The sequence below is a fragment of the Rosa chinensis genome, chromosome 5 (genome assembly GCF_002994745.2).
Source record: "Rosa chinensis cultivar Old Blush chromosome 5, RchiOBHm-V2, whole genome shotgun sequence".
Taxonomy (NCBI): domain Eukaryota; kingdom Viridiplantae; phylum Streptophyta; class Magnoliopsida; order Rosales; family Rosaceae; genus Rosa; species Rosa chinensis.
Window position 1 is genome coordinate 51,294,566 of NC_037092.1, and position 72,089 is coordinate 51,366,654.

The 72,089-nt window shown below is 36.5% G+C and overlaps 4 protein-coding genes across 4 annotated transcripts; all 4 read left to right on the forward strand.

The window, feature by feature from the left end:
• The first annotated feature begins 2,263 nt into the window (after positions 1-2,263).
• LOC112165992 (protein MGR2) lies at positions 2,264-4,711 on the forward strand. Its single transcript, XM_024302730.2, has 3 exons — positions 2,264-2,420; positions 3,106-3,143; positions 4,256-4,711. Exons 1-3 carry the CDS (start codon positions 2,348-2,350, stop codon positions 4,367-4,369), a joined length of 225 nt encoding a protein of 74 aa, XP_024158498.1. The 5' UTR covers positions 2,264-2,347; the 3' UTR covers positions 4,370-4,711.
• Positions 4,712-18,551: 13,840 nt separating this feature from the next.
• On the forward strand, positions 18,552-20,959 carry LOC112167397 (palmitoyl-monogalactosyldiacylglycerol delta-7 desaturase, chloroplastic). Its single transcript, XM_024304411.2, has 5 exons — positions 18,552-18,928; positions 19,049-19,189; positions 19,265-19,405; positions 20,390-20,496; positions 20,586-20,959. The coding sequence occupies exons 1-5, from the start codon at positions 18,638-18,640 to the stop codon at positions 20,785-20,787; spliced, it is 882 nt and encodes a 293-aa protein (XP_024160179.1). The 5' UTR covers positions 18,552-18,637; the 3' UTR covers positions 20,788-20,959.
• A 14,928-nt stretch (positions 20,960-35,887) lies between these two features.
• On the forward strand, positions 35,888-37,428 carry LOC112203982. Its single transcript, XM_024344872.1, has 3 exons — positions 35,888-35,983; positions 36,104-36,505; positions 36,613-37,428. Exons 1-3 carry the CDS (start codon positions 35,888-35,890, stop codon positions 37,426-37,428), a joined length of 1,314 nt encoding a protein of 437 aa, XP_024200640.1.
• Positions 37,429-54,939: 17,511 nt separating this feature from the next.
• On the forward strand, positions 54,940-56,792 carry LOC112201624 (palmitoyl-monogalactosyldiacylglycerol delta-7 desaturase, chloroplastic). The gene is made up of 5 exons (XM_024342528.2): positions 54,940-55,294; positions 55,519-55,659; positions 55,833-55,973; positions 56,111-56,217; positions 56,329-56,792. The coding sequence occupies exons 1-5, from the start codon at positions 54,998-55,000 to the stop codon at positions 56,561-56,563; spliced, it is 921 nt and encodes a 306-aa protein (XP_024198296.1). The 5' UTR covers positions 54,940-54,997; the 3' UTR covers positions 56,564-56,792.
• The last annotated feature ends 15,297 nt before the right edge of the window (positions 56,793-72,089 follow it).

Below are 72,089 nucleotides of genomic sequence, written 5' to 3' on the forward strand. Positions count from 1 at the left end.
CATAATTATAAAGAATGGTAGTTAGAGTAATTTTTAAAAGAAAATTGAATTAAAGTAATAGAAAAATAAAGATGGTGTGTGAATAGAGAAAAAGGGTGTGTCAATAGCACCACCCTACTTTTTTTTTTTGATCAAATGCACCACCCTACTTTAATTCAATTTTTTTTACAAATTATCCTGACCACCCTCCCTTGCAATTATGTTTCTTTTTCTTTTTTCTTTTTTTTATTTAGCAGGTCAATCATGAATTAAACATCATTATACAATAAATCAATTTTTTTGCTACTAAGATAGTATGATACAAAGATCTTCCAAGTAACACTAATTTTCAGTAGTAAATATGGTTTTGCTCTCCACACTATGATTGTTAGGTAAAAATGTACCTGGAGATTTCCACCAATGGTCACTCAACTATGACTCATTCAACACTTTGGCCACTCAACTTTCAAATATATCACTTTGGTTACTCAATTATTACTCTGTCAATCACTTTAGTCACCCAAGAGGCATTTTATCTCACTTTAATCACTTCTCCCAATCATTATAATATAAATTTCTCAATTTTAATTTTCACAATTGGTTGGACGAAAATATCATTAATATTGTGGTAAATAATTTTTTTTTAATGAAACAAATTAATGAAGTGACTAAAGTGATTGACCGAGTAATTGACGCTGTCGGATTGATAACTAGGTTTACCAGCAATAAACCTAACAAAAGGGTTCTGGAGTCCACCAGAGATAAAAGAGAAAATCTCTATTTTATTGATTAAAAGTTGAAAGATAGGTTCGCGGCTGCATAAATAAGAGAAAAGTACCCTAGGGCGACTAACAATGAAACCCAAAAGCCCATGGGTAAAAACGAAAACAACCCAAAAATAACTAGGAAAACCAAAAACGGGGAAAATAGAAAAATGCAGTTTTGAGGCCCTAAACGACCCCGAAAGCCCGAAAAAGACCACAGCTCATGGCAAAGGGATGAGTCTTGTTTCTGGTGCGATTCCCTTTCTGGAAAGGTAAGGCACGTCCCAATCAGACACCGAGCTGTTTTGTGTCTACTAGTCACTTTTCGTTTTCCTCCTTTAGCACGATTCAACTGTTCTTCGAATTGGGCTGTCATCCGTTCTGCATCAGTAATAGTTGAGTGACAAAGTGATATATTGGAAAGTTGAGTGACCAAAGTGTTGAATGAGTCATAGTTGAGTGACCATTTGTGATATTATCCCAACTAGACATAATTCAACGTTGTGAAGAGAATGTCAATACAATAACTAGTTGGTTATTTAGAGTAGTAGTTACAGTTACTGAACTGAAATGTATAGATGGTAAAAAGTTGGTACGCATATAAAAATGAAATGCATAAACCATAGTTAGGGCTGCAAAACTAGAGAGTAAAAAGTTGCACATGATCTTACAGTTGCAAAGTGCAAGCTATCCTTATTTCAACACATTTAATTCCTTTCAACTAGAAGCAATGATAAAATTGTCAGCACAAATACTTCAATAATGTATATTGGAGCATGAGTGACCCAAATAATTTGGCAGAAAATAAAAAAAACCAATGTACCAGTCCACAACATTGCTTCATAAAAATAAAAGCTAATAAACCAGAGTGACTAGAAGCATCAAAATCAATCAACCCTCAATAAAAAACACAAACCCTTGCTGAAACCCACCCCCACCCCCACAAGCAACCACTCCTTATTTCTGAAACCTCCCTCATATTATAGTTTTCCTATGGCAAAATTTTTCGTATTCTAGCATAATATAATAGAACAAATCATGTCTATAATCATAAGCTTATCATTATTATGCTGTTGTAAAGTTCTATAGTTTCTTAATGGATTCAAATACACCAAATAGTTTCAGTTAGAATCTAATTAGGAATGATGTATTCAAAGAGGCTCGAATGATCACTGAACTCATATTTTTCTTCCATGTCTCAATTGCAAATCAAGTGTAAAATTTTCTCCAAAGATGGGTCTAAAGTTGCTTGTTCTATTTTGATTGAACTTCAAAGTATCACATTAGAGAGATAGAATGACTATGCTAGAGAAGTTTTTGATTGGGAAAAAAAAAAAAAAAAACGAAAAGAGTTTTGAAGTCCTCTGTGCCTGCGGGAAAGTAAGGGTTTAGAATTTAAAGATGATTGAATTGCTAAATAAAAAAATAAAATAAAAAAACTTAGTTTCCAGACAGAGTAGTCAGGGTAATTAAAAAAACCCCAAGAAAAAAAGAAAAATACAAAAAAACAGAGTAGTGTCCAAGCAAAACGACTTAACCCTCACGGTTCACAGTCCAACCAAAAACCCCGGAAACTCCTCTCACTTAGACAGCAGCAATTTGAGATGGCCAAGGATAGCTGTTTGAGTCGCATGGCCGCCGGCGCAGCTGTCGGGGGCGCTGTCGGTTGTGCCGTCGGTAATTCTCTCTATCTCACCTCAATCGTGTCTGCTTTTCCATGTTTTAGGTATTTCAGGGAGGGATTTCTCTGCAAGACTCTTTTTAAGTGTTTTCGATTTGCCTTAGTTTTTGATAAACTGGACTTGTTCTTGCAGTCAATTTTTGTGTTTGGGTTCTGAGTAATTAGGTTTTACTTGTACTGTTGAATGATGCACACATCCTTATCATATGGGAAGGAATTCTAAACCTGTGAGGGAGGGAACAAGGGTAAATTTAGTAATAATAATAAAGCTAAGAACATCAAGGATGAGAAGATGTCTTTCTTTGTTTCTTTCCTGTCGGTCACCAAGTCTTTGTTTTCTACAAGTACACTCCTTTTGTTAGTGAGGTTCGTCAGAATTTCAATGAAATTTTGTTTTGTAACATGATAATATCCATTGTAATGCCGTTTTGAAATGTGATGTAATGCTTAAAACATTTGTGTCAAGTGAAAACCTAGACCCAGTTAGATTTCAAACTAAAGCATCTATTACTCTAGGACCACTTCCGTCATGAGTATTTTCTCGGATTCTTTTTTTCTTCACACATGAAAACTAGGATGGAAATTGCTTTTAGATAAATAAATCAGCTGGCCTGAGAACCAGTTATCAATTTGAAACTCGAACCCAAATGATGTTTTATCTGCCTATGTTTTTGTATCCAGGTGTGATGTATGGCTCATTTGAGGCTATAAGGTGTAAGGTACACTCTCACATCTCAGGCTGAACAGCAACTCATCTCTTATCTTTTTAAGTACAAATTACATACTTTGTGCTTGTCACTTTTTTATATAATCTCCTCTTTCCTTCATTCACCTCGCTTTTTTTTATCTTTTATTTTTTATTTATTCCTTTTACCATATGCATTTCTCAATACTGAATGATAATACGGAAGCATTCCAGTCACTAATAGTAGTATTGGTATTCTGTAAAGCAATCATTTAAAAAACTATTCTGTTTTGTTTTTGTGGTTGAATGGTTTCTATTCCTTCAAAAGGTTTGCAGTTTTTCTCCAGCCACCAACCTTTCCAACTGTCTTTAAATTTTTCCTCACACGTCACCCATGCCAACCAGCCATTAACAATTCCAACTCTGCCATCGATCAGTGAACCCAATAACAAGAATGTTGCACCCACAACTTCCTAGCAATTAGGCAATGCAAGGCTCCTCGAAGATATACTTAGCCATATCATGATCAGATGCTCATAATAGTGTTATAAGAATAAAAATGCTGCATATAGACCTAGGATGAATGGATTATGTTCCTTTTTCTTAAAATTACTGCATTATGTGCTTTGAAGAAAACATTAAGAATAGATCGGGATAACCCAAATAAGAAAGATGGAAAGTGTTGTCTGTGCCAGTCTGGCAGACTGACCTAGAATCATATTCCATTCTTGATTAGTTAATCAATATTATTCCATCCATGAAGAATTAGTCGATATCTTCACAAGATATTAAATATCAATGCTGTTTTGTGTCCAGTTGGACACTCCAACTCTCTGGGGAGCTCCAGTACTGATTCAGCAGCGGTAACTTGGATAATAAGAAATATACCCTAGGTCTGATTAACAGACTGGGCTAATAGGTGTAGAAAAGGTTATTTCTTTTGTATCCAAGTCTTACTGGTGCATCAAATTGTAATTGTGGTTCTTAGCTCATAGGCTTACTCCTCTATTTGTACTTCTCCAGTTTTACTTAATTGTTTACATGCAAAAGCAAAGTGGTTATAAGAGTCTGTCATGCTTGTGTACTTTCTGGGAAAGTGAAATGATTATGCATGTACATTATATATGCATCTTCTGGCTGATGCAGGTGCCAGGGGTAGAGAAGATCAGGTATGTTGGGCAAAGGACGATTGGCAGTGCAGCTGTTTTCAGCCTTTTCTTAAGTGCTGGTGCATTGATACATTGTGGAAAGTCATATTAATCTCGGTTGCATTCCTGTAGAATCAAAAACGATTCTTGTTCTATTTACAATGGCGTTTTGGATGTTCAGTTAGACAGTATGGAGTTTAGGGTGATTAGTATTTCTGTTCTGTTGTTTATCTCCTTATTGCTATCTTGGCCAGCAAGTTGAGATTTTTTTAACTGCAACATAGGAGTGGCTTTTTCTTTTCATCTGGAATTCTGTTAACTGCAATAAGTTCTTAGTGTGGACTGATTTTTTTTGTTTTTGTTTGTAAGGTGATATTGGTTCCTTACGGACTGGTTTCGTTTCTGTTCTTTATCAATTTTAGTATTTCTGGTGGCAGTGATTCGATGTTGTTAATTAGTTAGACTTCGAAGCTTTGCTGATTATATTATTCCACAAGCAATGAGAAAGTAGAGCATTCTCATTATATATCTGTCATCAAAGTCATTTGTCTTCATTATTTTAGTACTCATTAATGGTGGAGAGTTACAAATCTTAGCCCAAGTGTACTAAGCAAGCAAGCTCCCTCTGCTTGAAGGATATTGGTAGGGTTGTAAACCCTAGCAGAGCAAAAGAGATGAGACTTGAAAGAAAGGAAAACTAACTTGCAATTTTCGTAGATAGATTCTTGCCAAAATGACTTGCAGACTATATACTCGATTACTTTGGAAATATTGAAATTTCATGATAGCTATATCAATCTTCTTCATTTTCTACCAACTCTAAGAGCAAGTCCATTGGGCCTTCTATTGCTGTTAGCCCCATAAATGAAAAATGACTAAATACTGTTTAGTTTTTGAGCTTTTGACCATAAAACACTTCAGTCCCTGAACTTCTAATTTCACACGTTTAGTTTTTGTACTTCAAAATTTTGGACTAATAGGTCTTGGGCACTTTGCCGTCTAAAACCTCAGTTAAGTCGCAGCGAAATGTCTATTATGCGGACAAATTTTTTTTTTTTTAATAAATTTATTCCTTTCTTTTTTTTTATTTATTTATTCTTTTTTCTTTTTTTTATTCTTTTTTTTATTCCTTTTCTTTCTTTTTATCTCTTCTCCTCCACCCCCTACGAGGAATGATGAAGAAAAAAACAGAAAGAAAGAAAGGGAAAAAAATTCATTTTCCAAAAAAATAAAAGAATTAATTAATTAAAAAAAACTGAGGGCATAATAGATATTTCGCCATGACTTAACAGAGGTTTTAGACGGCAAGGACCTATTGGTCCAAAATTTTGAAATACAATGACTAAACGTGTGAAATTAGAAGGCCATTGACTGAAGTGTTTTATGGTCAAAATAGATATTTCGCCGTGACTTAACGGAGATTTTAGACGGCAAAGACCTATTGGTCTAAAATTTTGAAAAACAAGGACTAAACGTATGAAATTAGAAAGTCATGGACTGAAGTGTTTTATGGTCAAAAGCTCAAGGACTTGTGTGAAATTAGAAGGCCATGGACTGAAATGTTTTATAGTTAAAATAGATATTTCGCCGTGACTTAACGGAGGTTTTAGATGGCAAACACCTATTGGTCCAAAATTTTGAAATACCCTAAACGTGTGAAATTAGAAAATCATGGTCAAAAACTTAAAGACTAAACAGTATTTAGTCTAATGAAAAAAAAAAAAAAAAAAAAAAGTAGAAAACCCAAGCCTAACGATAAAAAGAAGCTCAGTCTGTCTGACTGGGGTGTGGGGCCAGCCTATAGAACTTGGGGGGGGGGCGGGGGGGGGCGTGGGGGTGACCAATTGCCAGGCTGGTCCAAGACGAAAGGGTACTGACTAAACCGCAGATGGAGAAGGTTGATGCGACGAAACACATATGGTTAGGCGACTTCATAATTACTTATTCAACAACCTCTTCATTAACTGATGGCATGCGAATAAATGACGAAGATTTGCTGATTGGTGTGAATGAACTTGAGTCAAGAAGTATATTAAAAAACATGATAAAGTGATAACGACATCTGTCGTCATTTTAAGTTTTCACAATTTTATTTAAAATGTAAGATAATATTACAGACAAGAATTGTCAGATTGAATAGTATTCGAATAATCTCATTTGTTCAAAATTGTCAGCAATTGTCGATGGTTGTGCGAATCACAAAAGTGTCAGTTGTTGATAATTTCTCTAAAAATAAAGATAAAAATTTTGTAACTGAAACTGTCCTACTACAGCGTCCATAGACGCACTGTCGGACGGAAACTAGATAAACTTTTCGAAAAGCCCTAGTTTCAACTTGGCTATGCGACTATGTTCCTCTCTATCCAAGTTTTTAAGAAGTCTTTGTTTGGACTACTACTAACTCAGTTAGTGTGTTGGAGGGTTATGCATGTTAGTAATATTGATTCATCCATAATTTGTTTGTCATTCGGTATTCACAATAAATTAATAAAACTCTGAGTTCTGATCCTCATTCTTTACTCTCTAGTTAGCTAAAACACCATAATAAATTATAATTTCTGGAAAGGAAACCCATTGCCTTCATTGATGCTTTTGGTGATTGACGATTACTGGTATCTACTGCCGGTGTCGTTTTTCTTTTTACTGCTTTTTCCCCTCTCAATTTGTATGCTTATTCCTGGTTATTTTTAATTAGAATTGTGTCCATAGTTTCTGTCATTTCCTTTTTCTTTTTTTAAAGGGAAATGATAATCAATATATTAAATGCAAACTAAGAAGTACAATGCGACAATGTAAAAACAACGAAATGAAAGAAAACACAAAACAAGATACATAGACACATCGAAATGTAACTAGAACCAGACTAAATGCTGAGAGGCCTGTTGCACTACAAGGTCATTCGAGTAGTATAATTGTAACCGTGACCAGAACATGCAACTAAATCGCAGGAGATCCTACTCAAATGCGATTACACTGCGAGGTTATTTGAGCGGTCTTTGTCATTTCTTATTATCACTTGTACTCATTCTCCTTCTGGCATTCTCTAACAATCAAGGTAACTAAGTTTAGGAAAAAGAAGTGTATATAAATTTTAGGGTAAATTTCATTTTACCTCCCTGATCTTTAGACCCTAAATCATTTGTACCCCTGCACTTTTAGTTTCATCATGGGTGCCCCTATATTTACCAATTTCAATCAATCTTGTCTAACCCTTGGCTTTCTTGCCAACTATTGTGTGATGTATTTTTAAATCATAGTCACATACAATACAATTTTGAATGCCACGTTAGTGAATCATCATCATACATGAGAGTCCATTAAACCCACATTTTCAATTTATAAAATAATTGACAAAAAAAACTAATGATTAGACATGATTGATTAAATTGGAGAGCACATGGGTATATGTGATGAAATTAAAAGTGCAGGATCACAATTGATTTAAAGTGTACATGTTAGGAAGATAAAATAAAATTAGCTCTGACTTTTAATATTCGATTTCCTTTTAAAATGTTCTATGTATTATTTTGTTACTGATTTGTTGAAGTAGCTCGAGTTGAACTAAATGCATGTGGAAGCCCAGTAGTTTATTAATTAGTAGCCAATAGACATATGTGTTAAGGATGCTTCTCTCTATATCTTTATTAAAGTGACTCTTAATAGATTTGTAGGTATAGACGTCCTTAGTAATTTACTATCGGGACACCGCAAGTGTATTAAGTTTTTTCTTGTCCATTTTCCTATAACTGCAATTCTTGCTTGTTCTAACTTTTGTCAACTGAGTTCTAATTTTGTTTTCAATATTATTTTTGAAGGGTATTGGCATTAGATTATTGTTTAGAAGTGTCAAAGAAGTATGAAGTACCAACAATATATGAAGAGATATATTAACAAAAATCCACAAGATAAATGATTTATGTGGTTCAGCCCAAAGTCAAACGGGTTATATCCACACAGGTGGAAAACGTGGGTTATATCCACATAGGTGGAAAACGTGAGGAAATTTTACTAGTACGAAAGCAGATTATAAGGTGTTTAACACTCAAGCTCAAGTATCAATTACTCACTAATCAAAGAGTAAGAATAAATACTAATCCAACTCACGGAAAGAAAAAGATCAAATAGAACAACATGCTACTAGCTCAAATATATTGTTTCTCATAAGAACAAAAGCAACAAACCTAAAGGCTAATTTAAAAAATAAAAAAAAAATAAAAAAGAAAAAAAAAAAACTAGAAAGAGAAACATGGAGTGTGAATTATAAATGAGTGTGAATTTCACTCCTTTTTTTTTTTTTTTTTAATTTGAATTTGGTTAACTCTTTTGTTCATGTATTATTCCGTATACATGGAATGGAATGAAGAGCAAGTCAGACGATAGTTTGCATGCTTTTAGGCTGTGGAGCTGCACATTTATATATCATATTACATCTTGATATTATTTTTCTGTGAGTTAGTGTTTCGGAATCTTGATCTTGGTTAAAAAAAATAATAAATAGGTGGAGTTGGGCTTTTTCTGCCTGATACATTTCAAGGATGTATGAAGAAAACTTGTGACAATATGGCCGGTATGGTTAGCAACTCATCATGTAGTAGTCAAAGCCACACAGAGAACTCAAATATAAATGGACTTAAGCAACCCAATACAAATGACAGTTGTGATGAACCTGTACGTGAAGAAGACCCGTGGCATTACAAAAAATGAAGAGAGTTCAAATCCTGACCTACACAAATTAGTGTATCAATTTAAAACCCTATCAATGTAGTAACAATAAGTAGGGATCGTTCTCAACAGGGGATTAGGGCCTAATTAATTCCTGCAAAATAAAACGTTAGCAAAACAAATTAAAGAATATATATATATATATATATATATATATATATATACACACACACATTATTTACGAAAAATACAAGTAAGGGGATTTAGGATTATTTTCGATTAACAACTAAGTATTTATATACATATGTGACACATCAAAACAAAGAATCAAGTAGAATTTATTGATGGAACGAAAATAATATGTAATTAACTACTATTAACACGTTGACAAAGTTTCAAACATCAAATCACTAATCAAAATATATCGAAGCATAGAATCAATCAAGAATAAAGATGAACGCATACAAAGTTCTTTTTACTTCCCTTAATTAAATTAACTAGATGAACGCACCATAGTTAACTCTATTAATCATGCAATCACTAGTGATAGCTAATCACTAACAAAAACACTCATAACGCGTTAAGAATCATAGAAGTTTGATCAATTCAAGTCAAGACCACAAGTTAGAACACTAATCAAGCATGCAAGACTCATTGTTAATTTCCCTAAGTAATTATAGGTTTTCCACCTAAATTATTAAAGTCTAGAACGCTAGCACCTTAATATGGATTCAATTACATGTTCATCAACCTAGGTATGCATCCAAAGATCAATTAACACATAAAAGATGAGATTGAAGTTCGAAATTAACAATCATGCAAGAACACATTGAAATCGCAACTTTTTAATTTGAAAACCTAAAACATGCTTCATAGTATTCGAAAATCACATAACTAAATTCAATCTTTCATCTACCATAGAAATCGCAAGCAAGAAAACGAAATAAGAAAACCAAATCGCAATTTTATATAAAACCTGAAATAGTTTACATAGCAAAACCGAAAACAAAAGTAAGGTTCCATGGTTACACTTTTTTATCTTCAAGGACGCAAGAATCTTCAAAAGGTGGTGGAATGGGTGAGAGCTACGGCAATGATGCTTGAATGGATGAATGGATGCTTCACGGTCTTGAACTTTGGAAATCTTGAAATTGCCGAAACCTTGGAAGAGAAAGGGGAGTGTTTGTGTATTTGATTCTGAATTTTGTGGTGTCTTGAATGTCTTCACAAACTCCCTTTATATAGCGAACGACATAGGCTAGAGAATCTAGGTCGAAATCTCCTTGTGACATCATTCAACCAATGAGAAAATTCCTTGAGAAGTAGAGAACAAGTCACCTTAGTTTCTTGCCGAATTCACCATGTATCTAGTCCATATTTCAGCCTTCTTGTACGTAGAGTCATAAATCAATACTTATTCCTCTAGTTTCTCTCATAAAATCCCAAGAAAATCCAAAATAATCCCTTAAAGATATTGCCGAAATATTCTAGTGTCTTCCTTGTAAATATCATGGCAAAGGCATGTAAAATGGGCCTATGACTCCTCCAAAACGTCAAAAAGAATCTAGAGCATCATGTGTAAGTCACATGCTTCAAACTTCGGGCCAAACTCTCCCAAAATGGGCCAATTCGAAAGTATTCTTTAGCATTGCCGAAATTCCTTCTTTATTTTAGAACATTCTTGAACTATCTTGAGTCATCTTCAAGACACAGCATCTCCTAGTACCACCAGGTCTCCTAGCAGCATCAGGACTCCTAGTGTGATCAGGTTTCCTAGTCCAACTGGGACTCTGTCATTTCCACGCACATTTTTCCAAGCTCACTCCTAGTTGCATTAGGATTCCTACTTCAACTGGGATTCCTTCTAGTAGAACTGGGAAAACTTCATTTCTCCATTTCTTTATCATTTCTGCGCCTCATTTCCTCCTTGCCTTTATTTTTATCATTTCTAGCTCTTTTTAGCTCATTTCCTGCGTTTGGAGCTCAAATGTACCTAAAAACACAAAACTAAGTCAGAAATGATATTGTTAAGAGAATAACTAAGTAAAATGTAGAGAAAATGATACTAAAAACATAGAAAATATCACTCCAATCAAATCTAAATGAACAGCGAACAGTGTATTCAAGATGAGAATTCTGAGCCTCTTTTATATCTAGAACATTTGGAGTAGGGTTAAGAATTCATGCTATTCTTAGTGGGACAAAGAAGAGAATTCCAATCAAGATGGATAAGAACGAAAAACTTCTTAAGACCGTCAAAGCCAATGTTATGTTTGCTTCAGAGATTGGGCTGGAGTTTTCCATAGGCTCAAGGGAGAAGCGCATTTTGCCGGAAAGGTGTCACATTTGTCGATACAAGGTAATCACAAGGCAAGACAACCTGACGGGGGTAAGAACGACATAAATTAATTAAGCACGGGAATCGTTTTCTTTCAAAAATAAATTTGAAACGTAATTAGTTTGCGGTCGTTGCTGGAACGTGCATATAGGGAATGGAAGGAGCTAGCAATCAACCAATCGAATACGTAAACTCAAAAATATTGTCAACAAAATACCTTCCGCCTGCTTCTTATTTGGGGTACAGTTCCATGTGGAGATCGATGGAGGTTGCGGTTAGATCCAGTTTTCTCATCTCCAATATGCCTAACTTTCATTAATTGAAATACGAAAAATATATACACCAGCAAGGTGCACCCAATAACTGATGATCATCTGAACACACACCGGTCTTCCATCAGCTACATGAGAAAGAATAGTACTCACAGGAGTTAATAATTTCTTGTTTGAAACTTAAATGTACATGTGCTGCCGAGCAGCTTTTGCTGTTTCATTTAGTATTCGGAATGGGTATGCACCATGCAGCAGAGATCTTAATTATCCCTGGACCGTAAGCAGATAGGCATTGTACGTGGTAATGTAATTAATGCTCCCTCGATCAGTTATTACCTGATATTTGCAGGAGTACCCAAGTTGATTAGCTAGCTATACGAATCAAACCACACCACGTACACAGGATAATGAGATGAGAATCATAGCGTCCGTCTCGATCAGCTCTATTCTAGGTCTTAATATATCATTTCACGTCACTTCAATATAGATCCTTGTTCTTGCCTTGTGAGGCCCTGGGTGTGTGGCTTTCCTTCTACAATTCTGGTTTTGCACTTTCTTATCAAAGTTCATGTAATTAGCATACGGTACCCCGCCCAAACTGTCATTTTTGCTTGAAAAATAGATAAAAAGTTTAGGGGTTGCTGGCCAAAAAGAAAATGATTTGTGGCCTCAATGAGGCCTAAGATTTGTGGCCTCAATTCTAGGTGTCATGTCATGTCATCTACACACATCACCTATTTGCCAAATCATGTCATGTAATTCTTGAGTAAAAAGACTATCTTATCCTTCCAAAATCTAATGACTCTAAATTATTTTGGTTTTCATCTAAAGATAAAATATATTATTTTAGTTTTTTTTTCTTTTTCTTTTTTTCATTATATATATAATTCGTCAAAAAAAATTATATACAAATATGTGTTTGTGTGTATAAATATATATATATATATATATATATATATTTCTAACCCACAAAATTAAAAAAAAAGTTGATTAAAAAAAAGTCAAATTTAAAATTGATTCCACAAAAATGGAAAGAAAACATATTAATATCTTAATTATAACCCATCAAATTTGGTAAATTGAAGTAATATTTAACTCTTTTAATAAATGAATTTGATAAAATTAATGGAAGATTAGTTTACCTTACACTAACAAGTTAATTAGAAAAGTCAAAAATTAAATTGGATCCACAAAAATGGAAAGAAAATGTATTGAAATCGTAATTAAAACCTATGAAATCTGGTAATTGAAGAGGTAAGAAAATATCATTAATAAATTGAATTGATAAAATTCTAGATTCCATCATTTCAAAATTTCTCGATAATTTAATATTGTTTTATCCAAACGCAACATTAGGAAGTGTTCCTTAAAGGTCAAGTGAGACTTCATTAATACAACTGTTCATTTATTTTTACATGAAAAAACAATTATAATGTTATTAATACTATGTAGAAATTCAATGAACAATAGGTGTATAACACAACAATAATCAAAGAAAAAGTGTAATTAAGGAAGGTGTAAAATAGAAGTCATCGTCCACATTAACATTAAAGTCAGCTAACATGTCGTACACGAACAAATAAGTAATAAGTAGCTAATAATGAGCCAGTAAAGTTTACTGGGGACTTTTCCCTAATGGCATATTTACACTGAAATTTAAAGTCAGCTAACATGTCTTACAGTAACAAATAAGTACTAAGTAGCCAATGATGAGCTAGTAGAGTTCACTGGAGACCTTTATCTAATGGCATGTTCACACTTAAATAGAAGCTATCATCTACTGAAATTGAAAGAGCTAACATGTCTTGCACGAACAAGTAAGTATTAAGTAGCCAATGATGTGTAAAGTTTACTGAGGATCTTTTCCTAATAGCATAATTACACTAAAATAGAAGTCATCATGCACATTGTCTTACAGTAACAAATAAGTACTAAGTATCCAATAATGAGCTAGTAACGTTCACTGGGGACCTTTTCCTAATGACATAATTATACTAAAATAGAAGTCATCATCCACACTGAAATTTAAAGTTAGCTAGCATGTCTTACACGAACAATAAGTACTAAGTACCTAATAATGAGCCAGTAAAGTTTACTAGAGACCTTTCCCGAATGGCATATTCACACTAAAATAGAAGCCATCATCCATTGAAACTTAAAATAAGCTAGTGTGTCTTGCACGAACAAGTAAGTACTAAGTAGCCAATAGTAAAGTTCAACAGGGAATCTTTCCCTAATAACATATTCACACTAAAATTGAAGCCATTCACATTGAAATTGAAAGTCAGCTAAGTACTAACATGTCTTATACGAACAAAAAAGTACTAAGTAGCTAATAATGAACAAGTAGAGTTCACTGGGAACTTTTTTCTAATGACATATTTACACTAAAATAGAAGCTATCATTCACATTTAAAAATCATTATTGTCAATTGAAAAATTTGGGATCAACAAAACAAGTATACTTTCAAAAATTAATTTCCTCATGTGCAATATATTGTATTCCATATTAAGCAATTTCTTTTCAGATATCAACTTCCCAATCAATTTAGATATCTAGGTTTTCAATCACCAGATTTTATGAGTTAAAATTACGATTTAAATACATTTTCTTTCCATTTTTGTGAATCCAATTTAATTTTTGACTTTTCAAATTAACTTGTTAATGTAAGGTAACTAATCTTCCATTAATTTTATTTATTAAAAGATTTAAATATTACTTTAATTTACCAGATTTCATGGATTATAATTACGATATTAATATATATATATATATACATATTATACATTTATATATTTATATATATACATTTAAATCATTATCCGACACGACCCGATAACACGACTCGAAACCCACACGAAATAAAGCGTGTTGAACCCGCACGATTAAAAAGCGGGTCGGCGGTGGGTCAACCCGCCATGACCCATTTAATAAATGGGTCGGCCACGGGTCAACCTGCCAACACGAAGTGAACCCGTCTAACCCGATTGTGCTATGTTTTTTCTTGAAATTTTGGACGTTCGGAGTATTTGATCATAATATTAGACAATTTGAAATATTTCACTTTTTAATTATTGGATTTAATTATTTATGAATTATATATAATTATTTATATTCTTCGTTTTGTGGAGTTTTTAGTGAATTTAATTAATTTATGCATTTTTTTAGTTAAATGGGTCCCATTGTTAAAGCTTAAATGAGTCATTTTGCCTAATAAGGCACTACTTATTTATTAAATGGGTTAAGCGGGTTGAAAACGGGTAACCCGTTTAATAAACATGTTGGGTTTGGGTTTAAATTTTTGACACGATTATTAAATGGGTTGGGTTTGGGTTTATATCTTGCGACACGACAAATACCTTGACCCGACACGACCCATTGACAGCCCTAGTCATTCTCCATCGAAAATATATAAATTTTTTGGACGAATTATATATATATATATATATATATATATATAACTTTGTTTTTACGAATTATATATATACACCCATACTTTTTTTTTGAATATGTATAATGAAAAAAAATCCAAAATAATGAAAAAGAAAGAAAGGAAAAAAAACCAAACAATATTTTTTTTAGAAGAAAGTCAAAATAATTTAGAGCCGTTATATATTCAACAACATCTATATATATATATATTTTTTTTTTTGACGAATTATACATAAATATATATATATATATTCACAAAAATATATAAATATAAATTTTTTTAGACGAGTTATATATATATAATAAAAAAAGAAAAAGAAAAAATATAAAATAATGTATATTTTCTAAAAGAAAGCTAAAATAATTTAGAGCCATTAGATTTTGAAATGATAAGATAGTCTTTTTATTCAAGAATGACATGACATGATTTGATAAATTAGTGAGGTGTATAGATGACATGGCTTGACACCTAGGATTGAGGCCACAAATCTTAGGCCTCATTGAGGCCCTATATCATTGCCCTATTTCAGATACATAGTTGATTTGTAGTTTTGTTTTGGTAAAATTAATGGAGACATAGAACGGTGGAAGATATTTTTTTTCTTCTGCGCTGTAGCTACTCTATCGATCAGTTATTGCTATGCCAAGCATTAAATATGATTTCACCAAACAGTTAATATGATTCACCAAATAGTGAATAAGATTTCAGCAAATACATAGTTGCTTTTGATGTAAGAGCTTGCTTCATCAGCACATATTTTTCGCAAGTTTGGCCTCTAGTCCATCATTTTGTTGCAGTTATATGGTTGGAGAATTAATACCTGCTGATCGATAATTAAATTAATAGCCAACTACTCATTGTAATTTTTAATTACTTAGAGAAAAAAGGTAAAAAAAAAAAAAAAAAATTCTATCAGTAAGTTTCAATAAAAACAACAAAATCACCAAATTTAAATAAAAATTCTCAATCAGATCATATTTATGAAAGTTTGTCCATGTAATCAACACAAACTTTTATTTCCCACATTAGGCTTTTTTTTTATCTTTAGACAATTAGAACTTCTAGTTTTTATTGTAAGACAACAATTATTTTCTATTTCTGTATTAATTAACTTGTTTTTAGCATTATTATGGCCATATATATGTGGGTAGGAGAATTTTACGCCTGTAAATGTGGAAAAACTAAAATTTATTGTCAAATAGTAAATCACTTTATTATTGGACAATGAACTAAACCGGAAATTTTATTTTTCTTATGTTTGGATGGACAAAACTTTCTTAGTTTTGACCTCATTGGTGAAGTGAACATTGGCAAAAGAACAAAAGGAAAAAAAAAAACTAAAGTGTGGTTTTTATTCAAAGTCGGCAATATTGTTAGTAGGTACTTGAAAAAACACATAGCCACCTCCGACGGAAGTTGGTCAGTAATTCGGTGCCTAGCAAAACAAAGAAAACAGATAATCATCCTTTTCATTGGCTGATTCTTTCTCTTCTGTAAACTGGTCTTGGATCAGTAGGGAAGCAAATGTGGCAGCAGATGTTGCTGCACACCTTGCTCCACGGTTGGAGAGTGTGTTGGATTGGTTTCTGAACCCACCTCCTTCCTTGCATCATGTACTTCAATCAGATGCGGTGGCAGCTCCACCTTGAGAGCATTGTTTAGCTCTGTTTTCAGTTTTCTTTTTTGTTTTTCTTTCCTGTAAGGTTACTGTTGTCAAAAAAAAAATTGTCCATAATACAAGAAGCAAGCCATTCCAGAGACTAAGCAGTACCATTGATGTAATAAGAGTACGTTTTTCTAAATTCAGTCCTATGGCCGGTAAGTGATATCAGAACATTTACACCACAAAAATATTGATAATTTGATATTGAGCAGTACCTGCAGTACTCAATTTAGAATCTTAGAATTTGAAATGAGTTAAGAGTACGTTATTCTAAAGAATGCTTTTATTCATACCTCCCATACTAGTAGTTAGACCTCCTATAATAATTTTTATCATAAAAGCTCAATTTTTTTTTTTTTTTACACCTCCTGTGTTCCTGACTCTGCAACTCCTTTGTAATCTCACCATTGACGTTTCTTCGCAGCCCGCAGCCAGCTAGAGAGAGACCTTTGCTAAATTGGATGCATCTTCTTCTTGTTAAATTAGAAATTGAACAAAAGTCAAACCAAAAATGAAACAAAGAGCTTTTAAGATCGAAGCTTTAGAAGATCAGAGGAGGAAGAAAACTAATTAAGCAGCCACGAGAACTCCACTCCAATCCCTTCAAACAAATATCAGCAGCAAACATCCTCTCTCATCCAAATATGTTATTAGAAACACATGCAATCACCACCAAACCTCCTCTATCATCCAAATTAACATGTTGGAATATGTTGTGGTCCGAGTACAGCGGATCTTGAGGTTCCTAGTTTTTTTTTTGAGTTTTTCTATTGGAACCTCCAAATTTACTCACTTGACCTCTATGCTTTTTACACCTCTTATCAAATTTTCAAATACTAAATTTACTCACTAAACCTCACTAAACTTCCTCAAATAACCTCACTCATGTAATTTGCAAACAAATTATTATCTTTAAAATAAAAAATTTAGTCATTTCAATGATTTAATCACTCTATAAATCTTAACTAAATATACATTTCTTAATCAAACTTGAGTTTCAAAAATTAATGTCTAATCAATAAGAAAATGCCATGAACTATCATGTTTTTTTTCTTTTTATTTTAGCTGTGCAGAGAAAAAAATGAAGAAATCATTTGTTTTTATTCTCAAAAAAAAAAATCATTCGCTTTTTAATGTTTTTTTTTTCTGTATTGTTTGTACCACATGATTAATTATTTAAATTTTTTATTTTTTTTATTTTGCAAATATAATGGATTGATTTAGATTTAGGTCATAAATCCTCTTAGGATTTATTTTGTTTTCCCTCACCAATATGCGTTCAACATATATATCATACATTTTTATGTCAAATGGTCTTAATCATATTTTTAATTCTTATTAAATATATATGAATGCTTTAATGAGTATGTAGTGAAATTGAAAAATGAAAATAGATAAGGAAAATAATAAGGAATACAATCTAATATTATTGAATTGGAAAGTCTACATAAAATAAATATAATATTTTTTTGATATAATTATTGTCCTTAATAGTCATTTTATAGTAGGTTATGTATGTCATTTAATAATTCATAATAGAGTGAGGTCAAATGAGCAGATTTAGAGGTCTCAATAGAAACTTTTTTTTTCTTCCCCTTTCCTTCATTTTACTGAAAGGGCAAAATAGGATTTTAAAATGTTCAAAAATAGTAGGGGTCCAAATAACCATATGAGAGGTATGAATAGAAGCACTATTTTTTAAAATTGATAAAAAGAAAATCAAGCATCTAGAAAGGAGCGTAACTGCACTGAAGTCCAATATTACAGCTACCTTCCTAGTTGACAAAACAGTGTGTTATTAAATTTGCCCAAAACTAGCTATCCGTTTTTTTTTTTCTTTTTTCTTTTGGTACGAAACTATCTCTATTAGCTGGTCTATATATTTAGTGGCCTGGCAACATACATTTCTAAAAATTAAACTCATCTTCAACTTATTTCTCATACATATTAGGTTCATCGACTACAACTATGTTCTTGGCCTAGACTATAGTGCAGCAACTGATTGCTAGAAATGGGGGGACTTCAGGTGAGTATTGTGATGACTCCCTTTGTACAACTGTGGGGGAGACCATGGAATTTGCTAGACATACTCACAGCAGCTACAGTTTTAGCCCTCCACAGCCTCTGTTTGTTTGCTCCGTTTCATTTCACCTGGGCTGCATTTTGGGTGGCCACCGCACTCATTTTTGTCACCGGTTTGGGAGTCACTCTGGGTTTCCATAGACTCCTTGCGCACAAGAGTTTGCGGCTTCCCAAATGGGTCGAGTACTTGTTTGTCTATTTCGGGGTTCTCGCACTTCAGGTAAGTGATTACCAAGTGCTACTATATACGTGATTTTGATGTTTGAGTATTCTTTTGTTCTTTTACTAAACAAAGGAAAAAAAATAGTTTTGTTGTTTAATTTCCATGGTTTATTTGCAGGGAAGTCCGATAGAATGGGTGAGTACACACCGATACCATCACCAGTTTACAGACACAGAGAGAGACCCTCACAGCCCCTTGAAGGGTTTCTGGTTTAGTCACATGGGTTGGATCCTTGATAGCACTTCTCGGTTTCGAAAAGTAAGTAGGAATAAATTTAGGTTTATACATGCGTAAGGAAGATTAAGTTGAAACTGATGTTATGAATTTTGGCAGTATGGAGGACTGAAGAACGTTGAGGATATGAAAAAGCAGTGGTTCTACAGATTTCTTCATCGTACATTCCTTGTACACATATTTGTTTTTGGAGCTTTGCTCTATGCCCTAGGTGGACTACCCTTCTTTATCTGGGGAATGGTACGTACTTGATTGCAATTGCGTCGCTTCGCTTCAAATGTATGGTTATATATATATATATATATATATATATATATATATATATCACAAATGGTCACTCAAGTTTTACCTGTTCTATACTTTGGTCACTCACTTTTTAAATATATCATTTTGGTCCCTCAATTTTAACTCTGTTATTCACTTTAGTCACTCTGTTAATTTTTTTCATTAAAAAAAAAATTATTTGCTACAATATCAATGATATTTTTGTCCTACTAATTGTGAAAAATTTAGAAGTATGAATTAGAATGATTGGGAGAAGTGATTAAAATGAGACAAAATGCCTATTCGGTGACTAAAGCGATTGACAGAATAATAGTTGAGTGACCAAAGTGATATATTTGAAAATTGAGTGACTAAAGTGTCGAATGAGTCATAGTTGAGTGACCATTTGTGAAATTCTCCCTATATATATATATATATATATATATATATATATATATACAGATCCTATCCAGAGCGAGACATCGCTTTGAAATTTCAGAGCGAGGTTAGGGTTTAGGGTCACTTTTCGGTCGCATATCCACATCTCAACCGTTCAGTTTCTAGGTACTAATGTATAGATCATCTCTGCAAAATTTCAGCCAAATTGATGGTCGTTAAAGCATTGATAACTGCCTTAAAGCTAGTACGGTTCAGGTTGGACAGATTCAGTTCGTCCATTGGTTTAAGAGAGTTAGATACCTTAAAGACCATCAATTTCGTTGAAATTTTGCAGAGGTGATCTATACATTAGTACCTAAAAACTGAACGGTTGAGATGTGGATATGCGACCGAAAAGTGACTCTAAACCCTAACCTCGCTCTGAAATTTCAAAGCGATGTCTCGCTCTGGATATATATATATATATATATATATGGCTCGAATCTGTAGTCAAATTTATTTTCGATAGAAATAGTTGAAAATCGAATACAATTTATCATTATGATTAATGAATGATTGCAGGGAGTGAGGATGGTATATGTTTTCCACACCACTTTGCTAGTAAACTCGGCCGGACACATCTGGGGAAAACAAGTATGGAACACCGGCGACCTGTCAAAAAACAATTGGTATGGATTTATTTGATCTTGCTCCCTACATTTATATTAATCAACGACCACTAATTGGGACATATATAATTTTGTTTTGGTTAATATAGGTTGTTGGGATGGATTGCACTTGGAGAAGGGTGGCACAACAACCATCATGCATTTGAATACTCAGCTCGACAAGGTCTGGAATGGTGGCAAGTCGACTTGACTTGGTATGTAATCAGAGCTCTTCAAGCAATTGGGTTGGCAACTGACGTCAAAGTTCCCACTGAATCTCAGATGGGTCGCAAAGCCCTCAAGAAATATTGAACTGAATACCAATAGTTACATTAATTAATTGCACGCTATAATTTCCAAGCTATTATATGTACGCATGTACGTGGTAGAAGCCTCTGTTATTTAGTAGTGTATGGTCATGAACTATATACGAAAACGAGTGTTCAAGCCCTTTCTTTCTAAGAAAGTTGTCTCCATCGATCTCTCTCTTTCGTTCTGAATTAATTTATAATTAGGAGTTTCCATTCATGTGGATCTTGTCGGCATTAATTACGGCCGGTGTGACAGTCTTTGTGTTTGGTACTATACATTTCCTTTAGGTCTTCATGTGGAAATTATCTTTACAAAATATCAAGCAAATCTATTCTTATATCATTGGAAGTTAGACAATGTTGGACAAGCATGATAACAAAGAGACGACTCATTTTCTAGTTATCAAAACTACTAGTGTGAATATGCATGCAATTTTGTGACTATTTTTCTTTTCGTAATGATCTAATCTTATTATGAAAGAGAGAAAAAGGAAATCATACAAATGACCAATAACAAACAACAAGAACAAAGATAACAACAATCCAATCGAAGAAAGATAAATAAAGAGAAGATGAGCATGCTAATATAATTCCAAACCTGCCCTCAATGTGGCCAGGTGATCGGCAAATAGTAGTATAAGTTGTCAATATCTACTATACTCTTCATTTAATGTGACCAATGTTACAGTATCAACCAATTATACACTATTCCAAATGATCTTGCTCATTTATATATCAACCATGCATTTATTTTATATTCTTATGTTTGACTTCTTTTTTGGTTTTTGAATCAAGAATATATTAATAGAAGGGCGGGTCACCCCATGTTCTTATGTTTGACTTGATTACTACATTTGCGTACTTTAACTTAACCCAAAAAAAAAAAAAACACAAAGACTTTGCAGTTAGAGTTTCGTAACTTGTTTGAGCATCTGACCACTTATTTTACAACATTCTAGGTTTGTTTTATCTCCATTTTTCTTTTTACCGATTTAAGTGAAGATATTTAGTCTTAGTTTATTGATATATGTCGTTGATTGTAGTTCAATGATAGGTATTGTGATTGTAGTCAATTTATAGGAGCTCTTCTAATGAGGACTACTAAAATGAAGACTATTTTGTGAAACTCACTTTTTGATCACATTTCTGCAAATCAGCCGTTAGATATTTAAATATTTATGTATAGATCATTTATACAATTTTTTCAACCAAATTGAAAATCTATAAGGCATTCATAATCGTGATTTATTAGTTATGAACATGAACGATTCATGTTTGACAGATTTGGTTCATCAATTGATTTGATCTAATTCGGTACCTTAACGATTAACAATTTGGAAGAAAATTTTCAAAAGTGGTATACTCATATATACATAAACATCTAAAGATTGATTTGCCATAATATAATAAAAAAGTGACGCTTCCAAACCGTTGGTTAGAAAGTCCTCAACTACTCCTCATTTTAGTGATCTTCATTAGAAGGGCTCCCATCAATTTATAATTGTAGTTTATTAAAATAAAATTTCTTTCAATATAAGAAAGAGTAATCAATTTATTGAAACGAAGGGAGACTAAAACTCCAACATATTACAACCAAGAGTGTTTTAAATATTATCTGTTTTTCAATCAAAGTTTCTCCAATTTTGAAACTGAAATGGCTCTCCGCCTCCTTGCTAACCCTAGCCGTCATGGCTGGGGACTCCATCCATGGTTTTCGGCACCATCAATAAGCAATTTCTCTGACTCACGCTGTCTTACGGCCCTTCAACGTCAGTTTGCTTCAACGATTCTCCAACCAGTTTTCTCCATCAAAGAGGCTATCTACTCGAGTTCCATCGTGCCTCACCACAATGGCGTTGGTGGCCTCTCAAGTTGGCAACTGAATAAGAATCTGGGTCGGATCCGACGTCCTCAAGGGCGACTAAAGAATGGTAGAGTTCGATGTATGATTCTCGATGTGATGTCAAAGGCGGAGGATCGGATCATAGCCTCTGCAGCTGTTAGACATCGAGGTGGTTGTGGTTTGGGCCTGGTGCTGCAGGCGGCAGAGAAGAAGGAAGAGTGGTTTTGCTTCGGCTCGAGATGGAGGCTGAGAGTAGCGAAGCCGGAAGGGCGGTCATGGTGGCTGGTGGCGGCGAAATAGGAGGTTGGTCTAAGGCAACAGTCAAGAACGCATCGATCTGCAGGTGTGACAGGTGTTGCGGCGGCGGCCGGGACCAAGATGGCTATAGGAGAACGGCTGCTTAGGAGTCGGGTGCCCAGATCATTTGGGCGGTTCAAGCTGAGGCTAAGGCCTAAGGAATTTTGGATGTCCAAAGTCTTTGCAGATATTGCTTGGATTTGGGCCCTTTTGTGGACCAATATCTTGGGCTCTAGTTCCCTAGGGTTTCGTATTTGGGACCCGGGTGACTTCATCCAACAAACTACGTCTGTGGTTGACTTTTTTAGCCTGTAGATTATGATGTTGTCTCTTTACATCTTGATAATGGAAGCTTCTGGAGCACCGCAATTGAGTGCATTGGCAAAGGAAGTTTTCACACAAAATTATCTCTTTGTAGGATAATGTTGTAGTTTGCTAGGCTCTTTGTTTAAGTGAGCTTCAATGTCTTAAGTGAATGGCGCATGAATTCCCATTTTTTGGGAAATTTGTAAGTGCCGTTCTGGCATGCGATTATCAATGCAATCTTCATTTACTCAAAAAAAAAAAAAAAAGGAGTGTTTTAAATGTGGTCTTACTAAGCCTTTTTTATTTTTTTTTCCTTTCTTGTACCACATTTGTCCTGAGAAAATCACAGATGTTCGCACTTTACATTCTCGTATATCTATATTACTGAACACGAACCAATATTGTGCATACATGGGTGTCTAATTTTCTTTCATATATGCATACATGGGTCCTTACACTCATTCATGCATCTTAACAATGTAGTCCTCAAATAACCCCTTTTCTAGTTTCCTAGCTATGTGAGCGAAATACCACACTTCCAGTTCTCCCTGCCATCATATGCCTAATTGGTTTTGCCAAAAAAGAAAGTTCATATACATAATTGGTGAGTTATATATAAAGACCACAGCAAAATCATGACTTGGTGATCATTTCCAATCCACACAACCATATAATTTATGAATTGATTATAGACATGACATCTCCGCAAAAGGAAAAAAAGAAATATTTTAGAAAGATGAATCACATTAACCCGAACCACATAGGACATAGCATATAATGGTCTGGTTTATATAATAATGCTTCCAATGCATTTGTAGCTACACACTTGCATACCCCCTTCATCTTCAATTGATGCACTATTTGATAGTGGTCCACAAACATTTAATCCATTCAACATCTTCTTTTTTTTTCTTTTTTTTTTTAAAGATGATCAAAGGATTTCACTCCTACCCCCTCAACAACATCTATTCTTGATACATCAGTTGAAAAAGAATTATAGTTTTTAGTCATATTTTGAATTGTTGCAAATGGATTTCCGTAAATGAAAATTATTATCAGGGCTTAAGATTTTGAAGCCTTAATTAGTTAGATGCGTTGTTCCATATCAAGCATACAATATTATTAAATATTATTATTACGTTGATCTTAGATGATGAGAAATAGATAATGGGAAACAGTTTTTAATTATGAAACATAGGCTATTAAGTACTGTTGTAATTTTTGTAGCGTGCATGAAATTTATTTAATGAGAAATTGTACAATATGTTATCATATACAATATATTGGAAATTATTTTATGCACCAACGGTGCAAATGACTCAATACTTATAAGTTGATTTCAACCCTTGATATTTATAATTAATATTTTTATTAATTACCTAAGAGTGTATTTAATATAATCTAACTATCCATTTATGTCGGTGCAAGTGCACGTCGGTTCACTGAATCCCCCCTACAATATATACAAATATCACCAAAAATATTTAAGGATTAATTTCAGTTTACCCCCCCCTGAGGTTTGGGTGTGTCATCATTTCACCCCCTCTACTTTCAATTTTGAATTTTTACCCCCTAAACTTTCCAATTTCAATCAGCCGTGTCCAATTTCTACTATTCCGTCCAAATTGGAATTTAAGTTTGACTTTTGAGGGCTAAAATGGTCATTTCAACATAAAAAAAATTAAAAAAAAGTTATTTTTTCTTTTCTTTTCTGTTTTTTAGTTTTTTTTTTTTTTTTTGTCTTCAACGTATACACCACAAGTAATAATAGGTTTATAAAAATAAAAAAATACTCTAGGTGGTTGAAAGCCGCTCACTGGTCTACGATATTTGTGATATATCTCTGATAAAATGAAGAATTTTAGGATATATCCCCAATAAAGTGAAAAAATATTTGTAAAAAATAATTTTGCACTTTATCTGTAAATAAATATCTGTATATCCCCAATAAAGTGAAGAAATATCTGTGTAAAATCATTTTTGGTCTACGATATTTGTGATATATCTCTGATAAAGTGAAGAATTTTAGGATATATACCCAATAAAGTGAAGAAATATCTGTGTAAAATCATTTTTGGTCTATGATATTTGTGATATATCTCCAATAAATTGAAGAATTTTATGATATATCCCCAATAAAGTGAAGAAATATCTGTAAAAAATGATTTTACACTTTATCTTTAAATATCTGTATATCCTCAATAAAGTGAAGATATATTTGTGTAAAATCATTTTTTACACATATTTATTTATAGATAAAGTGTAAAATTATTTTTTACAGATATTTCTTCACTTTATTGGGGATATATCCTAAATTCTTCACTTTATCGGAGATATGTCACAAATATCATAGACCACCGAGCGGCTTTCAACTACCTAGAGTATTTTTTTGTTTTTATAAACCTATTATAACTTGTGGTGTATAGGTTGAAGACAAAAAAAAAAAAAACTAAGAAATAGAAAAAAAAAAAAAAAACTAAAAAACAGAAGAATTTTTATTTTATTTTAATTTTTTTATGTTGAAATGACCATTTTAGCCCTCAAAAGTCAAATTTAACGTCCAATTTGGACGGAATAGTAGAAATTGGACACGGCTGATTGAAATTGGAAAGTTTAGGGGGTAAAAATTCAAAATTGGAAGTACAGGGGGTGAAATGATGACACCCCCAAACCTCAGGGGGGTAAACTGAAATTAATCCAATATTTAATTATTCGAACGAGATCTTACTTTATTTTAATGAGGACCATTATTTACCTTACTGACGACTTTTTCTCAGTTACCACATGAGTTGTCGAAGTGAAAATATGAATTCTCAAAGTGTTAAATATTATGTGAAATATGACCATGTATGAGAAATGTTTATAAATCATAGTCTTACCCTTCATTCAATTGGCTATAAAATTATATTTAAAAAAAAACAATGAAAAGTCCATACTATATAGAAAAGACATTTGATTTTCAACACAATATATCAGTACAATGAAACAATTGAGATACATGTGCAATGCACTTTTCTTGTTGGTCTGACCGTTTGATCAAATTCATTTGAGAGATTCTTAGGTGGGCAGGCGTGCTACGTAGCCACACCCCTAGCCAATCATTGCCTATGCAGGGGACTGTTTTGGGTATTTCATTATAATTAAACATGGATAGTTTTGGAATTCAATTAAAAAATAGAGAGATATGATTGGCTTGACGTACCACGTAGCTGGTAAGTTTGCCCTACCTAGGGGAGTTATTTCTCTTCTTGTTTTGAGGAACATATGGGTGTGTTGATGGAAATGATAAATTAATTCATTTAGACATTATGATTTCATGGCCTAATTCAGATATAGGTGCAGTAACAATGACACAATCAATGAAGGCGCTATGTCCACCCTTACATGCATGATCGATCAAGCTTTAAATTTACATGGTCTAACCTTGACTTTTGGATCACCATACCATCTGGTTCAATTCATACAATAACTTTAATTTGATCCGAACATATGTTATAGAAGCAATATTTGTGACGTTTTTAATGACATTCTCTCTACATTCTACTTGGTTATTTCCTTAGCACTATCATTTCTAACTTTATTTGTTGTATTTGAGTACATTTGAGCTCCAAGTGCAGGAAATGAGCTATCAAGAGCTAGAAATGAAAGAAATGAAGGCAAGGAAGAAATGAAGCGCATAAATGGAAAGAAATGGAGAAATGAAGTTTTCTCAATCCTATTAGGAGAAGGAATCCCAGTTGAAGTAGGAATCCTAAATCAACAAGGAGTGAGCTCGTGAAAATGATGATCAGAAATAAGAAATGACAGAATCCCAATTAGACAAGGAAACCCATTCCTACCAGGAAAAGGAAATTACCTAACATGACTAGGAGTCCCTATTGCACTAGGAGAGCTTAGGAAGGTTCCAGAACATCTCGTAAATGAAGAGTCTAAATTGGACTAGGAAACCTATTGGTAGAAGGAGTCCTGATGATAATAGATACCTAGGAAGGCTAGGAGATGCTGTGGCTTCAAAATGACTCAAGATTGTTCAAGAATGTTCTAGAGAATCAACAATGGCGTCATATACATAGGTGTGCTTCAAAATTATCCAATTGAAGAAGCCTGGCCCAAAGATTGAAGCATGTGACTTCGATGTGACCTTCTAGACTATTCTTGACGTCTCAAAGGAGTTTGATTCCAAAAATAATTCTTCTTTTTTTCTGTGAAAATAAAAAATATTCAAGAAGATTTCGGCAATGAGTCAATTTGGGAGAGTTTTGGAGAGAATCTACTTCATGTGCAATAAGGAAAAGAAAATAAAAGAGAATAGTTATCAAGTTAGGCTTCTTGATTACATTCTACATGCAAGTTGGCTGAAATAGGGTCTAGATACATGAAAGATTTCGGAAATCAATAGGAAGAATGGATTTCTACTTCTCACGCAATATTTTGATTGGTCGAATGATGTAAAAGAATCAGAGAAAATCTCAAACACTAGCCCTAGCCATGCACTATTAAGAAGGAGAGTAGAGAACGTGAAAATCATTATCAAAACCCAGAATCATTTTCGAAATTCCTCCCCTTTATTCTCAAAGTTTCGGCCTCTCCTCCATTGTTCAAGACTTGAAGCTGTGAAACAAGTTCCATCTTCTCCATTCTATGCTTGCCGTAGTCCTCATCCACATCCTCCATCCTTTTGAAGTCTTTCTTGCATCCTTGAATCTCTTCAAAAGTGTATCCATGTCCTTCTATCTTTTGTTTTTGGTTTCTTATATTTGTAACGTTAAAGACAATTATACTAGCATTCTGGATTCTTGTTTTAAATGGATGTTTCGACAATTTGTGAGAATATATAGTATGTTTTGATGTTTAGTTTTCAATAACCATGAAGCATGATAAACATTTTAGGTTTCTATAGACATAAATTGCAATTTCTATATGTGATGAATTTAGATTGTTGATTTTGTGCTTCAATCCCCACCTTTTATGTGTTTTGTGTTCTTTGGTTGCGTACTTAGAATATTGAGCATGTAATTGATTTGGAATCAAGATATGCTAGCGTTCTAGGTTTTAATTGCTAAGTTCCTTAGGTAAATTAATAATGAGTCTTGCATGCTTGATTAGCGTTCTAACTTGTGTGTTTGGCTTAAATCAATCAAACTTTCATTGATCTTTATGTGTTAAATATGTTTTGTTAGTGAGTAGCATTCTATGACTAGTAATTGCATGCTTAATAGGTTTAATTATGGTGCATTCATCTAATTAATTTAACTAAGGAAAGTAATAAGAACTTTGTATGCGTTCATCTCTGTTTTTGGTTGATTTCTTTCATCTACATACTTTGATCAATGGTTTATGATTAGATCACATGTTTTCATGTTAATGGTTGATAATTACATGTTATATCTTTTCCTTCCCATATATCTATCTTGATTCATGGTTTGATCGATCACATGTATTATATAGTTAGATTAGAATACAAACTCTTATAAATCCCCCTAGTCATTTTTGTAAATATATACTTTGTGAATAATGTTAATTTGTTTAATGTTTTTGATAGGAAGTATAAACCAATCCTAGGCTTAGAACGATACATTACATACTCTTAACTACAATCTAATGCAGGGTTTTAAATTGTCACTCACTTTGAGCGTATCAATTTTTGGGGCTGTTGCCGGGGATTGAAAAATCTTTTTGCAATTTTTGCGTCAATGTTGTTTAAATATACTTGTAAAAATTAAAAAAAAAATTGTATTTTCATTGGTGATGGTGTTTGATAGGAGTTAGAGCTTTGATTGTGAATTTGAAATCATAACAAAATAGGTGAAGGCCGGATTCTCTCGTTAACATTAGTCACTCAAACTCTTTTCTTTCAAGTAGGTGCACCTTAGTAGCACATGGTGTCTAGGCTGATTGAATACGAGAAGTACATTACAAGTGGGCCCCAGGCCCACCAAAATCGTTTCCCTACTACCTGACCATGTGTGAAAAGAGTTACCAAAAGATTGAAAAGAGAGGCTTTTGTTAAAGTTACAACCCTTGGGCCGAAATTCTAAACCTTGATTTTGGGCTTATGATTGAATTTAGATTCTTGTTAAATGCTTGAAGTGACGAAAATACACTTGTAAAATTGTAACGTTTTCTATCCTAACATGCTTGTGAATTCGTGTGACATATACATATATATTGAAATTATATTGACATATACATATATATTTATAGAAATTATACTTGTATTTTTCATTACATACTTTAATAACTTATTTTTTAAATTCCAAGAAAATCAAATGGCTGAAGGAACCTAGTCTATCAAGGACTTTACGTCCTCAAATGTGCCTGGTGGGCTCCCAAATGCAGTTGTGTACCCTGTTGCTGCAAAAGGGAAGTCTGCCAACTTTGAAATGAAATTCAGATTGCTTCAGAGACTTCCCATTTCCCACCTTTTGAGGTTGAGTTGCTAAAAAGAGGAAGATATGAAGGTGAGAGTGGGATAAGTAGGGGGAATTGGGAAATTAAGTTCGGTAAGAGATGGGTCAAGGGAGGCTATGATGAGGTTTGGGATTGGCCAAAGAGGGTCATACAGAGGTTCGGGGGAAAACATGGAGGAAATCTATTTGACTTGGGTGGATGAAGAGGGGGGACATGATGAGGAAAGATAAGACTGATGGGCATAGGTATCAGGTTCTAAGTTGTGAGGGGTGATTGGATCAAAATAGGTGGCCTAATACTCGGGAGTAAGAGTTGTTGGGCTTGTAGGTTCTCTAGAAGAGGTCCCAATAAAGAAATTGGGGGAGGAGTCTAGAACAAACGAAGACTGAAGGCCAAAGAGGGCATCAGGAGGAGGTGGAGGTGTATTGGGCCTAAGAAATGGGTTAGCAATCAAGATAGCCTCTATTTGCTCATCAAAGAGCTTGAACTTTCCTTTGTCTCGTGGGCCCAAAGTCAATCCTTCGGGAGAGTTCTGGTGGGCCTGTTGAGGATCGATCATATCAGCATCCTTTCTAGAGTTAGGGTTTTGACACGGCTCATTGATGACCAGAGCTCCAGATCTATGTACCGTGTGGTGGATGGGAGGGGGAGGTCCCGCAGAGGGGAAGTAATGATAGCATGAGCAGGGGGAGGGAGATGAAAAGCCTGGTAAGAGATGACAGGTCTTCAGAGGATTGAAATGAGATGGGAGGGGCATGGATGGGTGGCTCAATATTCATTTGGTTATTGTCATCTGCATGGTGATGGTGTTGGGGGGGGGGGGGGGTGGGGGGGGGGCATTGAGAGGGGGTAAGCGCCTAGTATTAGGTCCATAATTACCTAGTAATTATTCCCCTAATCTTGTACTCTTGCTTAACTTTTGTGTTTATTTATATCTATTTATTATGTTTTCCTTATCACCTAGGAACCGGAGCCAGCATCCATTTCCCATATTTTAGGACTGAGGACCCAACTCTTTACTGGAATAGGTTGGGAGGATGAGGGTAGGACCGGGTCACATGTCCCAATCTTCCGCAGTTGTAACAAAATTCAGATAATCTTTCATAGTGAATTTGGGCTCACATTCAAGTCGGGTGAACGTCAGAAACTAAAACCGGATCTGAGCTGTTGACGAGAGTCAATTGTGACTCTAATTCTCAAGAATCCTCTCCACCCATCTAGGCTGTGGGGGTCTTTAACAACATAAATGGTTCCTATGGCAGCTTATTATCAATTGGTGGACTAGTTCGGAATAGAAACCATTTCTAAGGTGTCCAACCCTAAATCAATTCTTCATAGGGTTATCACTTTCTATATGGCGAGACTGTGAAAACATTGTTGCTACTACGGGCCCCACACCCAAATGCATTGAAGCCAAAGCTCTTAATGGATTCATACCACGAAGACCAAAGGCTAGAGCCACCATTCACCATCATAGCCACCTATGCCTCCATTGGGCCAAATTGGTGTAGTCGATCTTATGCCTTCGATCACTACCCCAACCACCTTGAGACATCACTGACAAAACCAAAAGACAATCCAACTCAGATTAGTTAGTAGTGGTATAGAGCAGCCATCACAAACGACGATCTGTGGTTGGCCATCGTGATATAGTAGAAAGCTTGCATCTCTAACAAACTAGGAATCTCGAAGCCATCCTCTGCACGGACGTAGAGCTAGCTTTGATCACAACAACCCCTCTCCCAACATCGTTCGGATCACAACCGAAGTGAGCTAATGAAAGTAAGCCAACTACGTAGCTCACCAATAGCAGCAAACCAAATTGAATCCCAACTCGTCAGTAGGATTGTGGAAACAAACACTACTAGAAATATGGTCAAAGGCAACCGATGACCAGCCACTGTTGCCAAGTGGTGCTGTATTGAAATAGCGTTCCACCGTTGCATTCTTCAGTGACAGGCTTTTGCAATGCCACTGATGATCAGTGGGAATTAACTGCAGTTTGAATGCATTTTGATATTATATTATTTAGAAGGTTTTGCTGGTGGGAATTGACCGAAGTTAGAAGGTTTTGCTAGTACTGTATCCACACTAAACAGAGGTAAATGCATTATAATAACATTTAACAATAATACAAGTAGGGTTCAGGCTTCTTATGTTTGGACTGAAACGTGGCTTCTTCTGGTGTGGTGCCGAGACAGCAAAGAACTCCTCTTTGTATATATTCATTTGCTTTGACTAAAACCCTAGCTTGCTTTTTGCCTCTTCCTCCTGTCCACAATTTCTGTGTGCAGTGCCTTTCCATCAAGTTCGAAACCCTAATCTCTTATTTCCAATCTCTCTCTCTCTCTCTCTCTCTCTCTCTATGGTTATCGTTTTCGTCTGCTCCATAATTTTGTGAGTGTTTACTCCAGAATCACTCAATTTTCCGAATCAAAGTTTCAAAAGCCAAGTTATTTTTCGGCTGAAGCCAACCTTGAGGCTTTGTTGATTCGAGGTTGGCGTAGGATGGAGTGGTGGATCTATTGTAGCGATCTCGGACGACGACGACGACGGTGGTTTGGATCGACTAGGCATCGAAGGTGTTCTCGCGGTAAAGTTCTAGCATGTTTCTCTTCTCTTATGTTTTTAAAGTTTCAATCTTTAGGCTTGAATGTTAATGTCTGACCCACATAAATAAAATTCCATTTTTTTCACGGTACACTTCTAGTCCAAAACTGCATTTCCTGCCTATTGTAAACATTCTAGGTCCAACATGAAGCCAATCCATACTAGTAATTTGATCACTTAAGCTTAAACCTACCAGGTTCAATCAGGACCTTCTCCATTTTTGATTGATGAAAGCAATATGTTTGTTTTCCATGTGAAATTCTGCAATTTGTGGATCTTTGAATAAAAAATTGAAAATTTGTTTAATGTTCATCTGTTTTCCACCTCCTCACTCTAGACTTTTATGTGTAGATTTTTGTCTTACAACTATTTATCCGGAAGTCTTCCCCCATGGGTGACCTCAATATCACATCTGTATGTGTGGTTTTTTTACTTTTTCCATCTTTCAGCATTTTATGATTTAGATCACTTGCATTTGATTTGAGAGAGCTTATGTCATTGTTTATTGTGTATCTATAATAATATATGAACAACATCAAGGAATAAGTAATAAGAAATATGTGCTTGCATAGCTAATGAACAGTCATAGTGGATGAGTTTGGAACCGCATCTAGAACTTGAGCATAATTTCTTTTGCCTGGTGAGGCTGTATGTCCTGGCTTCAGATGAAAGAAATACAAAATGCACCACACTATGAACTCCATAATTTTCATGAGAATCATTGCTCACATTCGTTTCCATGAGGCTAGCACTCATAAATCTCCATTTAAACAGTATACAGGCACATAAATTAAAGGTTTGCTATGGAAAAATTATGTGCAGTAAGAACTTTGTGATCAATCTTCTCCTGTCAGCATGACAAGATCGCTAAATGTATTCCCTTTCCAGTCTCTTCATGCATCTTTAGTAGGTACTAATACTATCAGTGATTTTCATACACGATCAGTTTATGACTTATGCAGGACCTCAGTGGTGAACAACTTCTTCACATTCGACACTTCAACCATAAAGTAAGTTTTAGATTTCTGTTACAATTTTTTTTGACAATTATTTTTCATTGGCAAAAGAGGTACTTTTCTGTAGTCCTAATATGCATGTGAAGCAAAGTGATTCATATTCTTGTTCTGTAGTGTGATGGATTCTTTCATTATATGTTTCTGTCGATAAGTAACAATGTTTTGTTGTGATTGCATGCAGTCTTACGGTCCAACAAAGTCTTACGGTTCAGCACTGCTCAGGTCCCTTAGTTCACTTTCTACACGTATTTTAATTTCTATACATGTTTCACTTGAGGACTTTATAATTTGGACAACGTTTTACTGATTCTCTTTATTGTTTAGATATTGAAATTTTACTATGATTTGCTCAAGTATAGCTGTTCACTACGTCAATAGTGGCATCAGACAACATGATTCAGACAACTGCGAAATTTTTAACTGTCGTCTGATTATATGGGACGACAGCAAGATTAATTCTATTGTGTTTGCTAGCATCAGACAATACTTCTTGTTGGGTAAGTGTGATGTTGTCCCCGTTTCGTCAACGCACAACAGAATTAAACATTGCTATTGTCCAACTGACTACTTTCAGACAAGAGTTATTGCTCTGATGTTGTGCCACTTGAGTTCAGACAATGGTTGAAGATTGATGTTGTCTGATTAAAATTACTCATACAACAGTTAATACATTGATATTGTGTGATTTGCATTCACACAATTCTCTAAATTTGATGTTGTCTGATTTTTTTAGTTTAGACAACTGTTTTGGTGTGTCTGTTGTGTGACTTCATTTAAAACAATAAGATGTAATTATATGTTGTCTGATTGTTTTAAGTTCAGACAACAGTTTTATTGTGTATGTTGTATGAATATGTTTCAGACAATAAACTTTAATTTTATGTTGTCTAAGTGCAAGGGCTTCATCATTTATTCTGCCCTAGTTGACTTCAACAATACTTAGCCAAATTTCAATTTTCCCATTCGAGAAAACCCACACCCCCTCATCAGCTCTTGCGCTCTCTCTCTCTCTCTCTCTCTCTCTCTCTCTCTCTCTCTCTCTCTCTCTCTCAAAATCACTCTCAGCTTTCTCTTTCTCTTTCTCTCAAAATCACACTCACCGACGCTCTCACCCCTCACACCTCTCACTCAGCCATCTCTCTCATTCAATCCTCAACTCTCACTGTCTCACGCTCTCTCACTGTCGAAGCTTTCAAGCCAACTCCCTCAATCCATCTCACTGGAGCTTTCAACTTGCATAATATTGCTATGGAGGTTCTTGAAGATAGACCGCTCCCTCTTTTAAGCTAGGTACGATTGGGTTTATAAGGTGTGTTAGGGTTTCGGGGTTCAATTGGAATTGGGGATTAGGTTTCGTATTGAAATCGATTTTTGGGTATTTGATTTTCTGGATTACTTGGATTTGGGGATTAGGGTAGTTTCGTATTGAAATCAGTTTTTGGGTATTTCATTTTCTGGATTACTTGGATTTGGGGATTGGGGATTTCATATACAAGGGAAATTGGGTACCCAGTTTGCTGTTAATTTCGAATTGGGTGTTTGCTGATATTTTTGTGAACTCTAGTTCCTTATATTCGCCAATCAAATGAACTTGTGTTTCTCAATTTGCATAGATTTCCTTTGCACGTTATTTTTCAAAGATGCATTCTTTCTTTCTTTTACTTGTTTATTCAAAATCTTCTGCATATATCATATTCCTTATTGGTATTATATCTGGCCATCTGGCAATTGTTAAGCTTGTTTACTTTTTCCAAAACTTACAGTTGTTAAGCTTCCTTTCCATCTATAACTGGAGTGAGTCTGCTACATATTAAGAGCTTCTCAGTCAGGTATATTGTTCTATCTCTTAACTTATCATTTTATTTGATATACTTCTTCACTTGCTTATTGCCATTTTACAAAACTATAATGTCTAGTTGATCATCTAACTTCGTGATTATTAATCATTAAACAAGACAAACATTGATCATTGTGTCAATATTGGTTTGACCTTATGAGATATAATTCAAGAATCTGAAGACATTTTTTGAGATGTTGAACATGGTTACATTGGTGAAACTGTGATGCTAGCCTTGTGGATTTTTTCTCTGCCGTCTGTCATCCCAATACTATTATTTCCCATTCTTTCTAGTAGACTTGTGGATGCTCCCCATTTACTTAATATACTTGTTCATGCTCCCATGTTAAATTTATACAAGTCTATATGCTCTTGTTTGTTGATAATTTCGATGACAATGATGTGAAAATTTAACACTTGTAAGTAATATGATAGGGAAATTACGTGATTGAAAAGAAATCTTGGCAAATGCACTGAGCAAGGCCGAGGGAGGAGTACAAGAGTATTGCTGTGACAAAACTAGCTGAGATAAACAGTTCAAGTGAGTATTTCTAAGCTTTGTCTTATTCTGTACTAGTGAATGCATATAGGTTTATAATTTTAGTTAATGTTTGTTGAACTGTATACTTGCGATGATTGCTTTGCTTCCTAAGTGTACTGTAATGTGATTCCATTACTTGCATATTGTATACAATTACATTTGATGTGATGAAAATGTAGGAAAAGTATGATGATTACTTTCTAGGAATTCTTTCTAAGTTGTTTTGTTTTTGATTGTAAGATGGATAAATTATGGATGCATGCTGATAGAAGATCACAAACCTTTGAGCTAGGTGTTGAAGAAATGCTTATGTTTGCATTAGAGAATGGTTGTGATGTTAATAGATTATGTTGTCCTTGTATGAACTGTGCGCACAGCAAACATTGGAAGGCTAGTGTAGTCAAAGATCATTTAGTGGAGTTTGGGATTGATAAAACTTATACAAAATGGATATAGCATGGGGAAAAATCAGAAAGTGAATGGCATTTTGAAACTGTAGAGAAGGAACAGAATGACATAGGTATAGGGGGGTCTGATGATGAAGAGTTTTCAGAAGACTCTAATGAGTTTTTAAGGTTTGTCGAAGATGGCGATAAACCTCTTTACCCTGGTTGTACCCGTTTTACCAAGTTGAATGGACTTGTTAAAACTTATAATCTGAAAGCAAAGCATGGGTTGAGTGATGCTTGCTATTCAGACATGTTAATACTGATTGGAATCTTGCTTCCAGAAGGTAATGAAGTACCAGGTTCTTTTTATGAGGCCAAAAAGACGTTGTGTGCGTTAGGGATGGATTACCAAAAGATACATGCTTGCCCTAATGACTGCATATTATATAGGGATAATCATATGGATGCGGCAAGCTGCCCTATTTGTGGTATATCTAGGTGGAAGAAGGGAAAGAATAATGTAGAGAAAGTAGGGGTTCCAGGTAAGGTGTTGTGGTATTTTCCACCTATACCTAGGTTTCGGAAGATGTTTCAGTCGACACAACAGCTAAAGCTTTGACTTGGCATGCTGATGAGCGAGTGAAGGATGATAAAATGAGGCATTCAGCTGATTCCCCTAGTTGGAAGTTAGTGGATGATAAGTGGCCTGCTTTTAGGTCAGAGCCTAGGAATCTAAGGCTAGCGCTATCCTCTGACGGTTTCAATCCCCACAGTTCTCTTTCTAGTAGATACTCTTGCTGGCCTATCATATTAGTGAGCTACAATCTTCCTCCATGGCTTTGCATGAAGAGGAAGTATATGATGCTCACTTTGTTAATCTCGGGACCTAAACAACCTGGAAATGACATTGATGTCTACCTCCAGCCATTGATAGATGATTTGAAGATTTTGTGGGATGGGGTTGAAGAGGTATATGACTGTTATAGGAAAGAGTACTTTAAACTGAGAGCAGTACTCTTTTGGACGATCAATGACTTCCCTACTTATGGGAACCTGTCAGGCAACATTATGAAAGGATACAATGCGTGTCCTATTTGTCTTGAGCATACCAAACCTCATAGGCTGGGTCATGGTAAGAAGATGTCGTATCAGCGGCATCGAAGATTCTTACCACATCACCATCCTTATCGAAGACAGGCAACAACTTTTGATAACACTGAAGAAGTTGACCCCGCTCCTGTTCCATTAAGTGGAGAGGATGTGTTGAAAAGAGTAGAAGGTTTAACCAGACCTTTTGGTAAAAACCACACTCATCCTCCATATAAGGGTGTTGAAGATCAGAACAGACCTTGCTGGAAGAAGAAATCATTTTTTTTCCAACTTGAGTACTAGAAGTTTCTTCCAGTTCGACATAATCTTGATGTCATGCACATCGAGAAGAATGTGTGCGAAGCAATAATTGGTACATTGCTGAACATTCCTGGAAAAACAAAAGATGGGGTGGCTGCTCGATTAGATATGGTGGCAATGGGTATAAGGACTGGTTTGAAGCTTGAAACAGGCAAAAAAAAAGCAGAAGTTACCCTTGGCAAGCTGGAATCTGATGTTAGAAGAAAAAAAAATAGTTTGCACTTCTTTTTTCGGATTGAAGCTAGCTGACCGATTGTGTTCACAAGTGAAGAGTTTAGTGTCTATGGATGATCTTCGGCTTATTGGCATGAAATCGCATGATTGCCATATAGTGCTCCATGACTTACTCCCCATTGCAATTCGCTCTGCATTAAATAAACCTGTTAGGTATGCCATCATCAGATTCTGTCTTTTCTTCAAGGGGATTTGCAGTAAAGTCATCGATGTTGAGAAACTAAAAAAATGCAAGCTGACCTTATTGAAACAGTTTGTGAGCTTGAAAAATTCTTCCCACCTTCCTTCTTCGATATTATGATTCATCTTTCGGTCCATCTTGTTAGAGAAGTTGAGCTCTGTGGGCCCGTTTTCTTTAGATGGATGTATCCATTTGAAAGGTACATGAAGACTTTGAAGTGTTATGTTAGAAACCATACATTTCCAGAAGGTTGCATTGCTGAGGCATACATCGCTGAAGAAGCAGTGGAGTTTTTGGCAGAATGTGATCTAGAAGGAGCTACTGTTGGACTACCAACAAGCGGCACGTTTGAGGATTCATGCAAACCTTTATCAGGCGCCACAATGATTAATCCTGGTCAGAAGGAGTTCCAGCTAGCACATCTGTGTGTGTTGCAGAATACGGATGAAGCAAGGCCGTATTTTGAGTAAGTGAACTTCCATGTTTTTGTAAATCTATTTTGCTTATGTATAAATATTGTAATTTTGTTTACTGAACTTAAGACATTTTCCCTCTTTTTTTGTAGCGAACATTTGGAAATGTTGAAACGTGTTTTTCCAAACTTCCAAAAAAATGAGAAATGGCTAAAGGAGAAGCAGAATAAAACATTTGTGAAATGGATACAAGACAAGGTATATGATTGTTTATTTCAGCTCCTTGATTTGGTATATATATTTGTACCTATTTTCATAATTACAAATTTGGAAATGCAGGTTGCATCTGAACTTGTTCATGACGATAACAATGTATCAGAAAAGTTAAGGTGGATTGCTGATGGTCCTAATCCAGAAGTACCTTCATTCTGTGCATACACGATAAATGGGGTTAACTTCACCACCAAGGATCGCGATGATGTCCGCGCAGTGCAATGCAGTGGGGTTTCATTGTTTGCCAATGCCATGCTAGTCTCTAGTGCAAAGGATAAGAACCCTAAATATGATGACACAAATTTTTATGGAGTCATTAGAGATATATGGGAATTAGACTATCATAGCTTTAGGGTACCTATCTTTCATTGTGATTGGGTTGATATCGATAAGGGCATTAAGATAGATGACTTGGGATTTACGTTAGTAAACTTGGATAAGTTAGGTCATTTCAACGATCCTTTTGTGTTAGGGACAAATGTGAAGCAAGTCTGCTACATATCTGACCCTCTTAACGCCAATTGGTCAGTGGTTTTAAGATGTCTGGATAGGGATTACCATGGTCGTGATGATGAAGAGGTGGGAGTCATTGAACTTCAGCAGGAGCACTTTGATGTAACCATGCAACCTATTGATACTACTGAAGGCACTGGTGAACAAACCAGCAATTATATGCGTGATGGGGACGAAGGAATATGGATGGAATGATGAGTGTGAAGTCATAGTTTAGGGTTGTTTACCATTATTTTGATCATTGTACTTATTTCAATTCAGATTTAAACCTTTGTGTTTCTTCATTTCATTTGCAATGTGAATCTATGTTATTACTTGATGTTTACCTTTGCTTAAAGTATATTATTGCATTATATGTTTAATCACTTGCAATTTTTCCTTAGATAACAATTCTGAATCTTTGTTTTATTTTGCTTTACCATGCTTCAATCTGCCTTATTTATGTTTAGCTAACCTATGTCTTTTTGGTTGTAGGTTATGGCTCCTTCAAAGACATTGGCTACCTCAAGAGCAAAAGAAAATATTCTTAAGGCATTGAGAGCTACAAGAGCGAGGTCTGCACCAGTAGCAACAAAATCTGGTCTATCAAATGCTTCTGAAAATAATACATCCCCAAAGAAAGCAATAACGTCACTGAAGGTGAACAAGACATTGACCAAGAAGAAGGGCAAATCCTCGAAGGCCACCAGCCCCTTTCCAACCGGCTTAAAGTTGCTGAAGCGCGGCTGTGTAACAATGCATAGGATTATGCGACGAAAAATTCTTGGAATTAAGCATAAAGTCTTGTTTAACCAGAAGGGGGCGGCTTATGGTGCTGCAGCCAAGGAGATGCAGTCATATATTGGGGTACTAGCACGTACCAAGGCACCTATTTGGAGACCTAGTTGGAAGCGAGTGCCAAAAGATCGTAAAAATAAAATTTGGCAGTGTGTTGAGGTATTCAAATTCTCCTTTCTTTTGTTTATTAATGTAAATACAACTTCATGTTCATATATGGTTTTAATTTGAATAATATCATTTCTTTAGATGGCATTTGAGATACCCCCGGAGGCAAGGAGAATGGTCCTAGCTTCAGCTTCACAGAAGTGGAGAGAATTCAAGAGCAAGCTGAGTACATAGTACATCATCCCACATAAGGATGAATCTGAACTGTTAGAGTATCCCCCAGCTGACTACAACTTCATTGAGAAGGCTCATTGGGACATATTTGTTGCTGATCGCTTGTCTGAAGAGTTTCAGGTCGTGTATTTTAATATTTTCTGGCACTTGGTTAAACTATTACTACTCATGTTGGAACCAAAGACATTGATGAATGTTCTTATTTCTGCGGTTTATAGATATTGCACAAGGTGCAGAAGAAAAAGAGGGCTAAGAACAAGTACCCTCATCGCATGTCGCGCAAGGGATATGCAAATCTGGAGGTTGAACTGGTGAGCAGAGATTGATGCTCTATTTGTCTTACATGCCAAATTGTTTTATGGTTATTTTGGTTACTTATATTGATGCGATATTCTAGTCTGAGTCTCTAGAAGATTCAGAGCTGGACCGTGCAACAATGTGGATAAAGGCACGACAAGATAAACATGGAAACTTCAAAGATGGTGAGCTAGAGCAAAAGGTTGCAGCAATAGTAAGTAAACTGGTATACTTGTTTTAGTTTATTGAAGCCATCTTTTACAACTATATTACTAAATATACAAAGGTCAAAACGTCACTGATTTATATTGAAAATTATTTTTTGATTTAGGACAAGTTGAGGAAGCAAGTCAGTGACGGTGAGGTGACAACATGCGGCACCGATGATGTATTGACAAAGGCTCTAGGAAATGCTGAGCACCATGGCAGAGTACGTGGTGTGGGAGGTTATGTCAAGCCTGCTACGTATTTCAAACTGCCTAGGAACAAAAGGAAGACTGTTGAAGAGAGGATTAAGTAAGGCTGCAAGAAACTTATAGAAGAGGAGGCAGAGAAAATTGTGGCACGAGAAAGAGCACATTGGGCTGACATGATAATGAGATTGGAAGCAAAATTAGATGGGAGAGCCCTTCCCATTGAGTCATCTCTGGTGGGCCATGTTACCAAGGACCTTGGTTCTGGACAAGGTAGCTGCTCCAATTTGTGGGAGAAGTGTCCTCTTCAAAAGGCTGAAGACCTTGTTGTCAGCGCAAAGAAGCGTTTGGAGTTAGAGGTTGAAGTTCAGGAGAAAGTACAAGAAGAAAATATTGTGAAGCTGCCGGTGGAAGAACCAGTGGCTATAGAGGTTGAAGAAAAGGCTATTCAGTTGGTGGAAGTCACACAACAGGTATATAAGCACTATTAGAGTATGAAGATGTAAATTACTTATTTTTCATGCATATGATTTTTGCCGTAAATCTGATCTATTGATTTCTTGATTTGTATTGGAAAAGGTGTTTTTTCATAAAACAGGAACTCAAGGACTTAGAGTGCAAATTGGTTGTAGGTGACATCAACAATATTGTTGCCATTGCAACCATTGTTGAAGTCGACGCTGCGTGCGCCAACCAGACAATTCATGGTGCTCCTTTGGGAGAAGGGAATGTGCGAGTGTCGATTTTGCATCCACTTGATCCCAAAGCTAAGCTTCCATTCCCAGTCGCTGATGAGATAGTTACTGTTAAGGATGCTGTTGGAACTTACATTGCTTGCCCAAGAGACCTCATAGTTCAACCCCCTCACCATACAGAGAAGGTAAAGTAACTAGATTTGGAATTGAAGCATGCATGTTAAAGTATATGGTATTTAGTAATAATTGAAACTACTTTTATGTAGAAACAACGGCCTAAGTCTGTTAAAGGTCTAAAGAAAAGGAAAAGGCCAGTAGAGGAGGATGAAGATGAGGATCTCGACTTGAAGAAACTGCCAAAAGATTACCCTGCACCGTTGAAATGCTTGTGGTTGTGGGCTAGAGACAATTTGGCAAATGGGAGGACAATGTCCTTTCAGATGGAAGATAAAGTTTTTGGCATCAACAGGAAGCATTATTTGTTTAAGGGAGACATTTATGCATTGTGTACCATGTCTGAACTATCTGGTGGAGTGATCTCCATGTATATTCTGTAAGTTGATAAAAAAAAATAATTAGCCATTCATAACATATTATTAGTTTATAATTGTATTGTACTCTACTCGATTGCAAATATATATTAACGATGTGTGCTTCTACAGCTACTTGCATGAAGTCTTGAAGAAATCAAAGATGGCAGACATGGTTGGCTTTGTAGACCCTGCACAAATTGGAGCACTTGCGTGTGGAAGTGCAACAGAAAGATCGCGTCAACTGGCAAATAGGTTCAAAAATGCAAAGAAAGGCCAGATTTTTATGTTGCCGTATAATGCAGGGTGAGTGAGTTATCTTTAACTTATCTACTTACTTGAATGGTCTTTTAAATGTAGTATGTCTATATATAATACAAAAACTGGATTTGACATAATTTTTTGGTTTAAATTTTTAAGTAAGCATTGGATGTTGACTGTTGTCAACCCAGAGGAAGAAACAATCTACTTCATGGATCCACTAAGGCGTCGACTAGTTGGTGGAGAATGGCAGACAGTTGTGGAGAAGTAAGTTTAGAGTGTCTCTGATTTTGATAAAATGATGGAATGATGATATATGTGGTTGTTAATTTGTTTGCCATCGATTGATTAAAGCTTGTTTTTGTCTTTTGTTTTATTGTTGAAGTGGAATCAAAATTACAATGCTCAGATGGATAGATGTGGCCGGAAATCTATAGTGTGGCATAACATGGGGGTATGTCTAGCTAGTATTCAATTGTAGATTCATAATTTGTACTTGGTATATATACATATGATGGTTAGCACAAACTAAGTTGTTGTAACGTTATGTTTTTAGGGAATTTCGGTGCAACAAGGTGACAAGGATTGTGGCATATTCATCATGCGGTACATGAAGGAAATAGTTGCGGATAAGAATCTAGAATTTGCATCAAAGGTGAAGCCTAAAATTTTAGCCTGGACTGCATTGTAACTCCATTTTCTTCTTGCTGCATGAATGGTTGTGATGTTGAGATTCTGCTATTCTATTTGTTTCAGTGACAGCGGCGATCGGAATTGGTTTACACCCAAAAGGATCTTGATGATCTGAGGTCAGAGTGGGCAAAGTTTGTCTTGAAGTATCATGCATAGCTATATGGTTGGTAAATGGAGGGATAATGTTTTGGTATTTTGACTGCAGTACCCTAGGTAGATCATGTTTTTTGGCCTTTAGGCAAATATGGTTAATGTGCGCACATTGGACACATATATGGACAAGTTCATGATCATGGCCTTTATGTTTTTAGCCTTAAGGTATATATAGGCAAGGTGCTGTGTTACTGTTGGGATATGAATACAGCTGAAGGAATTTGTATGTTTTAGAATCAATGGAAAGCTAGCTTTTGGAATCCAATGTTGGATGTGTTTGTGGATGTTTTGATCAATTGGTTTTTCTTGTTAGATGGAATGTCCAGAATGCATGTCTTATGAGGCTATCTCAGACAATTCAATTCTAAGAAAAAAAAAAAAAACTATTGTCTAATGACTGGACGTAATAAAATTGAAATGAAAAAACTGTTGTGTGTAAAACCTAACTACAATATCACTCAACTAAGTTTAGTTGTCCAACTTTAAGAAACACAACTACAAAGTTACATATTCTGTTGTCTGAAGTAAAGGAAGACAACAAAGAATAGAACAAAGTTGTAACCAAGTTATTGTCTGACTTCATTAACCACTACATCTTTTCATAAATAGGATTGTTGGAAACACACTTTAAGGAGTAAAAGGGCTAACAAGCTATTGTTCCACTATTAACCAGACAATAGTTATATTCGAAAATGATGAATTGTAATACATTAACAGACAACAACTTTACCAAAAATAGGTTGTGTCAATCTAATCCACTCAACAGATAAAACCTACCCCTAGATGTTGAAGAGTCATAGAGACAACACATTTTCTAAAAGCAATATTGTCTGACTTGTTCTCACAAGTTACCGATCTTCATCTTCTACTGACTTAATTTACATCCCACAACAGCATTAGTAATCTACAATTGTCTTTTCTGGTATTCAGACAACAAGTATGTAGACATCTGCTCTTGTACTATCTTTCTTCACACGACAGTTCTGTGCTGTTGTCTGACCACCCCATCAGACGGCACAGGCTTTAACAACAGCGCCCAGACTGATCAAACGACAGTCCAAAACTGTCGTCTGATGCCATTATTGACGTAGTGGTTGTTTGAGTTGTCTTGTTTTGAACTGATTTTAGTTCAGTAGGATTATAAGTGAAAGTTTACATTGTTATTCTGATTGTTTTTGTTTTGGTTGACACCAAAAACCTGTAGAGTAATGGACTCTATTATGTCAGGCACTTTTGGTAGGACTTGGTATTAGAGATGACCTTTTCTGTTCAATCTGATCAAAAAGAAATTGACATTTTTGTGATTTTGACAAAGTATACTAAATCATCAAATTAAAGAGTTGGGGAAAAATATATATATTTCTATGCCATAATTTAAGGACTCTTGCCTTTTTTGCTTATTCTCTTCCTTCAAGCTTGATTCTAAATAACTAAACATACTTGTTCTTTTTCTGACAATTTGCATTATAATGTAGTTGTAGCTGCTAGTGACAGGAGACCACTTTTATGGTATAAGATTTTTGTGCTGCTGCCATGAGCCTCCTACTTGAGTACTTGAACAACAGAGGTACTTTCCATCATTTGGTGTGCATCTATATTGCATATGGTTTATGTTTGTCTTCTTTGCTACCATAATGAATATTATCAGCATTAATGTATATCACTTTTTTATAAAATTGTTAAAATAAGAACTAGTTACAAAATTTACCTTTGCAGGTTGTTCATAAGGAAGGATTGCAGCATCAAAGGAAGGGTTGCAACCTGCACGTTTGATGGGTTTATATGTAAATTTGTAGTTTGTGTGGTTTACTACATTTTAAAATACAGTAGACAGTACAGTAATGTAGAGGTGCCAGTTGGCAGCTTATTTTTTTAATCCAGCTTCAGAACTTTGCCACCAATATCAATGGCATATCCAAAACCACCATTACACTGATAATTGGAGCATTGTAGCTGACATGACAGTTGATATGACAACATTCTTTTAAGTTGAAAACCATGCACCAATTCAATTTTGGTGCTCTATGCTCCAAAGGAAACTAGGGCAATCACCACTGTCATGCATTTGGTGGCTACATAGTGGCTAATGGAGACTTTGGTGGCCTTTGTGAACATTAAACACCCTTATTAGAGGGTGTCCTATAAGCAAAATTGTAGTAGTGAAAGAAGTTGACCGCCACTGTTGCTAGATTGTGGCTAGACTTGATCCATTGCAGCGTAGCTGTTCGGCCAAGCTTTGGTGGATAGGGTTTGGGGCATGCAGAGCAATTGTTCTCACTCATCGGTTATATTTTTTTTGGATCAATTCTTCATACTTTTAGGAGTTTATTCTGATTTATCTTTTTATTTTAGAAAAGTATGCTAAAAAAAAAAATAGAAATGGGCTAAAAAATATACTCAATCCCCATTGGTACGTTACAATGAGAATGAGGTAGGTGGCAAAGAGCAAAATAAGTTCTTTAGCAAGCAATCGAAAGACAACCATTGGAAATGCGGAAAGTTTCTTACACAAATGTATAACAAATTAAATGACACACTTTAGGTGCATTATAATCAAAATACCAAATAATTATTTTTCTACTTTTTCCTCAAAAAATAAAATTGAGGTGGGGGCTTGGGGCATGTGTCTTTCTTAAATCACACATGGCTTCCCGCTAATTATTATATGATTGAGTGATAAATGTCCATCACAGTCACTTAACGTTAGGATTACAAGTTCCTGCACGGCTAAAAAATAAAAAAATAAAGCAAAAGGATGAAAAGTCATAACCCAACGGACAATTGAATTACAGTTGTGTCAGATTAAATAAAACTTTAGCACACAATTAACAGACAACGAAAAATAGGCTCGGATGATAAAAAGAACAGCACCCAATAGGGTACACAAGAATAAATGAAATGCAAGATTACAAACGGGTAGAGGCTCGAAAGATAAAGCATAAATAAAATCAATAGCAAACTACAAAGACCCCCCTAGTAGAAGTCCAAAACACAAATAACTCCTCCACTTTTGATTTTATACATCTAAGGACAAAAGTTTACACTTAAGGACATTTTGTCTTTAGTAAGTCTTTTACTTTCCTTAATAGTTATCTCTTCCTTGGGTAAAAATAAAATTGACGGAGCGTAGTGGGCCCATGCTTTTGAATTTGTTTGTTTAACCATATTGCAGGTATAAATCCATCCTCTATACTCGAAGGTAAACGGTTATTTTCACCATTCATAATTTCGATTGTTGATAGACTTGAGTTGATTGCTATTTGCAAAATTACTACTAAGGAACTGCAAAAGGAGAGAGAGAAATTGAGAAAATTAAAAACCTATAGAGATAATCTTAGTAGAGATTCTCCCGATTACTGGGATATTATCTATAGACTACAGACTAGAATATATAGAATAGAAGAGGAGATAGATAATCTCTTAGAAGTTCTGGAAGAGGAACAAAAACCTCTTGATTATTTGAGCATTGGTTAGATCCGCACATCACTGGTATCAGAGCTTGTAAAATAGCTCAAGGAGAACCCCTCCTTAATGGGGACAATGTCAGAATTGTTATTAGAAAAAATAAATTCTCTATTAAAATCTTCTGATGAGAAATATCAGAAGTTGTTACTAGAAATATCTAGATGTCAAACTCATCTAGAAAAATTACCTGCTATAATCCACCAATTAGAAAGATTGGAAAACAAACTGGATTATATCAAAGAACTTCCAAAAGTGGAAGAAGAAAAGCTGACAGTTGTCAGTAGAAAAGTCAATGAACAGCAAAAAACGCTGGATATCATGAAAAATATACTGAAGGACAAGAAAGTGCCTACAGTAAAAAAGAAAACTAATGGATTCAAACCGTTAGAAAAACCAGACACAAATCGTATTCCAAATATGATTTTTCTGGAACCATCTACTAGTCAGACTAGTATCCGGTATGAAAATCCGGAAAATAGAGAAATGAAGATGTTAAGCATCTTTGGGAAAAAGAAGGGAGTACAGCTCCTAAATGCTGAAGAATTCGAATTCAACGAAATCGAACAAGAGATAAAAAATTCCTCAATCCCAAAGTTAGATTTTAAACAAATCTACAAAAGGGGAAAGTTTGATTTAATGGATAGCCATTATTTTAAACTTCTGGAAATTACAACTCCAGCTACAGCAGGAGGAGAGACTGATCTTCTATTAATCACTCCTTCAGAAGTTGCTCGAGCTCAAGCAAAAAAATATCAATTTATGCATATTGGAGCAGTCCAAGTAGGCATAAATCTGCTTGCACGTGAAGGCATAAACTGTTCGGTCCTATGTGTCCTACAAGACAACAGGTTAACAGACTTCCAAGCTAGTCTGTTGGGAACACTCGAAGCATCCTTATGCGACCAAGTAGCATATTTCAACTGCTTCCCCAACTTCACCACCAGCTTGAAAGATGCAGCTCATTGTCTCAGACTGAGAGTCAAGACAGATGGTATATCCATGAAAGAAGATATGCAAGAACTTGCTATAGTATATAGAATATACTATAAATTGATGAGTACTACAGTAGCCCCTAAGACAAGGATAACAAATATCCCAGGTCTTACTACTGGATTCCTCACCAATCAGAAGAACCATTCACAACAAATCCACAAAGTTACTTGGAATGAAGTAACTTTTCCGCTTGAATGGAAATTATCCGGTCCAAAAAAGCAGCCGGAAAGAGCAAAAGCAAAGATCTACGAGAGTAGAAAGACTGGAGAAATTAGTCTTAATTTTGACAATCACAGAAGAAGTGATGTCAGTCCTGAGAATCTCAGGATAAACAAGAACAATCTTCTAAGAAGAAGCTACAGCACTAGAGAAGCTAGTGTCAGTGGTATAAAACCCACTATTGAAGAGCCAATTTCTGAAGAAGAATTGGAAGCTGATCTGAACAGACCAGTCCATATGTTCAGAACTAAGAAGCTCTATGATCTTTATGAAGAAGCTGAGAATTGCGAAAATCCTGAACAATTAGAAAAACTAATCGAAGAAATGAAAGAATACAAATTCAGAAAGACAAGAAAAGTCTTTCCTTATCAAGATATTGAAATGGAAGAAGGAGAAAGCTCCAGAACTTTCATTAGCAGAGAAAAAAAAGAATTAAAACTCCCATTTCAGAAAGCCCCCACGGGTAAAAAAGGAGAAAGAAATTCTCAAAGATTTGTCCCAGAGGACAATCTGCCTAGAGTTCCGATCACGAACTATGGCATATGGTTAAATCTAGACAAGAGTCTAGACAAAAGAAAAACCATTGACCAATGGGTAGACAGCCTGATGATGGCTTCTGCACTCACCCTTGGCAAATTTGAAGCACCAGATCTGCAGGTGTACTATGAAACTACTCTCACTGGAGTAGCAAAAAGTACTACCTATCTTTCAAAGAAACTGCCAGAGGAAAAGACTGGCTGGAAGAAATCAAAAATTCAAAATCTCCGTATGATTTTGCAGTACCTCTGTATGATCAGTTCTGTGGAGATCTTTCAAATCTGAGTGAAAAAGCCAAAGAAACGGCAAAATCGAATATCTATGCTCTTAAAATCTGTGACATGAGATATTTCGAAGAATACTTGAATGAGTTTCAAGAGTACTACTGTACAATTGGTGAACTAGAAAATACTGATCTAGTTAATCTGTTGCACAGAAAACTCCCTGAACCATGGAGAACAGCTGTGAGAGAAAGCATAGCTGAAAAACCAATTGAAAGATTTTCAGTTGGAGGGATTGCCGACAGAATCCGGCAATTACTGAAAGAGCAATGCAAAGCCAATCTTAGAGCTAAGATGGCCAAGAAACAACTCAAAGGAGTTGAAAATTTCTGTTATGGAATATTAGATATGCCCACAAACTGGGGATGCCATGACTCCAAATTCCACAGAAAGAAGAAAAAGGAAAAATATTACTCTAAAAAATTTAAAAAGAGTAATCAGAAGAAGAATTGGAAATTCAAGAGAAGTTCCAATTACAAAAAGCAACAGGATGAAGATCCTAAAAAGAAATTCTTCAAAAAGAAGAATACTCATCAGCATAAACAGCCTAGCAAGAAAGCTTGCAGATGTTGGTTGTGTAAAGCTGAAGGACACTATGCAAATGAATGTCCGGAAAAGGGTAAAAGATCTACTAAGGCTCTCTTTGAAGAATATGAGCAAATAGTAGAGGTAGCAAACATGAAAGGCTACGAAATAGCCTATTCTGATGATGAAGATGACGACAGGTCAGTCTACTCTGCCTGGTCTGGAGAAGAAGAAAGTTCATCAGAAGAGTCTGAGATTGATTCTGAAGTAGAGTACTTCGAATCTAGACAACTGAATGTTTTGAGAATAAAAAACTGGGAAGAAAGCAAGACAGAATCCTTCATGTCTTCTTATCAGGTGAACCCTGGTACATTCGTTTGTGACTACTGCTTATGTCACGAAAAGAATGGTCTCCCAATGTTTTGTGAAGAGTCTAAAAAGACTTATCACAAAGAATGCTTCATAGCTGAAGCGAGAAGAAAAACCAAGAATGGTCTTGTCAGCCAATTGGTTAAGCAAGAATATGAAGAGTATTTTGCCGAGCAAAAGGCAAAAGAAATTGAAACTCTTTTCCAGGAAACCATGGAACCATCTTCCTCGAAAAAGGAAGAAATCGTCGATAAAGAAAAAGTCGATGAAGATATTGAACTGGTTGAAATACCAGAAAATGTAGAACTGGTGAAACCACCAGAAACGGTACATCTCTTAGAAAGACAAGAGGCTACTGACACATGGGATCTACTTGGCCAACCTTCTGGCAAGTATGATTATAAAGTCAGATATGATCCTCCGTCCTGGCTCAGTGATCCAGACATCAAAGAGATAATTCCTACAAACTGGGATGATAGTGAAGATAAATCACCCATGCAGGAAAATGTTTCAGAAGAATGTAAACCATTCATTCCAAAAGAGCAAGCTCAAGAAAATGAGCCTCACCAATCGAAAGTCGTCTCTACAAGTAGATACAGCAACTACATAGAGATCGGACTCAAATTCCCTGATCACAGGAAATATCATCTACATGCCTTTGTAGATAATGGATCAGGTTTTACTGTTGCAAAGAGATTTGCAATTCCAGATGAACTCTGGAAAGAAGATAAGAAAAAGTCTGCTACTGGTGTTACATTTGATGGAAGCCATCTCACCATGAAGAAAGTAGCAAAAAATGTTCATATCACCATCGGTGGAGGAACATTTATCATCCAGAATGTTTGGCAGTCAGAAGGCCAAGGATCTGATTTCCTGTTAGGAAATGATTTTATTCTCCAACAAAGATTTATTCAGGATGAAGAAGCGATAGGCTTCAGGAAAGGAGGACGGGTGTTCTGGGCAGACCGACTCACACATGCATTCAGTGTGGTAGGTCCCGGTTTTACTACTCACTATCAGAGATCGCAACAGAATAGTGGTGATCCTACCCCCTACAAACCCAAATTCGAGCCCATACTCCAAATCAAACAACAAGAAGAATTGCTTGTTGAAGAATCTTCAGAAGAAGAAGAAGAAGAAGCTAGTGAAGATGAAGAAGCTAGTTTCATCCATGAACACAACCTCAAGCACTTTCAGAATAAGCTTGAGTCTCAGCAAATTCCCACTCTTGAAAAAATCAAGAAACTACTCGAGCAGAATGTGGATACAAATCCTCAAAAGTTTTGGGAAAAAGACCCAGTGGTCTGTGAACTGAAATTGCATGACATGAATGCTATCTGCCATGTCAAAGCCATTCCTCATTACAAAGAGGAAGATCAAAAAGAATTCAGAAAAGATATTGAAGATCTCCTGAACAAGAGATTGATTCAACCTTCCACTAGCCCTCATCATGCTCCAGCATTCTACGTGAGAAATCATGCAGAAACTCTAAGAGGAAAAGCTAGAATGGTGATTGACTACAGAGATGTCAACAAGAAGACTGTCAAAGATGGTTATCAAATTGCTCAAGTAAGAGTACTGATCAACCAGCTCAGAGGAGCCAAAGTCTTTTCGAAATTCGATGCAAAGTCGGGTTTCTGGCAAGTCAAGATGCATCCTGAGAGCATACCTCTCACTGCATTTGGAACACCACAAGGCCATTATGAATGGTTAGTAATGCCTTTTGGTCTAAAGCAAGCTCCCTCAATCTTCCAAAGAAAGATGGACAACATCTTCAAGCATGTGGCAGAGTTTTGCGTCGTCTACATAGATGACATCCTAGTCTTCTCCAAAAACAAAGAAGAACACATGAAACACCTCCATGAGGTAGTAAAGCTGATAGTTCAGCATGGAATCATCCTAGGTGAAAAGAAAATCTTCTTTATCCTTGATGAAGTTGATTTCCTAGGGATAAACATCAAAAATGGAGTAATAAAACTCCAACCTCATATTCTTGAAAAGATCTGGAAGTTCCCAGACAAAATTCCTGATGCTAAGAGTCTAGAGAGATTCCTTGGTGTCATAAATTATGGGAGAGATTTCATCCCTAAAATCTCAGGGTTAACAGCGATGTTATCTCCTAAGACAAGTTCCAAAAGAAAATGGAACTTCACCGAAGATGATGAAAAGATTGTGAAGCAGATAAAAAATCTCTGCAAAAACCTCCCTCCTCTCCAACAACCAGAAGAGAATGATGAAATTATCCTCCAGACAGATGCGAGCGATAATTACTGGTCCGGTGTTGTTCTGGCAAGAGCGCCTGGAACTAACATTGAAAAGATCTGCAAATTTTGTAGTGGCAAGTTCAGCCCTGCAGAACTGAATTATCCCACAGGGGAAAAAGAAATTTTGGCTGTCAAGAAAACGATTTTAAATTCACCAGCTTTTCTTGGAAAAACCTTTACTGTCCGCACCGATTGTGCCAGAGTAAAGAATTTCAAAAATTTTAAACTTGATAAAGCTGCTGATAGAGGAAGATTAGCAAACTGGCAATTATTTCTTAACCAATATGATTATAATGTTGAATTAATTGCAGGAAACAAGAATTATCTTCCAGACGCATTGACCAGGGAAATGGCAATGTTTAGCCAAAGAGAAGACGACGAAGGTCGTAATCCCAGAAGCAGAAGGACTGGGAAAGAACATGAGCATCAAGAAGATCCTATGGAAACCAAAGAAAAAGTTCTTAAAAGGTTTCTGCTAAGTCCTAAAGGACTAGCCTCAACTGATCAATCCCAGGGTAAAGGATTGGCTAGCCCGTCTCAAACGGCAGACGGTAAAGGCTCATCAAGACCGTTGACGGCTGCTGCTTTGCCAAAAAGCAGACCAACTCCAACTGGAGTCATAAATGTTTTTAATTATGAATTAAGAACTTTTGACACTCCTGTGTTCAGAACTGGCAGGAGACTAGCTTATCACCAGAAGGTAATCTTAGATAATCTCTTATTTGCTTTCCAAGAAAGAAGCAGTGGTCTAATGTTCCCAGCACTCTTTGCACTAGCTGAAGAACTATATGAGAACGCCAGACCACAATTTGAAGAAAGTCATATACAGCAGAGTGCTGTAAGAAAAGAAAAAATTCTCTTCCTTGAAAGTCCAGAAAGTGCTAGAGTTCCTGTCATGGCACTTAATGAATCAGACTGGCATGAATTCCATAGTCTGATAGGAAGACATAATCCAGAAGACCTAGTTCCTCCAACTCTCTTTATTGTTTCAGGTCCTTATGTTGGAAGATACCTGGTTAATGTTCAGAGTGAACATCCTCAAGAACACAAGCTCTGGCTTGTTGAAAATGGTTTTGTCCATAATCTGTGGACTAAAACAAATGATGATCTAAAAGGTTTGCCGCCTATCATTGTTAATACAGTCAAAAATGTAAGAAAAAATGACTGTATGCTTAGACTGAAGTTCAGATCCACTCCTCCAGAATGGATCCAGAAGGCAAACGGTGAAGTTGAATATATTCCTCCTTATCATTATGTAAGAATTATTCAAAGGAAATATCTTCAACCAGCCTGTGTAGGGTACAATGGCCAACCAAACTCAAGCATCCCTTGGATGAAAGCCATGACTCTAGAATATATCAAAAAGATCATCTCTGAGGATACCTACAATACCTTCCTGGCAGCAGGAGAGAAAATTATCATCACTGCTTACGATCATCCTGACGTAGTCAGCAGTGACTTGTTTCTATCTCTTACCAGAAAAGAGATAGATTCGACACTGGCATGCTTACGATGGGTGGAAAAACTTGAAACTGACAACCACTACAAGATGTATGTTGATACAGATGTCGAAGACAATGCAACAACAGTAAGGATGGCCCAGGCAGATAACGACTCGTTTGTCCTTGGTCACAATTCAGAAACCGACGAGAACATGTGAAGCAGCAGGTGTAGAAAACACCGAAAGTCCTTTTGGATTTTTCCTAAAAGTGACTTTTGCTTTTCAAAAAGCAGGTGAAAAACATTTCACCTAAAGGAATCTGCTTTCTCCCCGGTCGACCTCCACCAGCAGGAGCACTAAGGAAAGCAGGAAATCACGGAGTCGTTCTGTACATTTTGTTGTTTTGAATTGTAATTTGAGTTCCGCTCCTTATATAAGGAGCTTTAGCTTCCCTTAGAAGGGATTCGAAGAAAAAGGCATTAGTTCTATATTCGAAAATCTCTAAGATCAGGATATCTCAGTAGCAGTAGCAGTCCGTCTGTGGACACAGTGTGCTTTCTATTACAAGTAAGTGTTTGTAAATCAGTTATGAGTAGCTAAAACAGCTTCTAGCTGTTTGCCCAAGAGTGAGGCTCTGGGTTCTGTATCTGTATTTATGTTTGAATAAATAAATTCAGTTTGTGCCCAGTACTCTGTCACAAAAATATTTTACTATTTTTGCATCTATGTTTTGGTAGCAGTAGCAGTCAGTAAGCAGTAGCAGTCTTTCTATAAAAACTGACCCCTATCATACTAAGGCAGCAGTGATTCCGCCCTGGTAGTAGCCGCTTAGACAGGAAGTCGTTAGGTGAAATTGTGGCATGTTGAAGGCTAGTCCTTAGGCTGATACTGTGTTAGTTTGGAAAAGAAATAGGCTGATACTGTGTACTGTAGCTGATACTATGTAAAAAGCAAAGAAGGTAAAAGGAGAATAGTGTCTGTCCTTAATTGTATAGTGGAAAAGGTTGTGGACTTAGTTGTCAAAAAATATGTTGTCTGGTAGTGCTTTGTAGTTAACCCTAAAATCAATAGTGAAGATTTATCCACCTCAAATTTAAGGGGCCGCGAGGGCTCTAGAAAGATGGGTGGTGAAAGAAAAAAAAAACAAAAAAACAAAACCAAACTGATCAGTTCTATCCCTATCATTATCTGATTTCATGTATGTACTTGCAGATCGAGGTAGCCGTGAAGACCATGCATTTAAGTTAGAAGCAATTCCGGTATATGAATGTGGGGTTGGCATACTCGAACTGTATGTATCGCTGACATATAATAAAGCTCCTTCAACCGGGTTGGTTTAGGGCTTCAATTCGTCTACACCTAAACCACATTTTGGTCGATAGGCAGTTGGTCATACCATTTAATTTTCTGGCCTTTGCTTACATATCATATGGCCATGACAGTAGAGACTTTAACACACGCACAAATGTAGAGCTAACAGTCATTTTTCATTTAAAGGTTTCCAAACCGTAAGAACTAATGGTTTCACCTACCATGGCTGGACAGGTATGGGCTTGATTTAACTCTCTTTCACTTGGCTCACCAGTATATAAAACGGTCAGTTCCATAGAAGCTTCTCATGCAGGGGCAGGTACTGGTGAAGTAGTACAGTTGAGCAAGAGTTAAGCTGATCAGATTCAGATATGGGGCTTCTGGGAATCTGGGTGGCCATTCTCATGACGCCTTGTGCATATTTCTGGGGGAGGAAATGGAATTTACTTGACCTAGTCACAGCAACGATGTTCGTGTCGATCCATTTCCTTGCTTTATTTGCGCCGTTTCATTTCAACTGGTCTGCATTTTTCCTCATGTTGGCTCTCGGTTATGCCACCGGCTTGGGAATAACTCTGTCGTACCACAGAAACCTTGCGCACAGGAGTTTCAGGCTTCCCAAGTACCTCGAGTACTTGTTTGCATATATCGCCGTTCTTTCGGCTGAGGTAGCTACTCAGCTTTGGACGCTTTTCTGTGCAGTGTGCCATTTTTGCTACTTTCCCGTCATGTATATTGTCATGGTCGAAAATCCCATTTTCTCAACGAGGAAAAAATATAAATATTTACTTAATTTTTATTAACTACTTACCATATTACTATGAAAGTTTCCAGGAATTTAATGTTTAGGGTTTGTAAATTGATATGTATGGACTTGACTCTGGTTTTGCAGGGTAGTCCAATTGAGTGGGTGAGTACACACCGTTACCACCACCAATATACAGATACAGAGAAAGATGCTCATAGTCCTCTGAAGGGGTTTTGGTTTAGTCACATGGGATGGATTCTCGATAGCAATAAACGCTTTGGAAGAGTATGTAATCAATTAACAATTATCACACATTTGAACATAAATGCATATACCAAACATTTTATATAGTCATACGTTCATATATACCTAATTTTTTACTCACTTATTTTGGTTATATTATTTTTAACTCTTTAAATTAAGCTGAGAAATAAATTTTTTAAATAAATAATTTGCAGTATGGAGGACTGAAGAATGTTGAAGATTTGAAAAGGCAGCCATTTTATAGGTTTCTTCATCATACATTCCTTCTACACTCATTTATTCTTGGAGGAATTCTATATACCCTTGGTGGGCTTCCCTTCATCGTATGGGGAATGGTTCGTGAGATCATATTTTTTTCTCTTTTCTTATTTTCGACCAAAAGAAATATTTATCGTTAAGTATAATCCTTTGTTGCAATTTCATTAAGAAGTCCTTATATTAAATAAACTAATTAATTAAATCATTTCATCAGGGAGTGAGGATGGTAATTGTTTTCCACAGCACTTTGCTAGTAAATTCGGCTGGGCACACATGGGGGTATCAAGCATGGAACACCGGTGATCTATCTAAGAACCTTTGGTACGTAATAAGAACTTAATTAAGGATCTTTAATTAAGTAATCAAGGTTCGTTAATATTTTAGATTTGTGATTCACTGTACATGTATCTTCATGTTTAACTCTTTAATTAGGTGGTTAGGATTGCTTGGACTAGGAGAAGGATGGCACAACAACCACCACGCTTTCGAATACTCGGCTCGACAAGGCCTCGAATGGTGGCAGATTGACATGACTTGGTACGTCATAAGATTTCTTGAAGCTCTAGGGTTGGCAAAAGATGTGAAACTACCATCTGAAGCTCATAAGAAACGCAAAGCTTTAGAGACTACAACCGTCGCTTCTCATGAAATAAGCTACGAAGATTAATTAGTTTGCTTAATTTGCTGTTATCTTTATATCTAAAGCGAGGCGCCTGTTACTGTTCATATAATATGAACAGCTATATACTGGCCTCTAATCTTGTCCTACTTCATTTTATGTACTGAAATTCTGATGAAGAAGATTCGTGCATGTAATGCATGCATGATCAGTTTGGACTGTAGCTAATAATGGAAATCGATTCTAGCTGAATGCATCACTTTCATCTCGAGCCTAATTCTAATCTGATTATATTTCTCCTTCTGGTTTAAGATTTATTAATCCATATTGTTTTTAACACAAGACCAAGACTGGCATTTAATCTTCTGATAATGAATTTCTCTTCAACAAAGGTTTTTATGGGACTGGCAGCTTCTATACTATGTCTGCTATTTGCGGACCTCCACTCTTCATAGTTGTTCGTTTTATACATATACGAATATTATCCAATAATAAACTAAATTTTACAAAACTAAAAGGAAAATAAAAAAAATAACAAGCGCAGAAAACAAATATTTAGCGCGTATATTTTAATTTTTTTCTCGTATTTTATTGAGATTATCATTCAAAAAATTTATTTTTAATTATTATTAAGTATTTTTAAAGGTAAAGGTTGGATCATTCAAGAAATTTAAAGAATGAATAATTTTGATAACTATCGTAGTTGTATAGGATAGCACATAATGGCACAAGCCACAAAGTCCTATTGCACTATGCATCTTTTCCTAGTTTTTCACATATTGTTCAAAAACAAAAAAATTGTTCAAATATATCTGGATTATGTGTATTTGGCCTAAACTCTAGTGACTTGTCCATGTTGTAATAGGGTTAGTCTTACAGATATTTTCAGAGATATCTTAATCATTGTACGATTCGGTTTCCTTGTAAGACTGAAATTCTTTTCTTGTAATCCTCTATATAAAGAGGCCCCTATTATCAATGAAAGACAACTTATTATCTCCCAATTTTATTTTCCTAAAATACGTTATCAGCACGAAGCCCTAACCTTGAAACAAATAGCCAACCCCTGAAACAAATAGCCAAAACCTAAATCCGAATACAAAACCTTGAAACCCTTTCAGCCTCTGCCACACACCTTGAAGACCTTGATCCCAGGAGTCTAAAACCAGCGGCAGAATACCAAGAACCGGTTGAAAAAGTACCGAACTGGCCCTCGGAAACATAAATCAATCCTCCATTGATTCGCCACCTTCCGGACCTCCTATTGCCACCTAACTTTGTTAGTGTGGTGACCCGAGAGGGGGGTCCCACAGCACCCCCATGCCCACCCCGAGCCAATGAGAAACCGACATGTCACGAATAACATCCTGATAACTCATCAACCCGAAATCGCAAGGCCTTTTGGGTTTGGATTGTTGGTTTACAAAACACTTTCTTGGACAAATCACTCTAGCAACCGAACAACATATTTTCAAAAGCGGAATTTGAAATGGGCTATGAGTTTTGGGCTTACAATCGGAGCCTAATTTGGAAAACAAATCACTAAGCAACTACAGGTGCGAGAGACGCGCCCCAGGGTTACGGGCCTCTCGAAGTTTTGGTAAACGAGTAGGAAATAAATAAAGAGTAAATAAACAAGCTACTTCAAAATCTGATAAAGGACCAAAACATTCTTTTGATAAAATTAAGAAGAATGTGTCAAGTCGGGCCAAGTGCCTCCTCTGAATGCTCCTTGACCACATGCTCGAAACCTGCACACTATTGTAGGGGTGAGCTTTCCCCCTCGCATGCCCAGTAGGGGCCGACTCAACCATGCTAGGTTTGAAAGATAATATACTTGAAAATATTTACTACATAATATTGTGCACGTTTATCGAAAAATGTTTTAAGAAAATAGGCAACCACAAACATTTGTTTTCTTTTATAAAACATATGCAACATGTTTCACACAACTTGGAAGTGCGAGATACTTACCTGCCGGCTAAACTCAAACATAACGGTGACCGACCCGGTTCGTCATCCTTCGAGAATCAGCCAACTACTCTGTAGTCATTGTGACTACAAGTAGCGAAAGTGTCCATTTCCTGGTTCTGAGTCTCCTATGACTGGTTCACTGTCTGTACTTACCTTTCCTCGACAAACATAGGAGCACAGCCTCCTCTGGAGGTTCACGGTTATCGACACTGTGGGATCCCTAGGAATCTATGCGTCTATGTCCCATTCACTTTCAGGTCACAAATACAAACATATAATGGGTACAGTATCTCAATATGCAAGTCTAGCCTCGGTTTTCGCAATAAACAATTATTAGTTATGGAAACACGGATATCACGAGGCATCGACTAATGAATAACCAAAAAACGTACTTGCAAGCAACATATTATGATACTAGAGCATTCCACATATAGAAAAGCCTCTAACAAGGAAGGGACAGCTCACCCTACATGGATATGGAGTGCTCACCCAAACTTAGCTTCGTTTCCGACTTTTAGTACTTCGTCCAATTCCATCCGCTCAAGTTCAAGTCCTTTATTATAAAATCGAATCAATGAGTAAGTTGATAACATTACAACTCAACTAACTGAGCAACCCAAATCTTTTACTCAATCCCTTTTTAAGTCCATTAAATCATCTTTTGATCAAGATAATGATCTCGAACTCATGCTTGAAGGAATTTCCTTTTAGTAAATTTTAGGGGAAATTACTGGTCACTCCCTATACTTTTAGGGCGTCAACAGTTCAGTCCCTGCTATCCTAATTTCAACAAGTTACTCCTCAGACATTCAAATCTCATACAATGTAGTCCAAAATGACTATTTTGCCCCTCACTTCCTCTTTTTATTTTTATTCTCTCTCTCTCTCTCTCTCTCTCTCACACACACACACACACACACACACATTCTGCACATTTCAACCCAAGACATAAACACCCATTTTGCACAGGCAAACAACATCACATAGCCAACCCAATTCCTCAACTTTCAGAGATTAACATCTAATTATCACCAAGTACAAAACTTTGATTCAAGGTCGGGATTATACCTTTTTAAATCGAAAATCAACTTCAATTGACCCAAACTCAGTTCCAAGAACTCACTGCCGAGACGGGGATGGTGATGAACTCATGATTTTCACAAAAGCAACTCAACAAACTTCTCGATTGTTGATCTATAAGTGCAGATGAGCAAGAGACGGAGCCCAGAGAGGCCGCCGGCGTCGAAGAACATGGCAAAACTGTAGCTACTCGAACATGTAAACCATCAACACTTAATCCAATTCGAAAAATAATTACACAGACTTGAAGATTATGACGAGAGGAGTGAATTTCATACCACAGCTTAATCGGTCGCCAGAAAACACCACACAACCATCGGAGCAGTCGCTGCTTCTCGCTGTCAATTCTCTCTCCAAACTTAATGATTTCACGAACGGAGACCAGAGATCTGACGGCGACGACGAGGTGGAGGTATTGGAGCTGGTGCGCCGGCTGGAGATCGTCAGAGGATGTAGTTCCGATCAGACCCAGTCGCTGGTTGTCGATTTTTCCTCTCTCGGGCTGAAAGAGCTTGAGGTTGCTGGAATATGAGAGAGAGAGAGAGAGAGAGAGAGAGAGAGAGAGAGAGGGGGGGAGGGAGAGGAGAGGAGAGGAGAGAAAAAAAAAAGAGGAAGTAAGGGGAAAAATAGTCATTTTGGATCACATTGTGTGAAATTTGAATGTCTGAGGAGTAACTTGTTGAAATTAGGATAGCAGGGACTGAACTGTCGACGCCTTAAAAGTACAGGGAGTGACCAGCAATTTCCCCTAGATTTTATTACCCATTCCCAAACAATCCAAATGATGTTACATTTGATCATTTGGGATATGGTGATCAAACTTAACACTTGTGTCCATTAAGCATAGTTCGGCTCAACTCATTTGACCTTTCTTTGTGTAATATTCTTTGAATAGAAAAACAAAAGGGGTAGTTTACCATTCCCAAATGATTTTGCTTATTATGTTCATTCCGGGATATGGTAACTAAGAAAACACTTTAATTGTAATTGTCTCCTTAACTTTAATCGAATAACTTAATCATGTGGGATCCACCATGTTCTAGACCAACTGCTTCTCAATATTAACATCAACCACAACATCAACTTAACTGACCCAGCAGCTCCTCTCTTCCAAAACTCCAAATTCCCGAACTCCGCAGACCCGAAGTCCTCCAAAAATGCAGAACTGCTCCAACCTCAATTCTCAAATCAAACAGCAGTACATTATGGTTTCTCAATCCACATCGAAATTTGGGGTTTTAACCAAAAGAGGGTATGATGATTACCTAATCGAAATAGTGTGGAAATTTGGCGGAGCTCAACTCACTTGTTTAGCAGGGGACGAGACCCTTTGCTAGCACTTCTCATATCCAATCAACCTAGACACCCTATGCTACTAAGGTGCGCCACATGAGAGAGAAGGGTGCATGACTAATGTTAAAGACAAAGTCCTTCACCTATTCCATTATGGTAAAAAACTTATAATAAAATTCACACTCTCATAAACCATTTTGCATTGTTTACGAAAATCATGTACAATTATTTCTTTTCTTTTCTTTTATTTACAATTGTTTCAACACTTAGGTACGGGAACAGGGAGTCTCGATGTGCAATGGGACTGAAACAGTTACCCTTTTCAAGACTATGTTTAATCCAATATACCTTAGTGTATCACAACATTTTCTTTTGCTATAAATATCATTGATATCAAATTAAATTCCAAGTGGTAAATCAAGTGGACGTGCGGCCCAAGTATAGTTATCTAGACACAAAGTCCCTCCTACATCCTTTGGGCAACCTTACTGAAATGGCCAGGTAGGGGAGTGCGAACACAAGAGGCAGAATCCATTTTGGCATGAGCTACTCCCACAATGTGGTTTAGGCTCATTTGTAAGCACTTCTGGATCCAAAACCCGTCATGAACGTTGTCCCCTTCCTAGACACCATCCCACATAGGCTATACTTACTTAGATGAAAAAGGTCATAGGTGTGAAGACAGTTCAATGAATATTAATAAAGACCGCCCTCAACCTTAAGGGACCTGAACTAGGTACCAATAAGGGGTTTAGGTCAATATTAATAAACACGACTTCACCTATTCCTCTTTAATTTACAACTCACAATAAAACTCGTATTCAATAATATAAATAACAACCTAAGTAATTAACTAAATTTTCGAGCACAATATAAACACGTATATGATATTTACGAAACAACAATATATCCAACTATTATTCACACTTCAACAAGTGATTTTCCAATCCCCGGCAACGGCGCCAAAAATTGATACGCTTTAAGCAAGCATATAATTTAACCCTATAAATATCATTAGTAGTATAAGCAAGTAGGGATCGTTCTATTCCGGTGATTGAGGGTACACCTGTCATTGTAAGACAATTAAACAATTAAAATAAAAACAAAGTATAACATTTACACATATACATATTAGGGTTATCACAAATGGTACCTGAACTTATCCTCTATTTTATCGATGGTACCTGAACTTCAATTTTGATCATAACCAGTACCTGAACTTTTCGACTTCATTTTAAATGGTACCTAAGGCCACCTTCGGTCACTATTCCAGCCAAAAAAGCCAAATCTAATAAATAAATAAATAAATCAAGTTCAAGGCAAGTCTATTACCAAAAAATCATCACTATATATGATCACAACCCTTGAAATCATCAAAAATCATTACTATGATCGTTTCACATGTTGTTTTTAGTCGAAATATTGACCGGAGGTGGCTCTAGGTACCATTTAAAATGAAATCGAAAAGTTCGGGTACTGATTGTGATCAAAATTGAAGTTCAGGTACCATCGATAAGATTGAGGTATAGTTCAGGTACCATTTGTGATAATAAGCCTACATATTATTTACGAATTTAAGGGGGTTTTAGGTTTTGGTTTTCGAAAAATTAAAAGAAAGAGTAAAAACTAAGTATAAACAAAAGCACAAATACAAGAATGAAACATAAGAAACAAAGATCAAAACTAAGTATATAATTGAATTCGGATTAACCTTACAATTGTTCTTCCAAGTCATGTGAAAGGAGTTGATCATGTGAAACATTTGAAGCAAACGATTTCCCATATTTACTTTTCAATGCTAATTAATCTAAGTGAAAGCACAAAGACTAATCCTATCAAACATGCATTCAAGCTCTAGAAAGCTAGACAATCATAACATGTTTAATGCTTGAAACACATAGAAAGGCTATCAACTCAAGTGCACAACTTAGTATGAATAAGTTCATCTAATTGCAATCCTTTTCAATTGAATTCGATTTTTTTCTAAAACCTTTACTACTTTCGATTCAAGTTCACAAAACAATAAGTTGAATCATGTTCTTAAATCTAGCACCACTCATACATAAACCCTAAAAGTTTCGAACCAATTAAGATTAACATACAAGAGATATCAATTTAGCAAATTCAATCGAACAATCACACAAAAGCAACGTTGAAATCACAACATAAGAATCGAAAATCCTCATTCAATCATAAAATTTCAGATTTAAACTTTGTTCAAACATCAATGTTAACTAGAACAACTTCTAACGAAATCAAACAAGGGGAATCAAAAGTGATTACAAGAAAGAAGGTTGAATTACACCGTGAATGGAGATGGTGATGAAGAACTCGAATGATGAACTAATGAAACTCGAAAGCAAGCTTCAAAACCTCACGGCTTCAAGGTGGAATGGGAGAGGTGCTCACGGCTTCTTCTTGCTTCTTCCTCCCTTGCTTGAAAACGCAGAAGATGAACTAAAGAATGGAGAGAGGTTTTGCGTATAAAGTAATTTCTGAATTAGGGGGTTGATGACTTGACGTCTTGGGGAGAGAGATATATATAGGGAACGGCAATACTTGGTCTCTAAGTCGTGATTTTCTGTTTATTTTCCATGGAATTAATTTAATAATTCCACATAGCTTCCACCAATGAAAAATTGCCAAGTAAGCCCTAGTGTGTCATCCAACCAATCACAAAACTCCAAGATGATTCCCTAATATATTCTTGCCGAAATTGCATGAATATATTCTGATTTTTATCTTGTAATTCGGCCAAAATACCTTTAGGGAATCTAGGAATGCATTTAGACGCCATTTGAGCCTTTTCTTGATGTCCACACTTTTTCTTTCCATAAACTCCACCCTAGAAAATCTCTTGGCGTAATCTTTTATTTTCTTCTTGATTTTCACGCCAACTTCTCTCTTCCCTTTGGTATTTCACGGCAACTTCTCCCTAGGGTTTACATCTTTGCGTCACAAACCCTAATTCCATGGGCTTTTATGGGCCTTGCTCCATTTTGTCGAAAATCCAAGTCAATCCATAGAGTTCTTGGGCCTTGTTGCATCAACTTCAAGCCTTTTCATCCTCCAACGTCATGACACTTCATTTTTCCATTTCTTTTTCATGGTTGCGTTGGAAACTTGCTTGGTAAGCTCTCCTCCTTTTCGCAGGGTTTCCTGGTTGGAACAGGAAAGCTTATTTCTTCATTTCTGCTCAATTGTGTGGCCCTTTGTGTCGCATTTTTGTTCCCCTTAACGTTCGCAAGCTCCTCTTTCCATTCGTGAGTTCATTTCCACTTTTTAGCTCCGAGGTCCTGAAAATAGAAACTATCACTAAAAATAGAAACTTTCTTGAAACGAAAAATAGAAACTTTCTAAAAATGAAAAATAGAAACTTGCTAAAAGTGAAAAATAGAAACTTTCCTAAACTAAGAATGGAAACTTGCCAAAAATGAGAAATAGAAACTACAGAAATGGAAACTTTCTACAATAAGGAACTTTCCCAATCGAAGAATGGAAACTTTCCTTAACAGGGATTTTTCAAGGAAATAACACAGGAAATGTAGGGAAATGGCAGTTAAAACGTCGTATTAAAATTCTCTTATCAATTACCTAATCGAAACCGTGTGGAAATCCGGCATCTATGAGCAGCGGTGCAGTGGTGGCTCACGTGCAGGCGGTGGTGTGTGTAGCGCGTGTGGAGGCTCTGGTCGGAGTTAGAGGTCGAGGTTATGGGGTTTTGGTCAAGGGAGAGATGTTGACTCCACATATGGTGGTGGTTTGGCTCGTTTCAGACTGGAGATTGAAGAACGAAAGCATGCAGAGCTCGATTTCCGGCCATGTGCGTTCGATGTCTTCTGGCGATGGGATGTTGGGGGCTTAATGGTCGGCGCTCTCTAAGCTCACTGGAGGCGATGGTGTATTGAAAAGGCGGCCGGAAATCGATGGAGGTTGAGTGGCAGCAGCGTCGCAGCCTTGGGTGGTCACAGGTGGAGGCCGGAGGCGGTGCATGTCGATGGTGAGGCTTGGGCTTGGGTCGGATATGGGTGCTGGATCGATTGGAGGTGGTGGTTTTGCAAGGTGGTGGCCGGAGATGGGGTTTTCTGGCGCTACAGTAGGAGGACGGGGGGAGGGAGAGAGCGATGCAGCCGAGAAAGGAGAGAGGAAGAGAATGGGATTCTAGGGTTTTCTCCTAGGACACTTTCTATTTATACTTTAGGTGCACAAAGACCGTTTTGCCCTTGCAGCAAATTACTCAATGCTCCCAGTTAATTTCTTTTGGGTCTTCGGCTCTTTTCTTGTTTTTCGTCAACTACTTCTTTATTGATTTCTCAACTCAGTCTTAGATCTGAAACTCGATTTCGTAAAAACTAAAAATTTAAATCTTCACTTCAACTCAATTGGCCTTCCTTTCAAATTTTCTTTGACGATCTTTTGCTTCAATGATCTTTAGTAACCTTCTAGGCCCAAAACGAAGAACTCTGGCCCAAACTTAAAGTATAAGGCCCAATAGGTGGTCTTGATACCAAAATAATTTCCAAAATCGATTTCTTCACTTAAATCACCGTGCGAAAATCTTATTGGCGAAAAATTACCTTCTAAAAATTTAATAAAATTTTTGGGGGCTCACACTCCACCCCTCTTAAAATAAATTTCGTCCTCGAAATTTGCCCAATGCATGAATAAGAGAGGTTACTTCTTTTCACCTCGGAGTCTAGTGTGCACAAAACCTGGTCTTGCTTTCCCTTGCTACTTTTTGAACCTTTACCTTTCACATGGGTCATCTTACTCAACTTATGGGGATGACCTCATCAAACTCTATAACCATTTGTTTTTCGCAAATTGCAATTTTCCTCAATCACATTGGGTTTGTATGTGCATACATTTGATTTCATGGTCTCACCTAACTCCTTTGAGCTTAATGCCACAGACAAAGACATCATCATTCCAGCATTTCTGAATAGTTGAAAGAGCCTTAACAGATCGGAGACTAACACTTAGTCAACCACTAATCTCAATAACAGCATACTGCAAAGTAGTGTAATCCACTTATCAACCTCGTTCCCATAACTAAATGACCAACACTTCAGGGTAAGAATTTTACAAGCGTTACTTGTAAACAATTCACTTGGAATGCCCCATCACGCATTATCTTACACAACATAAGAACATTCATAAAACTTTCACATTTTGTGCTTCCGTTAGCTACATATCCCAATTTCGGGGCTATTTTTATCACTTCACCAAGTGTTCCTATTATACTTTCCATAGGATACACTTCTCTCCATGAATCATGATTCTTTTCGATAAGTAATTCGCTAGATAGTAACTTCGTTGCAACCATGCGATAATAGCTTACTTTTCAAAATAACCGGAAACAAATTGACGTCTACACCAAACTTCCATTTCAACGAGAGTAGAAAAATTACTCGGGGACTTGAACCTTAAATATGAGTAGCAACCAAGAAAGGAAACAAAGCTTTCGTTGCATGTCTAACATAAATAACTTTCGTAGAGCGTCACTACGAATGACACGTCAACGATGTCATCACTGACGTCAGCCTCGTAGTTATCAACGATCTTAGTTGTCAAACCTCTTATTCGTAACTTAGCAGATACTGTTTACTCCATGAACAAACAATTATGACAGCTTGTCCCTATGACGTCGAAATCAAGCACACAATTCAGTAGACTTGATGTCACATTGTGAAATTGCAATAACTAGGTATCTACTACACGTCAGGAGAAACCAATCAATAGGTCGCTTGGCATTAACCAAACAAACCGTCCAATGCTCAAGGCATCAAGTTGCAATAATACTTTGCGATAAGGCTTAACGAAATTCGAGGATTACCAATTGAAGTTGACTCCTCGGAATATGTAAAGTTGGTACCATTTCCATTCAAGGTCTCGACCTTGAACTATCCTTTCCACCCTACGAACTCGTTTGATGTCAAAACTCAAAAATCAAGTCATAAGCGCTCCTCCAATTTTTGGTCAAGCCAAAACAGTTGAATCGGTTATAAGCACTTTATTTCCTTGTGTCCTCGTCCAACAATGAGAAAAAGTAATTTCTAAATATTCTCCTTTAAAGTAACCCTTTACTTTAGAAATGAGTGTCCTGAGTAAAATCGAAGGTGAACAAACATTCTTCCAACCACCAGTTTTAAATAAAACGAGTAACCAAAAGCAAAACAAAACCACAACGAGACTAAAATTTCAAGTTTCCATGGAAAATAATTTTGAAGGAGTTCACTACTAAATTTATTTATTTTGGATACCCAATTTCAACCCAAACAAGATCCCTATATTCAATGTAGAGATGCTGACTGAGACTGTCGTAAAATTTCAGAATTTAAAGTAATAGAGATTGGATAAACCAGAAAAAACATCCCAATGAGAAACCGACGTGTCACGAATAACATCCCGATAACTCATCAACCCGAAATTGCAAGGCCTTTTGGGTTTAGATTGTTGGTTTACAAAACACTTTCTTGAAAAAATCACTCTAGCAACCGAACAACATATTTTCAAAAGCGGAATTTGAAATGGGCTATGAGTTTTGGGCTTACAATCGGAGCCCAATTTGGAAAACAAATCACTAAGCAACTACAGGTGCGAGAGACATGCCCCAGGGTTACGGGCCTCTCAAAGTTTTGGTAAACGAGTAGGAAATAAATAAAAAGTAAATAAACAAGCTACTTCAAAATCCGATAAAGGACCAAGACATTCTTTTGATAAAATTAAGAAGAATGCGTCAAGCCGGGCCATGTGCCTCCTTGGTACGCTCCTCGACCACATGCTCGAAACCTGCACACTATTGTAGGGGTGAGCTTTCGTCCTCGCATGCCCAGTAGGGGCCGACCCAACCATGCTAGGTTTGAAAGATAATATACTTGAAAATATTTACTACATAATATTGCGCACGTTTATCGAAAAATGCTTTAAGAAAATAGGTAACCACAAACATTTGTTTTCTTTTATAAAACATATGCAACATGCTTCACACAACTTGGAACTCCGAGATACTTACCTGCCGGCTAAACTCAAACACAACAGTGACCGACCCGGTTCATCATCCTTTTAAACCGGCCAACTACTCTGTAGTCTGTGTGACTACAAGTAGCGAAAGTGTCCATTTACTGGCTCTGAGTCTCCTATGACTGGTTCACTGTCTGTACTTACCTTTCCTCGACAAACATAGGAGCACAGCCCCCTCTGGAGGTTCACCGTTATCTACACCGTGGGATCCCTAGGAATCTACGTGTCTAGGTCCCATTCACTTTCAGGTCACAAGTACAAACATATAATGGGTACAGTATCTCAACATGCAAGTCTAGCCTCGGTTTTCGCAATAAACAATTATCAGTTATGGAAACACGGATATCCCGATGCATCGACTAATGAACAACCAAAAATGTACTTGCAGGCAACATACTATGATACTAGAGTATTCCACATATAGAAAAGCCTCTAACAAGGAAGGAACAGCTCACCCTACTAGGATATGAAGTGCTCGCCCAAACTTAGCTTCGTTTCCGACTTGTAGTACTTCGTCCAATTCCATCCGCACAAGCTCAAGTCCTTTATTATATAATTGAATCAATGAGTAAGTTGATAACATTACAACTCAACTAACTGAGCAACCCAAATCTTTTACTCAATCCCTTTTTAGGTCCATTAAATTATCTTTTGATCAAAACAATGATCTTGAACTTATGCTTGAAGGAATTTCCTTTTAGTAGATTTTATTACCCATTCCCAAACAATCCAAATGATGTAACATTTGATCATTTGGGATATGGTGATCAAACTTAACACTTGTGTCCATTAAGCATAGTTCGGCTCAACTCATTTGACCTTTCTTTGTGTAATATTCTTTGAATAGAAAAACAAAAGGGGTAGTTTACCATTCCCAAATGATTTTGCTTATTATGTTCATTCCGGGATATGGTAACTAAGAAAACACTTTAATTGTAATTGTCTCCTTAACTTTAATCGAATAACTTAATCATGTGGGATCCACCATGTTCTAGACCAACTGCTTCTCAATATTGACATCAACCACAACATCAACTTAACTGACCCAGCAGCTCCTCTCTTCCAAAACTCCAAATTCCTGAACTCCGCAGACCCGAAGTCCTCCAAAAATGCAGAACTCCTCCAACCTCAATTCTCAAATCAAACAGCAGTACATTATGGTTTCTCAATCCACATCGAAATTTGGGGTTTTAACCAAAAGAGGGTATGATGATTACCTAATCAAAACCGTGTGGAAATCCGGCTTCCATGAGCAGCGGTGCTGTGGTGGCTCACGTGCCGGCGGCGGCGCATGTAGCGCATGTGGAGGCTCTGGTTGGAGTTAGAGGTTGGGGTTATGGGGTTTTGGTCAAGAGAGAGATGCTGACTCTACATATGGTAGTGGTTTGGCTCGTTTCAGACTGGAGATTGAAGAACGAAAGCATACAGAGCTCGATTTCCGACGATGTGCGTTCGAAGTCTTCTGGCGATGGGATGTTGGGGGCATAATGGTTGGCGCTCTCTGAGCTCACTGGAGGTGACGGTGTATTGAAAAGGCTGCCGAAAATCGATGGAGGTTGAGAGGCAGCAGTGTCGCAGCCTTGGGTGGTCACAGGTGGAGGCCGGAGGCGGTGCATGTCAATGGTGAGGCTTGGGCTTGGGTCGGATATGGGTGCTGGATCGATTGGAGATGGCGGTTTTGCAAGGTGGTGGCTGGAGATGGGGCTCTACAGTGGGAGGACGAGAAAGAGAGAGGTCGGGGGGAGAAAGAGAGCGACGCGGCCGAGAAAGGAGAGAGGAAGAGAATGGGATTCTAGGGTCTTCTCTTAGGATACTTTCTATTTATACTTTAGGTGAGCAAAGACCTTTTTGCCTTTGCGGCAAATTACGCAATACTCCCTATTAATTTCTTTTGGGTCTTCGGCTCTTTACTTGTTTTTCGTCAACTACTTCTTTATTGATTTCTCAACTCCGTCTTAGATCTGAAACTCGATTTCGTAAAAACTAAAAATTCAAATCTTCACTTCAACTCAATTCGCCTTCCTTTCAAATTTGCTTCGACGATCTTTTGCTTCAATGATCTTTAGTAACCTTCTAGGCCCAAAATGAAGAACTCTGGCCCAAACTTAAATTATAAGGCCCAATAGGTGGTCTCGATACCAAAATAATTTCCAAAATCGATTTCTTCACTTAAATCACCTTGCGAAAATCTTATTGGCGAAAAATTACCTTCTAAAAATTTAATAAAATTTTCGGGGGCTCACAGTTAGCAACAGCGTCTTGACCTAAGGATTCTAGAACACGTCAACTTATTCCAAGAACTGGCTGTCAAAGCACTGAATCTGCCTCCAAAGCCACTGAACCAGCTCTGTTAGCCTCGCCAGCGCACTCCTGTGCCTGTCTCCACGTGCGCCCCTACGTCTCTCGCTGACCCCTCGGTTAGCCTCACCAACGCATAAACACATTGCCTGCAGCCCCCTCGTGAAATCCCTCACCTGCAGACCCCTCGTCTACCCCGCCTGACCCATTTGATAGCCTCGCCAGTGACAGCCCTGCGCACGCACGCAGCCTCGCTGACCCATCGTCGACCCCTTATCTCCGACCACCGACAACTTTTTCCGGCCAATTTCTCGACGACTTCAAAAAGAGGTATTTTTTTATTAAACATTCTCGCTTTCTGTACTTTCAATTTCTTTTCTTTTTTCTCTGGGACTTGCAACCTCCATTCTTCTACCCTCCACTTCTTCTTTTGTGTGGAGACCTAAGCTGAACTGTGGGGATTCATGCTATCTCTAAGCTTAGAGCTTGTAGAGATCTCCAAACTTTGGGTTTGTTGAGAAGATCCGATCGACCACATACACATTATTGTTTCAATCTAATCCAATAACTCTTGGAATTGAATTTCTTACGAGCGACTACACTAAGAGATTCCTAATTTTTTAGAAGCAATTACACTCAGAAATTCATAATTTCTTCGGAGTGATAACGCTTAAAAATTTCTATTGTTTTCATCGTAACCTTTTCGCTCCGAAACTAACACTTTTCTTGTTCATTTTCAGGATGAATAACTTGAACAAACTGGACTTTACTCCGTTGGGAACAACTGGCTCTAGATATCGCAAGTGAGTTCGTGATGTCAGCCAGCATCTCAAGGCCCAAGGAATCTTGGATACCATTCTTGAGCCTAGCCAGGACATGGTAACTATTGAGCAAGCTCAAGCTTTGGAAGCAAATAGAGCAGCCTTGAAGGCAAATAAGGGGAAAGTCGTCATCCTAATGACCGGTCATATGGATGATTTGCTCATGTACGAGTATCTAAATGAAGAAGACCCTAGAAGGTTGTAGGTCTCACTCAAAGAACACTTTAGCAAAGTCTATGACTCCCTTTTTCCTGACTTAAAAGTGAGATGGCATAATCTCTACTTCTGTGATTTCAAGTCAGTTTTTGACTACAACTCGAAAGCACTTCGCATTAAATCCTTAATGAAATTATGTGGAAAATATATCACAGATGCGATGTTGATTGAGAAGACTCTCTCTACCTTCCCCATTTCTGCATTGATAGTTGCTAAGAACTATCAAATCGATGTTACTCCAGCACGAATCACAAGATTTCATGAGCTCATTGGAGCCATAAATATTGCTGAAAAGCATGACAACATCATTGTGAAGAACTGTAATTCGAGACCCGTGGGAACATATACTATTCTGGAGTCCAATTATAGTCGCGCCCCAAAGGGAGGCCGCCAAGAGCTAAATCTTAATCCTAGGGATACTTCTGGACATTTTGGTCCATATAATCGCTCTACTTAGGAAGGTAATGCCCAAAATAGGCAGACACGGAACCGAAGAGGTCAACGTGGAAAGAGAGAGGGAGGCAAAGCCAACACTAAGAGTCATCCTTATGACGCTTTTAAAGCACCTCAATTAAACGATTCTGAGCAAAGAGATGTATGTTCTCAATGTGGAGCATCCGATCATTGGGCACACATTTGTAGAGCTCGTGAGAGTATTGCCACCGTCTACAAAGCATATTGTGAAGCAAGAGAAGCTCACTATGTAGAACAAGAAGATCAAGAAGGTGATCTCGAACTAAGGGTTAAAGACTTCAAATCTGGTTGGGATTAATAGGTCGCCGATTTTGTTTAAGTCTTTATTTTTCCAAGAGATGTAATATGACAATTGCCACAGTATTATTAGTGGATGTCATTGGTTAAGTTTTTCT

Bases quoted from the DNA above. Each gene is read 5' to 3' on its own strand.
- LOC112203982 (XM_024344872.1), top strand. From the start codon at position 35,888: ATGGATAAATTATGGATGCATGCTGATAGAAGATCACAAACCTTTGAG. The intron at 35,984-36,103 runs GTTAATAGATTA...AAATGGATATAG, and splicing joins CATTAGAGAATGGTTGTGAT to CATGGGGAAAAATCAGAAAG. The intron at 36,506-36,612 runs GCAAGCTGCCCT...ACCTATACCTAG, and splicing joins GGGATAATCATATGGATGCG to GTTTCGGAAGATGTTTCAGT.
- LOC112167397 (XM_024304411.2), top strand. From the start codon at position 18,638: ATGGGGGGACTTCAGGTGAGTATTGTGATGACTCCCTTTGTACAACTG. The intron at 19,190-19,264 runs GTAAGTAGGAAT...GAATTTTGGCAG, and splicing joins GCACTTCTCGGTTTCGAAAA to TATGGAGGACTGAAGAACGT. The intron at 20,497-20,585 runs GTATGGATTTAT...TGGTTAATATAG, and splicing joins GACCTGTCAAAAAACAATTG to GTTGTTGGGATGGATTGCAC.
- LOC112201624 (XM_024342528.2), top strand. From the start codon at position 54,998: ATGGGGCTTCTGGGAATCTGGGTGGCCATTCTCATGACGCCTTGTGCA. The intron at 55,660-55,832 runs GTATGTAATCAA...AATAATTTGCAG, and splicing joins GCAATAAACGCTTTGGAAGA to TATGGAGGACTGAAGAATGT. The intron at 55,974-56,110 runs GTTCGTGAGATC...TCATTTCATCAG, and splicing joins CCTTCATCGTATGGGGAATG to GGAGTGAGGATGGTAATTGT.
- LOC112165992 (XM_024302730.2), top strand. From the start codon at position 2,348: ATGGCCAAGGATAGCTGTTTGAGTCGCATGGCCGCCGGCGCAGCTGTC. The intron at 2,421-3,105 runs GTAATTCTCTCT...TTTTGTATCCAG, and splicing joins CGCTGTCGGTTGTGCCGTCG to GTGTGATGTATGGCTCATTT. The intron at 3,144-4,255 runs GTACACTCTCAC...TGGCTGATGCAG, and splicing joins TTGAGGCTATAAGGTGTAAG to GTGCCAGGGGTAGAGAAGAT.